The sequence below is a fragment of the Zingiber officinale genome, chromosome 3B, assembly GCF_018446385.1.
Source record: "Zingiber officinale cultivar Zhangliang chromosome 3B, Zo_v1.1, whole genome shotgun sequence".
NCBI classification, from domain to species: domain Eukaryota; kingdom Viridiplantae; phylum Streptophyta; class Magnoliopsida; order Zingiberales; family Zingiberaceae; genus Zingiber; species Zingiber officinale.
The window spans coordinates 4328911-4398942 of NC_055991.1; the positions used below are offsets into that span (position 1 = coordinate 4328911).

The 70032-nt window shown below is 41.1% G+C and overlaps 7 protein-coding genes across 13 annotated transcripts in view; 4 read left to right on the forward strand and 3 right to left on the reverse strand.

Moving 5' to 3' along the window:
• The first annotated feature begins 16078 nt into the window (after positions 1 to 16078).
• Positions 16079 to 20930, forward strand: LOC122055579. Of its 2 annotated transcripts, none has more exons than XM_042617074.1 (5): positions 16079 to 16702; positions 16964 to 17182; positions 19968 to 20060; positions 20313 to 20420; positions 20567 to 20930. In XM_042617074.1, the coding sequence occupies exons 1-5, from the start codon at positions 16139 to 16141 to the stop codon at positions 20636 to 20638; spliced, it is 1056 nt and encodes a 351-aa protein (XP_042473008.1). In that variant the 5' UTR covers positions 16079 to 16138; the 3' UTR covers positions 20639 to 20930. The 2 variants fall into 2 exon arrangements, with proteins under 2 accessions (XP_042473008.1, XP_042473009.1); XM_042617075.1 differs by having other exon boundaries at positions 16079 to 16654.
• A 3731-nt stretch (positions 20931 to 24661) lies between these two features.
• On the forward strand, positions 24662 to 28710 carry LOC122055582 (eukaryotic translation initiation factor 6-2). 2 transcript variants are annotated; one of them, XM_042617079.1, is made up of 8 exons: positions 24677 to 24855; positions 25118 to 25157; positions 25597 to 25693; positions 25769 to 25854; positions 25938 to 25982; positions 27859 to 27989; positions 28067 to 28177; positions 28263 to 28710. In XM_042617079.1, exons 2-8 carry the CDS (start codon positions 25148 to 25150, stop codon positions 28518 to 28520), a joined length of 738 nt encoding a protein of 245 aa, XP_042473013.1. In that variant the 5' UTR covers positions 24677 to 24855; positions 25118 to 25147; the 3' UTR covers positions 28521 to 28710. The 2 variants fall into 2 exon arrangements, with proteins under 2 accessions (XP_042473012.1, XP_042473013.1); XM_042617078.1 differs by having other exon boundaries at positions 24662 to 24855; positions 25597 to 25854.
• A 33-nt stretch (positions 28711 to 28743) lies between these two features.
• LOC122055580 (probable receptor-like protein kinase At5g61350) lies at positions 28744 to 31918 on the reverse strand. The gene is made up of 2 exons (XM_042617076.1): positions 31554 to 31918; positions 28744 to 31448 (listed from the first exon to the last, which is right to left on the reverse strand). The coding sequence occupies exons 1-2, from the start codon at positions 31561 to 31563 to the stop codon at positions 28891 to 28893; spliced, it is 2568 nt and encodes an 855-aa protein (XP_042473010.1). The 5' UTR covers positions 31564 to 31918; the 3' UTR covers positions 28744 to 28890.
• Positions 31919 to 33682: 1764 nt separating this feature from the next.
• On the forward strand, positions 33683 to 37478 carry LOC122055583 (putative pre-16S rRNA nuclease). 2 transcript variants are annotated; one of them, XM_042617081.1, is made up of 8 exons: positions 33683 to 34331; positions 35341 to 35585; positions 36156 to 36213; positions 36397 to 36468; positions 36541 to 36636; positions 36711 to 36800; positions 37097 to 37185; positions 37317 to 37478. In XM_042617081.1, exons 2-7 carry the CDS (start codon positions 35437 to 35439, stop codon positions 37151 to 37153), a joined length of 522 nt encoding a protein of 173 aa, XP_042473015.1. In that variant the 5' UTR covers positions 33683 to 34331; positions 35341 to 35436; the 3' UTR covers positions 37154 to 37185; positions 37317 to 37478. The 2 variants fall into 2 exon arrangements, with proteins under 2 accessions (XP_042473015.1, XP_042473014.1); XM_042617080.1 differs by having other exon boundaries at positions 37097 to 37478.
• Positions 37479 to 38900: 1422 nt separating this feature from the next.
• LOC122055581 (mitogen-activated protein kinase kinase 9-like) lies at positions 38901 to 40242 on the reverse strand. The gene has a single exon (XM_042617077.1). The coding sequence runs from the start codon at positions 40175 to 40177 to the stop codon at positions 39122 to 39124; it is 1056 nt and encodes a 351-aa protein (XP_042473011.1). The 5' UTR covers positions 40178 to 40242; the 3' UTR covers positions 38901 to 39121.
• A 19963-nt stretch (positions 40243 to 60205) lies between these two features.
• Positions 60206 to 67242, reverse strand: LOC122055585 (protein GID8 homolog). The gene is made up of 6 exons (XM_042617082.1): positions 67052 to 67242; positions 66814 to 66973; positions 66600 to 66706; positions 61338 to 61469; positions 60880 to 61036; positions 60206 to 60532 (listed from the first exon to the last, which is right to left on the reverse strand). Exons 1-6 carry the CDS (start codon positions 67103 to 67105, stop codon positions 60411 to 60413), a joined length of 732 nt encoding a protein of 243 aa, XP_042473016.1. The 5' UTR covers positions 67106 to 67242; the 3' UTR covers positions 60206 to 60410.
• A 1061-nt stretch (positions 67243 to 68303) lies between these two features.
• LOC122055586 (F-box/LRR-repeat protein 15-like) overlaps positions 68304 to 70032 on the forward strand; it is a 12801-nt gene continuing 11072 nt past the window's right edge. Inside the window, exons 1-2 of one of the 4 annotated variants that reach the window (XM_042617086.1) lie at positions 68308 to 68751; positions 68841 to 69429. In XM_042617086.1, the coding sequence (XP_042473020.1) occupies positions 68990 to 69429 (440 nt within the window). In that variant the 5' untranslated portion in view covers positions 68308 to 68751; positions 68841 to 68989. Of the gene's footprint in view, positions 68752 to 68840; positions 69430 to 70032 lie in introns of all 4 variants that reach the window. The other 3 variants (XM_042617083.1, XM_042617084.1, XM_042617087.1) reach the window with 3 other exon arrangements.

Sequence of the window (70032 nt, forward strand, 5' to 3'; positions counted from 1 at the left end):
TCGGAAGGAACTCAAACAGAGCTCTTATCACAGCCCACAAATCTTCAGCAGAAGAGAAGAAGAAGAGTGAGCTAGCACCGAAGATGCCCTCGATCCTTTATACCGTGAAGAAGAAACAACGAAGAAACTAGTCGCGTCGCATGATTAGAACTCGATCGGCGTGGACCGATCGGGAAGAAGCTTCGCTTTTCGTCTCGATCGGTCCATGGACCGATCGAAACTTCTGATCGGTCCACGTCGATCGATCTCTGATCGGTCCGGGACCGATCAGGCCGATCGGTCCCGACCGATCGCCTCTGCGCTCGTCGCTTTTACTCCCGATCGGTCACTAGACCGATCGGTTATCACACAAGATGCTATCGATAGTATCGATCGGTCACCGACCGATCGAATATTCATGATCACCGGATCGATCACCAAATCGATCCACTCATGGTTTTCGCCCAAACCAAGTCCAAACCAACATCCGGTCAATCTTGACATGTTGGTACATTGCGCCTAGCATCCGATCACCCTTGACTGCTAGGACTCCCGCTAAGTGTCCGGTCAATCCTTTGACCCACTTAGACTTTTCTCCGCACAAGTATCCGGTCACTCCTATGACCTACTTGGACTTCCCATCACCGATGTCCGATCACCCTTGATCCATCTGGATTTTCCCTTGCCTGGCTTCACTCACCGTGACTTTCACCTAGCTTCACTCACTAGGGTTTTCACACCGCCTAACATCCCGCTAGACTTTCTCACCGCCTCGGCTTCACTCACTGTGACTTTCCACACCGCCTAACATCCAGTTAGGACTTTCCCACCGCTTCACTCACGACTTTCCACACCGCCTAACATCCTGTTAGGACTTTCCCACCGCCTGCTTCACTCACCAAGATTTTCCACACCGCCTAACATCCCAGTTAGGACTTTCCCCGTGCCTTTACTCACTGTGGCTTTCCACCATCCCACTTAGGACTTTCCCACTTGCCAAGCTCCTGCTTGGACTTTTCCGTGCCAAGCTCCTCGCTTGAACTTTTCCAGCCAAGTCTCCATACTTGGACTTTTCGCGAATCAGCTCGACTTCCGTCCCAAGTCTCCATACTTGGACTTTTCAGGTCAACCAGGTCAATCCTTGACCTAGGGTTGGACCAATAATCTCCCAACCATCTATTCTTGTCTCACATCAAGAATAGAACTCTCTCACGAGTGTCAAACATCAACATGCAACTCAACTAGGTCAACCTTGACCTAAGGTTGCACCGACAATCTTCCCAAGTCAAACATCAAAATATAACTCGAGTCAAGTCACCTCGAGTCGGGTCAACCAGGTCAACCTTGACCTAAGGTTGCACCAACAGGTATAACTAGTTTTTCCAGTTACTTGTACTTCATCTTGTAATCATTTTATCGAGCTTATAGTTGTTACCCACCGGAAGCGATCAAGGATCGCGGGCCTTAGAGTAGGAGTCGATCAAGGCTCCGAACGAAGTAAAAATCCTCCTGTCTCTGTGTGTTTGTTTTGTTTTATTCCGCTGCTTAATTACTCCGATAATTCTTACGTTTCCGATAATCGAAAAACGATTTAGCCACGAGTGCTATTCACCCCCCCTCTAGCACGTCTCGATCCAACAGCTTATAGCCGATGGACTTTTGGGTTCATTAGAGTTGGAAAATTTTCCAACTTGTGAATCCTGCTTGGAAGGTAAAATGTCCAAGAGGCCGTTCAAGGCCAAGGGGTATAGAGCCAAAGAAGTGTTAGAGTTGGTTCACTCTGATTTATGTGGTCCTATGTCTGTCCAGGCAAGAGGAGGTTTTGAATATTTTGTCTCTTTCATAGACGATTATTCAAGATATAGATACATTTACCTAATGCGCCGTAAGTCCGAGTGCTTTGATAAGTTCAAAGAGTACAAGACTGATGTGGAGAAACGACTAGGTAAAAGTATCAAGACACTACGGTCAGATCGTGGTGGCGAGTACCTCTTAGGAGAGTTTAGGAATTACTTATCAGAGGCCGGGATTCAATCTCAATTGTCTGCACCTGGAACACTCCAACAGAATGGTGTAGCAGAACGAAGGAACAGGACTCTTATGGAGATGGTTAGATCGATGATGAGTTATTCAGAATTACCAAATTCGTTTTGGGGATATGCTCTGGAAACAGCAGTGTATGTTCTGAACTTAGTACCTTCTAAATCAGTTTCTTCTACTCCCATAGAATTGTGGATGGGCGAAAACCCAGTCTAAGACATATTCGGAATGGGCAAAAACCCAGTCTCAACCTTCATGGTGGTAGAGTTTTGTTTCTACATGATGTCCTGTATGCTCCTGAAATTCAATGAAATCTTATTTCCGTAACATGTCTTCTTGATTTAGGGTATTGTATTAATTTTAACAGTCGATCTGTTGAACTTAAGATTGACTCAGTGTCAATCGGATATGGTTTTTTAACAAATGGTTTTATGGTTCTTGATGTAGAACCAGATGTTAATTATGTTATTGATGGTTGTTTTTCAAACATTGCTCTAACTAGTGATGCAAATATTACTGATGAGGTTTGATATGCTAGATTAGGATGCATAGGACAAGAATGTATGAATCGGTTCGCTAGAAAGGGTCTATTAGGCACTCGGGCTAAGATTCAATTGTTTATATGTGAGCATTGTCTTGCTGGAAAAGCAACTAGGAAACCATTTGGTAAGACTATTAGATCTGAATCAACATTGCAGTTAATTCATTCGGATATTTGTCGTCCAATGAATGTGAAGACTAGACATGGAGCTTCCTATTTCATTACATTTATTGATGATTTCTCTAGATTTGGTCACGTGTATTTGATTTCTCACCAATCTGAAGCATTAGATTGCTTCATTCATTATATGAACGAAGTTAAGAATCAAACGGAATGTAAAGTTAAGACTTTACGCACTGACCGTGGAGGGGAGTATTTGTCTGATATGTTCAAGACAATATGTAATGATAGTGGGATTATTAGACAACTGATAATCCCTGGAACTCTAGGGTAAAATGGGATAGCTGAAAGAAGAAATAGGACTCTTCTTGAAATGGTTAGGTCTATGATGGCGCAAGCTAATTTGCCAATCTCCTATTGGAGAGATGCATTATTAACTGCAGCCTATATACTTAACAAAGTGTCTTTAAAGTCAGTTCCATCTACCCCATATGAACGTTGGACAGGCAGAAAACTATATTTGAGTAATCTGAGACCCTGGGGGTCAACTGCTTATGTTCATGATAGTTCTCACAAATATGGAAAACTAGGGCCTAGAGGTAAGAAATGTATCTTTATAAGATATCATGTGACCTCCAAAGGTTATGTTTTCATAGGTGAGCAACTAGATGGAACTATCTCTGAAATAGATTCGAGAGATGCGACTTTTCTCGAAACAGAGTTTCCAATTAGAGGTGATGTTGATAAAAATGTTCCTCTATTTGAGGAGGATGAGATATTATCAACAAGAGAGGTGTCAAAAGGGACACCTGAGTCTAGTCAACCGAGTGTGAGTGATATGCCGAGTCATGAGTTGACTTCTCAACAACCCAACTTACGGAGAAGTGTTCGTAAGATCAAAACTAAGAAGAGGTTTGATATTGAGAATGAGGCATTGATTACACTTCCAATTGACGACGATGAACCTCAATCCATTGAGGAAGCATTGTGATGTAGAGTTAGAGAAAATGAAAAATTGCAATGGTTGAAGAGATGGAGTCCATGATTCATAATCATGTTTGAGACTTAGTCGATCTTCCTCCGGACCGAAGGGCTATTGGGAATAAGTGGATTCTCAAAATAAAGAGGAAAGTTGATGGATCGATTAACAGATACAAAGCTCGTTTAGTTGCAAAAGGATATACCCAAATGGAGGGCATTGACTTTGAAGAGACATTTTCTCTCGTAGTGAAATTTGTATCAATATGAGTTATTTTGGCCTTTATGGCACATTATAACTTAGAATTACATCAAATGGATGTAAAAACTGCTTTCCTTAACTATGATCTTAATGAAGAAATCAATATGGTTTAACCAGGAGATTTCATTGCTGAAGGCCAAGAGTAGAAAGTATGTAGACTTAAAAAGTCTATATATGGGCTAAAGTAAGAGTCAAGACAATGGAACATAAGATTTAATGAAGTCGTTTTATCTTATGGCTTCGAGATGATTAATGAGGATTATTGTGTTTTCCTGAAAATGGAAAAAGGAAAGTATATCATTTTATCATTATATATTGATGATATGCTGATAACTGGAAATGACATAGGATATGTGAATGAAGTCAAGAAGTGGCTGTCATCACAATTTGATACAACAGATATGGGAGAAGCTAAATACATCTTAGGAGTGAAGATCATAAGAGATCACCCTAAAAGACTTTTGGGTCTGTCACAAGAGTCTTATATAAATAAGATATTACATCATTTCAGCATGTCTAATTGCAACATAAAACATACACCTATTGTGAAAGGTACTGTGTTGAGCAAGAGTATGTGTCCTAAAACTCCAGAGGAAATAGCTGAGATGAATAAAAAATCATATGCTAATGTTATTGGTAGTTTGATGTACACTATGTTGTGTATACGTCCCGATATTAACTATGTTGTGGGCTTGGTCAGTCGCTTCCAGTCAAACCCAGGACCGAGACACTGGAAGGCAGTAAAAAGGATATTCAAATATCTGAAGGCGACAACAGATTATTGTCTCTCGTTTTCAAGGATTAGATATGAGTCTGAAAGGTTATTCAGATGCAGATTGGGCTGGGGACTTGGATGATAGAAAATCCACATCGGGTTATGTATTCTTGCTAAATGGTGGCGCCATCTCCTGGAACAGCAAGAAACAAGCTTGTGTAGCTTTACCGACTATGGAAGATGAATATGTGGTATGTTTAGCTGCTGTACAAGAAGCAATCTAGTTGAGAAGGTTCCTGAAGCATCTAAAAATTACTGAGGATAGTGGAAGTCCAGTAACTGTCTACTGTGACAGTCAAGCTGTAATAACTTTTTTGAATGATCTCAAATATCATAGCAAAGGCAAACATATAGAAATTAAATATAATTTTGTAAGGGATATTGTGGCTAAAAGAAAAGCAATTCTTGAGTATGTCCCTACACATGTTATGCTTGTAGATCCTTTTACTAAGCCAATGACTAAAGAGTCATTTAAAAAATATGTAAAGTCTTTGGGACTTCGTAGAATGTAATAATATTGAAATAACAATCAGACTTTGTGTTATGATTGTGTCATTTGTCATAATTTATTCAGTGTATATGTTGTATATGTTACATTCATATAAGATCTCGGTGAGCATGTTGGCAGGTGGAGATTGGTCCACTCACATGGATAATCATCTCTGTTTGTTAAGTACAAATAAGGGTAAGACTGTTACTTATGGAATAGCTTATGTAGCTGAAATTAGAGACAAATCCATAAGTTGAGTTCGCCTTGATAATTGTGTCAAGGTGAGATCATTTATGTGTGTTAATAATGATCGAAGCAAATGAACCCACCATTTACTGAACCTGTTGAAAGCCATATTAGAATTCATATGTTGAATTCAGGATTAGACATTAGGTATGTCTAGATCAAAATCTGTACGATGTTAAATTTGAAGACAACATGCACTCTTTTTAGTAAAGAGAATAACATCGTAGCATGTGATTCATACCACATGTGCTATTGTGACAATAAAGGTAGTAGGAGAATGAATCCCTGTTTCCCTACAATGTGAGACCTTTGAGATTATATGTTAATCTTAGTTTTTACCTTAGTGACTATTTAGCTGTTTACTTGAAATTTTAATCAGTGTCTGCTACTTTAGCGTGCATCCTATGGCTATGTATGATTCGGTCTATAGAGCATAACTAGGAAAGCGACTGATTAAAATGAATAGATTCAAGCTAAAATAGAAGATTAAATATATTTACATCTTTTGATGTTATTCACTGGTTGACCCATTTCTGTTATGTATAGAAATGAATGTGAATATTAGATATGAAACATGCTCTTGACTTAATGGTCATTATAAGGGATTAGAGATGTTCATATTGATGTAAATGAAAATTATTTAATCTGGGTAAATAGCAAGACATGGATATCTCCAAAATAATGGTTGTGTATCACTTGAAGATTGGATGGATCCTGGATAAAGGCTATATGCCACCAGGAAAGAGGCTATGTGCCATGAAGAGTATGTCTTTAATTTATTTGAGCAGCTAAGTAAAGTGTAACAAATTTATTAACATTGATTACTCAAAGAGCGGCTAAGTAAAGGTGTAACAATCTTCTTAGCAACTATCACTCAGTGTGCTTGCTGTCGCACGAACCATTTTCTCTAAGTATGGATTGGATGTTCTAATATGGTTTATGTGACCAAACTCTCAAATAATCTATGTGACTTATTAAGGCTTTGTGACTTACCTGAACGAGCCTATGTGACTTACCTGAATGAACTAGTCTTAGTGACTACCTTGGACGAGTGGGAGATGTAGGAAATGGGGAGAGTGGAGACGTGGGAACATGCCCACGTTCCCCATTACTTTTAATGGAAAAGTTCATTTTGCCCCTGGGTCATTTCCCTTTATATAGGATGCGTCCAAGGATCATTCAAGGGGATCGAATGAATGTTCAAAGGTTCGTACGAAGGAACGAACAAAGGCAACGAGAGTAATAGGAGGACATCTGAGGCGGTGAGATTTGGTTCATAGAATCGTGGAGGGTTTTCCGATCTTGTGATCGCCCTTCCGACAACGAGTTTCGCCATTGTCGATTGCAGATCTGCGGAAGATCGCTGTAAGTTTTTACCGCTTTAATTTAATTTATCGTCTTTTCATGCATTTAGATTTATCTACATTCTGGTATTTTGAAGCAACTTTTGAATTCTTTTGTTCACCATTTTCAAAGTGAAGCAATTCCTACAAGAAATAGACAACAAGTGTGTGACATTTTTCAAAAGATGATTACATACTCACATTTATGTAGCAAATTTAAACTCTTATCCAGATTTTATATCTTTAAATTTTGACAATTCCAAAAAAAAGGCCAGAAAATTAAGATAAAATAATTTTATCTGCAAAATGGCGACAATAAATAAAAGCTAACAAAAGGTAGTCAAAAACATAACGAGATATCAACATCTTTAAACAAAAAAAAAAATTAATCATGCCTAAAACGATATGATAGTCTGGGACAGTCACCCAAAATGCTAGAAACTAGATTATATATATATATATATATATATATATATATATATATATATATATATATATATATATATATATATATATATATATATATATATATATGAAGTATCGGTAAAAGGAGATGAGTAGATAAAGCAATATATATCAATACATTAGATAGATAAGTTTAGGGTTCTAGAAATTAAAAGCGGGGATCATGAAAAAAAAATAGCAAAATAACGTGAGCGCTAAAAAAAGGAGAGCCCTTTCATAGCCAATAAACATGGTATTTTAGTTTCTATTTTGATAAAATTTTATGGTTAAAATCTTGATGAACCATATTAAAATTGTGCAGTATAGGAATTTTATTCTTTCTTACAATAATTCACCAACGATTCCTATACTTTCTTAAAATAATTCACCAACGAGTAAATTTTCTATTGCATCCATTTATATAAATAAAATATGATTATATTTTAAAATATAGATAATAATAAGATTGATAATGAGTATTTAAATAAAAATACGTCAAATGCATTGTTTAGTTAACACTTTTATTTTGTGATTTTTAAAATATATACGGACCATTTTCAATTGATTAATGGAATTGTAAATTATGCTTTTAAATCCATTTTAGTAATATATCAAAAATTTTATTTGTCCCCTTTCTCAGATTTATTTAGCATGTTTCAATTATGTGCAACGATTTTTTATTTTATTAATTTCATTAATTAAAGTATGTAATGCATCTCACATTTTGATTAATGAAATACACATGTTGCATGTATTTATTTTATAAAATTTTTGATAAAGATAAGAAGATAAAATTATTAATAAGTTTTAAAATTATTTTAGGTATGAAAATAAAAAAAAAATATTAACGTAATTTAATTTTGGACTTCACCAAATCAATCGAGATTAGATAGTTTATATTGTTATCTATAAAATAATTTTTAATAAAATTAGAAGATGGATTCCATGTGTATTACCTATATAAGTGAGTTAATTTCCGGTGATAGAGAAACCAACAATGGCGCAGAAATTGGATTATTATTTTTTCTAAGTATCTCGATCCGAATGTTGGATTTTTAAGGAGTAAGGAGAATGATTCACGATTTGTTGTGTGTATGTGGGGTGTAGGGTTAAAAATTGAGGAAATTTAAATATTAATAATAGGCAAAAGACCCTAGGTTAAAAAAATATATGTGATTTGTAGAAACGGTTTTGTTGACCACTTTAAAAAGTCTAATAAACCGTTGGCAAACAAAAAATTGAATCGGTTTATAAAACCGCTCTTAAATTTCATGATGTTCAAAATGGTTTTAAATAACCGATGCTGCAATTAATCAGCTGGATCGATTTTCCAACCGCTCCTATTACTCTTACCTTTTACAAGCGGTTTCATTTAACCACTCTTGTTGCTACACATATTTAGAGTGGTTAATCAAACACTCTTAGAAGATCGGTCCTAAAACATTGGTTTTTTTTGTAGTAAGTGTGCAGAAATTTAGGAGCACAGGAAGTCGAGCGAAAGACGTAGTTAGCGAGAAGGACGGCATGAGAGAGAATCGACAGGCTTAATGCATCCAAGGGATGAGGTACTGCGGAAGAGTACGCTGGCAGACGAGAAGGAAGCATGCGGTGTTTCCGAGGGACGAGAAGCCAGAGCGGAAGGTTGCTCAAGAAGGCCGGAAAATAGGTTTGGGTGAACCCTATTTCGAATGGCTGAGATCTCCTAAGTGAGTGAAGCCAGAGTGGAATTCTCGGATAGAAAGTCAACACTGAGTTGACTGGAGTCCGGGCGCCCAGAGCTATTCTGAGTGCTTAGAGATACTCCGGGCACCCGCACCACTTTGGTCCAAGTGGGGTGCCTTGTCGAGGCACCCCTATTCGAAAGCAGTCTAAGCGCTCGGAGCTGTTCTTGGCGCCTTGGACTAGATAAAATATTATCTTTTGCCAATTACGTAGCCGTTTGCGAGACGATAAGATTGTTGGATCGATACATATGTGAGAGGGGGTAAATCACATGGTTTTAAAAAAAACTTGTCTTTTCTTTTTTGATAAAAAAAATCTAAAACTAAAGTACACAGTAGAGAAAGAAATAAGAAAGCAAAAACAAAAAATACAAGAAAACACAATCGGTTTACTTGGTTCGAATCCTTTGACGACTCCTACTCCAAGACCCATGTCGCGCAGACCTATCGATGGGTAATCCACTAAAAAGCCTCTTCCGGTACTCTGGAAGAGGGAATTGTTAGAGTGTATACTAAAAGCCTAGCTTTTGTAAATATTTATTTATGAAATAAAAGAGTCACATTGGTCAAATGTCTACATTTTATTTGTTAAGTGTAGTTGTTCAATTAATTTATAATATAGATAACATGGTGAGTGGTGTCACACACAGAACATGTTATCAGTTCTTTATAAATTATAAGCAGTTGCTCACGACTAAGATGGAAAGGAACAAACCATTGGAATAGTCGTAGTGTAATTAGGTATTAATTTATCTTGACTAATAAATTACACTAGTACACTGTAAGTGTATTGAGTAGGACCATTTTAGGTAAGTTCTTTTATACTGACTTAATAAAAGAACTAGACCTTAGTTATTATGGAAGTGTGTGCTCTTAATCCTAATATAATAACAAGCATATATATTTATTATTTATTTCTTTAACTTATCAAAGGGTGAGATTTAGCTTGATAAATCAATAGGTCTGATAAGTTGAGAAATGATATTACTTATAGTGTGTATTGTTAATTATAGAAGGAAACTATGTCCTAGTAATCTAGGTTGAGAATGTCCCCAAGAGGAGCTCATAAGGATTGTCATGTTAAACCATGCAGGTGGACTTAGTCCGACATGACAATGAGGTTGAGTGGTACTACTCTTGGAGCTAGATATTAATTGAGTTGTCAGTAACTTACTTAATTAGCGGACATTTGTTATCTTAAACACAGGGAGACTAACACACTCATGATAAGAAGGAGCTCATAATGTAATTTGGGATTGGTGCGGCAGTGCAATAATAACTCTCTAGTGGAATGAACTATTATTGATGAACTTGAGTTGTATGTTCGTGGCGAACACGGGATGCTCAAGCTCATCGAAAGGCCAAAATCAATTTCTCCTCTAGGTCCCTGTCGTAGCGTCATTAAAGCCTCAAGTCCATCCAAATAAAAGCCCTTCTTAGTGTCCAAGAGAGGGCCGGCCCAAGGCTTGGTGACCAAGCCAAGGGCCGGCCACCTTCTTCTCTTAAGGGGCCGACCCCTTGCTTGGTGTCCAAGCAAGAAGGGACCGACCATATTAATTCAAAAGTGAAGGGGTGTTTTGAATTTTTAAAATCTTCTCTTTGTAGAAAACTATAAGTTTTAAAAGAGAAATTTTAAAATGAAAAACTTTTCTTATTTGAATTAGGTCACATGGTTTAATAGAGAGTTTTAAAAGTTTTAAAACTTTCCTTTTTTTTAACCATCCTAATGGTTCTAGAAAAAAGGAAGAGAAGTTTTAAAATTAAAATTTTCTATTTTTGTAAACATGTTAAAAAAGGAAATTTTTAGATGAAAAGTTTTAAATTTTAAAACATGGTCTTAATTTTTAAAACTTTCCTTTTTTAACATCCACTTTAAGAAAGAGAGCTTGTAAAATTTTATAAGAGGATTTCTTCTTTTATAAAATTTTATAAAAATTATTTTTCCTTCTTGATGATGTGGCTGGCCACCCTTGCTTGGTGCTCAAGCAAGGGTCGGCCAATCAAGCCAATCATTCCATGATTGATTATTGATTCAATCAAGAGGAAAGAAAAGGAAAAATAAAAAGGGAAAAGGAAAACTAAAAAGGAAAAAGGAAAAATAAGAGGAAGATTTTATTTTTTGTAAAAAGTCTTTCCTTATTTTTCTTGGGCAAGTAATATAAAAGAAGTGGAGAGGAGGCTTCATGAAATGACAATTCTTATTCTCTTGTTGGTGATCCTCTTGTGGCCGACCCTCTCTCCCTCTCTTTTCCCTTTGCTCTCTTTTGCTCCTTGGTGGTGGTGGTGGCCGAAACATAGAGAAGAAGGAGAAACTCTTTGGATGGTGTTCATCTTGGAGGTTCGTCGCCCACACGACGTCCAAGGTGAGGCGAGGAATACGGCAGAAGATCTCGAGGTCATTAGCATACAAAGACAAGGTATAACTAGTAATTTTCTTTTACACCATGCTAGTTATTTTTCTTTGCATGAATTCCAAACACAAGAGGCATTAGATTCTAGTTTTTCGAATTTGTTATTCGAGTTTGTGTTTTTTGTTTTTCGAATTTGTGATTTAATTGTTCCTTTTGGTTAAACTTAGAGTTATATAAGGAAATTAAATATTAGCTTTCCTTAAAAGGCTTTGTCTAGGAAGTGGTGGTTGCTCCCATATCCATGAAGGCCTAGTATCTCGCCATGTTTAACCTGGAAGCCAATTTTGGAAATTAATATTTAATTGAATTTATAACATGGGTGGATTTGGATCAATAGTGTTAAGTTCCGCTTGCGATCCAAGTCTAAACCATTAAGAACAGATAAGTTAAATTTGGAATCAATAATGTTAAGTTCTGTTTGCGATTCCTAATTTAACTTCTAAATAACACAATAGGTTATTTAGGAAAGGTTTGACATTTGTACAAAATTTTTGTACAGTGGAACCGGTACGATCTTCCTAGGACTAACCAACAGGAATCGAGTACAAGAAGATTAGAACAAGTGCAACACACTGCACTTGTCCTTTTGCAGTAATTAAGTACACAAATAGAACTTGTTACCAACATGTAAGGATCAAGTGTGTGAGCATTCGTGTGTTGTTTCCGGTCTACAGCCGTGATCAGAAGTCTTTGGAATAGTCATCGAGCGCAATAACTTAGTAGCAGGAGCCTGGAGCAGTCGGAAGCTCAAACGGATGCCCAATAGCTCGTATATTAGTGTTGTATTGAAGCCTTCTCGAGACTGCCTTATATAAGGCATGAAAGGCGCCTTCCATAGCAGTTGAAGGCACCTTCAACCCGGAAAATTCGATCCTGAACAGCCCGACACTTATCCACGGCGAAGTCAAAATTTCATCCTGCGGAAGGCCCCTTCCATAGAACAGTACGAAGACGCCTTCACTACTTAAAGGTGCCTTCAAACACTATTTATCCAAAGGCAAATTTGCTCCTTTTTCTGCAAAATAACGTTAGTCCAAATAACCTTCAAAATAATTATTAGGACAATAACAATTAATAACAAAGAGTAGTAGCTAATTCCTATCCTCCCAGGACTAGGAACTAGTCACGGTCTCAGATTTAGGGATCCCAAATGGACATAAACTGGACCGACACCTACTATCCCTCAATCGGGATGTGTCCTCATAATGTCACTCTCATCCAGTGACTTATCAACTTGCCAAACATCCGGTCAATCTGTCGACCTGTCTGGGCTTCATGCTAGCTATCCGGTCGGCCCATTGACCTAGTTGGACTTCATGCCAGATATTTGGTCAGCCTGTCGACCTATCTCGATTCCATATCAGCTATCCGGTCGGCCCATTGACCTAGCTAGATTTTCTGTCAGATATCCAGTTAGCCCATCGAGCTATCTAGACTTCTCCTGCACACTTGATCAAGTAGTAAGATCACAACACAACCTAACTTAACTTACTTGTCATTCATCAAAACTTGAGTTAGACCATTAGTGCAAACTGTACTAACAATCTCCCACTTTTTGATGTAATGACAACCTGTGTTAAGTTAGGAAAAAATGCAAACATTAATAGACAAATGATATGGTTTAAGTTATTCGGATTTCGGTGTTTGCTAACTTGTTTTAACTTGTTTACTAACTTAATCCTTAACCGCCCCCCTTTGACATTCATCAAGTGTTGCGACAATTTGTAAGACTTTTCAGAAACATTTTAAAAATTGGTTTAAAGTAGTTTACAAAAAAAATTGAAATAGTTGTCAAATTTATTTTTCAAAACCTATGAATTGAGAAATAATAGAGTTTTTCAACACATATTTTCAAAGATGGATTTATTGAAAAGTATAAGTGTGATTTGAAGACAATTTTGAGAAATATTTTGAAAATCAATCCTTTCCCTGAACCTGATATTATTTTAAAATAATCTAATCAACTACAAATTATCCTTAACTGTTTAATCGTTAGTTACTAACAAACTATCAGAAGATAGCAGTGTTCACTTAGTTAGTCAGATTAAGTCTTTTTATCTAGTTGCTATTTGATTGAACTGGATTACTTAACCTGGTCACTATAAATTTGGTATTTAACGTCCAGACTTATGATGATGCACGGATATAAGCATCTTAAGTCCAGACAATTTGTCTATACATCTCACCCCTTTCTAAATTTGACAATACACAAACAGGATAGCCCTAATGTATTGGTGAAATGCTCAAGTCCTAAATATATAGGAACATACTTTCTATGGAATTGATCTAGACTAGGGTGAAAATTGATTTTAAAAATTCTAAAAATAAGGAAATTTTGAGAAAAATATGAAAAAAAAATTAGCCTATAAATTTTTGAAAATAATTTTGAAATTAGTGGTCCTAGTCTATGAAGCACACTCCTAATTTAATTAACAAATAGACTAAAGAAAAAAAAATGACTGAAGATAGTAAGTCAAACAATATACAATGCATAATAGTGTATGTAACATGATTAGGTCTGATCATCATTAGCAGGTGGTGGTGGTAGGGGTCACTTAGGTGCTCGCAGAGCCTGAAGAATCTGCTCAAATCTGGTGGTCATATCATCTCCGAGAGAAGTAAATCTAGTGGTCATCTTCCTCGGAGTGTGCTGAATTCATCCGAGACTGACTGTCGAAGTTGTGTGGAGGACTCCTCAAGTCAAGCGAGCTGATTCTCGATAGATAGAGAAGTCGAGGGTTGGGTTGGAGTCGGAGGAGGAATAATAAAAATATATAGAGAGAGTTTGCAGTGTCCCTAGGCACAACGTGATGGTTAGTAGCAAGGCGAGACAAACCCAACGGTGAGAGTTCGATTCTCATGCAGTGGATTTTCAGACACTTACGATGCTTGATCTACTGGTGATGAGCTGTCAAGTTGTTGGCCTTTATGCTTTGTAGATTTACTCGGTTAACGAAATGAGGGGCCTGACCATCTACCATAGATTAGTTGGTGTAAACTGAATATCTGGCGAAAGAAATGTATAAAGTTTGTGGTTCAGACACCTATCTAGATGTGTGGGAGTGGCAACTAAAGCACATTAAACTCTCCAGATAAAGCAAATCTTGTAGATCAAAGATATCATCCTAGCATCAGCTGGTGCTGCATATGTAGCAAAGTAGAGGTTGTATACATGGTTTAGTCAACCAGGTAGGGGTATGTGACAAAACTATGACTTTTTCAGAGACACTAGTGGTAGGAAGGTGCGAGTGAAGGCAGTGTGGAAACAATATATGTAGTTGAGTCATGTCTTCACCGTATGGGTGCTAATGCATAGGAACTATACGGAGGACAAAAGATGCACTTTTTGTGGTAAAAAGTGGAACCGTCATCTTAGGAGCTCTCTAGTTCTGACCTCACAAGATTTCAGAGAGAGTAAATGACGGTTAATGCTGGGTAGGATAGGTGATTGAGGGTCGAAGGAATTTTTGACACAGCAGACTAGGGTTTTATCTCCGAGTGCAACTAGCGACCTTCGACCCCACGACTTCAATGGCAAGTTACAGACACCTAACCAGCTGATCCAGCCTGTGAAGACCAGTCACTTGAGAGGAGGAGGAGGAGGAGGAGACGACACATGAGTATGTATTTTTCAAATTCTAGCCTAGTCACTTATGGGAGAAGATTAGATGGTGGCTAGGCATAATGATGGGCACGTACGAGAGGATGTTACAGATATATATAATAACTAACTTTCAATTATTTGATAAAGTCTAAAATTAAGTTAAGTTAATATTTTTTTCAAACTGAAAATAATTTCAAGACTAATTAATAATTTTAATTTATTATCCTTCTCAAATTGCACACGCATACCTAATTTCTATTATCTACCTAACTTTTTCTTGCAACCTCAATTCTCGTTGATTCTTCATCGTTTTCTTCTCTCCCTCTCCAATTTTTGTTACAATTTTATCTTTTTTATCTTTTTTATATTACAACGCATCCATCTATTTGTTTCCCTCTTTTGCATATCAATATAGTCATATTAATCTATTTGTATCTTATCGATTTTTTGAAAAAAAATCTCAACCGTATTTATTTATCTCTGTATCTCATCGATTATCTTATTAGATTTTTAGATGATATAAGATATTTCAGCTATGTAACTTGAGGTATGAATAATAACATAATTTTTACTTTAGTTTTTGAATTAAAATTTTTATAAAATAAATCATAATAACATTAAATAATATTATTTAATTATTTGATAATAAATATTTATTTTATATAATTTACATATATTTATATATTATATTACCACGTAACACATATGCACTATGGCTTTTATAAAAAAAAATTTGCAACTGAGAAAAAGGCCGTTGGTACGAAACCGAATGCATAAAATTATTAAAAAAATATATATTATAAACTTCACTGTCAAAATCATAAAAATTATTATTATTTGTTTCAAAAATAGAAAATAAATTATTCATCAAAATCATGATAAATCAATTTCCAACCATAGATGATCTACTGCCACTGGGCGCATTCTCATTCTTCTTCTTATTGTTTTTCAAAATTTGAATTCGGTTACAGCTCTGACAACTTAAAACTACCCGTTGATCCTACAAAAGCGATTCACCCGCACGTTTATCGCGCAGGGTATTGGTAGGGTCGGCCTCTTTCCAGTCATATTGAAGGTAATCGCTTAAGTAACTGACAAGCCCATCGCTTCACGTCAACCGGGTCTACAATTCGCAAACGCACGATCGTTCGAAATCCTACGGATCTCTTCGCTCAAACCTAGTCATGGCATCGACCAGGACTCCCTCCCACCGGTACGCCTCCGTCGACTCCCGTTCCTCCTCCGACGCCTCCCCTCCCTCCTTCAGTCGCAAGAATTCCGGAAAGAATCTCTCATACTTGCCCCTCCTCATCGGAAATGGAGGAGGCCGAGGAACCTCGGATACTGCGCTTGCAGCCGCACCCCGGACCGAGAACTACTCTGGTGCCCTCGTTACTGCACGGGAGGGCAAGAGCGGACGTAATAACTTCGGTAGTTTGATGAAGAAGCTCGTGGAAAAGCGGACTAACCCGAAGCTGGGATCGGGGGATCGCTTGGTTCTAGCTGTTCCGGATGATCTGATAGCAAAGGAGCTCAAGAAGTACTCCAAGGGCACGCATTTATCGGCCTTATCGAAGAAACTTTCCCAGAAGGGTGGAGCGGCGGAGAAGGCGCTTACTGAGGTTAAGACAAACACGCGGACGTTGGCCATGGTGCTGCGCAGCGAGAGGGATCTTCTTGCCCAAAACAAGGACTATAAGGTAGAGATCTCGGAACTACGACTTCTTATGGAGGAGAAGGATAGAGAAGTAAGTACATCTATTACAAATGACTATACCTTATTCATGATAAAAAGATGATTTTTTTTTTGTCATAAACGACTTGAAAACAAATCCATTAATACAATCACTCGTATTCTTCTACGTTCGGCATTGCTTAATCTGCCTGAAAACAGGAGACACGTTTGTGCTGCTTAAAATGATTTATCAGATTATTGGCATCGTAGTATTATCATACTATGTGATTGTATTGATTTGCTCGATCAATTATCTATATTTTTCTCTGTGCAGGTTGAGAAATTGAAAGACATGTGCCTGAAACAGGGAGAAGAGATAAAGGCATTAAAGGATGCCATTCTCTTTCCGGATGTTATAAATTCACAACTGCAGGAGCTGCTAGAAGAGCAAGATTTTGAGTTGAAACAGACAAAACAAGTCATCCCAAGCCTTCAAAACCAGGTTACATATCTCACTGGACAGCTCCAGTGCCTTGCAGCAGATCTTGCTGAGGTAATTGCCTGCCAGTGGTATTATGATTCTGATAGATGGTGGGAGCATACTTTTTTTATGGATTCCACATAAAACCAATCCCTAATATTTGGAACAAATGTTTATCTAGTTCAGATGTGAATTGTTAAAGTTGTGATATTGTTCGTGTAGACACAATATTTTTTGTTTCTGAAAAGCTAAATCCTTACCTTTAAGTCATGATGAGCACAAGGGAGCATGTTGAAGCTAAGATTTTCTAGTATATTAGTTTTACATAGACAAGTATAGTGGTTCTTTATCTCTATATATTTAGAAGACATCCTCTTCCTAGTAATTTTTTTGATGGGATGAGATTCATCCTAGTTTAACATTTATAAACTATAAAAAACAAAGACATAAAATTCACAAAAAGGAGTTCAAGATATAACATGAGTTGTATATTTCACTTGTGGCATACTTGGTTATGTATGTTAAAACTTAGGGGGGGAGCCCAAACGCACTAAAATGGGTGAGAGATTTATTGTTTTTCAAGATTCAGTGATGTAGAACTAAGAGGTGAAGTTCTCTCCTCACTTCCTACTCTTTAACTGGACCTTCAGGCCCAAAACTGATAGAGGTGAAGCTTTATCTTTGTACCATGTTAAAGTTCTTAGGTGGAAGATCTCTTAGTATTTAAGCGTATTTTAAAAACTCTCATCAGCAAATATGAGATTAAGAGGTTGAGTTTCCTCTCCTTCTCACTTCTTACTTTATTAACAATGTCCATGACAACATAAAAAGGAAACTATTTATTCTTCCATTAAATATGTATCACATTGGTGTGATTTATCAATGTATATGAGACGGACCAACCTTTATCAATACACAAAGCTTAGCTAATAGATGCATAACGTATCTTATAGTTATTTGAATACTCATGTAGCATTGCCTGTTATAATTGAGAAGATTAACTTTGACCTTTGGAAGATCAAATCGGTAAGTATCAACAGAAATATGCCAATGCTCCTTTAGACCAATGCAATGAAGCAAGCCCAAACAAGGATGAAACCTCAATGAAAATGAGACCTTGATTCAACCAATAGGATTTCTACAAGCTATTGAAAACACTAGGGGATTTCCATAAGCTAGAAAAACTAGATCCAAACAAATAAGACCTTCAAAACTCTCCACCTATAAAATTCAAAGATGCATACAAGAGAGAAAAATAGCCTATGTCACCCTATAGTTGGAAATATAACTCTAGGTTAGAGAGATATTATCAAGAGAACTTTAAACATAAACTTTGATTTAGCTTTCTAATGATTCTTAATTATCCACTGGCACTTGGGTGTAAGTATACAAGAGTTAGAGATGTTTTCATGCGTGTTTTAATGATAAAAGAACCATTAAAATTGCTTATAAATTATGCCCCAATGGTCATATTTAATCTTAACTTGACCTATGCAAAGCCTTAGGTAGTCCTTAGTCTAAGTAATTTGACCATTGAAAGCCAACATTCAAATTCAGGTTGACCTATAAAAGTCTTAGGTCATCTCAGCTAATGTAGGCCAACCTACCTATCAACAAAATGTTTCCTAGGTCGATCCACCATAAACCTTCATTTGACTTTAGAAGGTATGGCTTTCAGAATTTGCCTACCTAGTTAGACCAACCATACTACACTGCTTAGTTTGACCTAACTTCAACATGGAAGTCTAGCTCTCGGTTGGCCTACTAAAAACCATAAGTTAATCAACTTTCATCACGAACATTAGGCATCTAATACAAGGTTACCTAAAACCTTCCAATATCACCTTAGACTATAAGTATAAGCTCTCAAGGTAGCAGCCCTCGACCTAGAGCTAAACCTTATCTTTATGTTAGTACTCAAAAAATACATTACAACAGCTTGGATTGTCGCTTTGATTCAGTCCTTAAGCTTCATCTAGCATTGAGGTAGATGTTTCACACCGCTCTATGCTCATTCTAGATCATCCATCAAGCTTGAACACCTCTTCAAACATGAATACCTTGAAAGTTCATAAGCACATTATCACTTGTCAAACATGAGAACGTGTTATTAAACTTAATCACAATAGTAAGTACTTAATCATCTAAAGAATTTAGTTTGGTTATGCACTAGTGGGATGACAATACAAACCAAAAAAAATCACTGCAGCAGGTTTGTAAACTTGGGTCCTTGTATCCTTATAATTAGGTTTCAATTGATCCAGTTTTGCTTTAAATTGCAATAATTTGCATGTCATACACATTTAGGTCCGTACCTATAGGTTTGAGTACTTATTTATCTTATTTGGGTGGGGTTTGACTTTGGAAGAGTACGTATCTGAACTCTGAAGCAGGTATTTAATATGAGTCCAATAGCAAGTACTTAATATTTAAGTCATCAAGATATGTGCATGTACCATCAAGTTAGTCCTGAAATTTATGGTCTGATAATGGAGTCAAATGAAGCAGCATCTTATATTATTTGTCATGAAGTTGGTTGTGATATCTTGGAACTTCACTTTTTATTCTTCTTTCCAACATTTTTTTTTTGTGAATATAGTAGATAATCTTCTGAAGCATAAATGCTTATCCAACGTGATTGGGATGAACAAGAAGATAGAGTGGAAAGAAGAAACTAAAATGTTCACTTCCGTTGTTAGGGATTCAGAGATGACTCATGATTTATATTTTAATTCATCAATTGGGAGATTGTAGTAAAATTCTGACATGATATGTGATGCATTATGATTAATTTAGTGATGTACAGATATCTTTTAGGTGTTTGACTTTAAGTTCTTGGAGTTTACTGTGGTAACAGGTGAAGACTGATAAATATGGTGTTGAGATATGCTCAGATAGACATCTAAGCAATCAAAGAACCCCAAAATTTTATGAGGCCGCTAACCAACTGGTATGGCTTTATTCTGTACATGCCCTTAATTTATTTTTTTTTAAAGTATGCAATTATAACTAAGCAAAAGGGAAAAACATAGAACTTGCTTTCCTAACATTAGCAGATTCACATCATTCAATGACATTATAGATTTTCAATGAACAATCCAAGTTTGCGAATGCCTATTTTCTTTCCTTTGTTAAACATTGAATTCCTTTATCTTAGAATATTTTTTGTGAATGTGAATTTTATTCTCACGCATTTCCTCAGGAATATAGCTCTGGAGATTATATGGCTTCAGAATGCAGAAGCCCGGATGATATGTTCCTTAAGGATTTAAACCCGTGTTTGACCCCGTTTTCGAAAATGAAGTCCCAGGTAATAATTATGTCTTCAAATTGATGTCTTAGAAGTCTTTATCCCCTAAGCGACATCATTTATGGAATTCTTCTTTTTCTGTATTCAAGTTTATTTATGCCAACAGGCGTTGATTTGTTTCTAACTTGTGATTGCACCTTTCTTAGGAAAGGGATGAATTGGTTTATGGCTCCCCGGAAAATGATAGATTGTTCAGGTATGACACACAGTTGAGCTGAAATATGCTTTGCGCTCCCGATGGAGGAATGCTGTCAAAGAGTTCAGAACATCGCCTGAGGCCTAGCTCAGGAAGTAACAGCTCAAAGAAGGTTTACAAATCAGATGAAAACAAACATTTGATTACAAAACCACATTATCCAGATCTGTTCTACAGTCAAAGATGATTTCTTTCCCCATTTGTAATTGTCTCTATTTTTGTATCAATTGTTTCCAAACTCCTTGTATTGTCATTGTATCGATTGCATGCCCATGCAGATGTATTGACACACAAGGAAGAAGTTTTGTTGCAAATATGAGTTAAAAGTTGCATGACATGAATCCTTTTGTCAAGTTGGTCTCTGCCAGTCATAAGCAATGATTTCTTGTTCGTGTTAGAGGAAGAGGACTTGTTACGGTTGACATACAGACCATCACAAGTGGTAAAAAGTATTGATATGTCCAAAATCGGTGAGAACGTGACTTTGCGTTGACATACCGTCATCAACAATGATTTACTGTTGATTCGTTAAAGACTTCGCGTTATCCTGCAAGACAAGAAGTGTTAATGCTGAGCCAGGGAAGGGGTTCCCGACATTGGTCTTCCGACGCACAAGTCAATGCTCATTTTTGGAGAAGAAAATAGTAGCTGTGAATTGTAGCCAATAGTTTGTGGAAATAAGAAGCATTGCATACCTTCGCCTATAGATGAAGACTCTTTTTATAGTGTCCCTGTTGCATTATGCACGCATCTCAAAGCATGAGCACATGTCCCAAAGCTTTCTTAAGAAAGAACAGGTCATAAAGTGTCTCTGACATCTTTTCTTAAACGAGTCCATCAATCTCTGTGACTTGACAGGCTGAAAGCTTCCAAAGGAAGATTTGTTGGCGGGATATTCTCTGTCCTTTTTTGCACAAACTTCTAAAAGAGTAAGATATAACAAGTAGCTGGATCCTGCCATAGGCCGACCAGTAGTTGCTCGGCTGATCAATCGCCAGCTCGATCTGGCATAATACAGTCAACAACTCGTTCTTCACTCGATCCTTTGTTTTGCCAAGGAGGCCTACTATGTCCAATCGGATGGAATGGTGGGCTGGGTACATAGCTCCAAACTTCTCTGTAAGTTGTAGAGGGCAGTCGCTCTAAGGTTCAGTTGTCGTTTCACGTCCGACTAACCATGCATGGTCCGCTCGGTTGACATGGCCTGGTCAGCAATTCTAGGTTTGTCCGTCCATGTGGTTTTGATCGCTTGATTTTGACTTCCACGTCAGCTGATTCTTCTTACTTTAATCTATTTTTTAGAGGATCCATCTTTATCATCGTATCAAGTAGCTTATGTTTATAATTAGATATGTATCGTAAACCGTCTATTAATTTGTGAATTTGAAATGAATGTCTCCATGGGTGGAGTGCACTATTATCATCGTATCAAGTAGCTTATGTTTATAATTAGATGTGTATTGAAAACCGTCTATTAATTTGTGAATCTGAAATGAATGTCTTCATGGGTGGAGTGCAGTGCTAAACTGTTAGCAGAACAAATAAGGAGATTAAAATTTGAATTTTAATAGGAACAAGTATTTTGGAGATCAGCTTCTAAATGTGGTGCAATGATGGAGCACTTAAAACTGGTTAAACAGTCGACTAATATTGAATCTGGATGATTATTTCAGTCTCATAAAAATTTCAAAATAAAATGAGAAGTGCTGATGGTGTCTTGCTTGCCCAAAAAATGAGAAGTCATTACGAGGGTTTGGATCTACTGGATCTGCTCCACGCCAGCAGGATGAGCGGCAGAAGGCAAAGCCACGTGTTAGAGTTTCTGAAGACGGTGGCACTTTCGCAATTAGCCGACAGTGCCCTATACAGAGTCTACAAACACATCAGCAGGCACTCCGCGGTCTCAAACCGAACCGGCTTAGTTGAAACCCTAAACTCTAGCGATATCCCGATGGCGAAGCCGACGGCCTCCTTGGAGAAGATTAAGGAATTATGGAACTCCCAGATCAACGATGAGGCCAATTGGTCCTTCAATTTGGTAATGTCTGATCTACCCTAATTGCCTTCGCGTTTGTTGTTGATATAGATTTTATATTCAATTTTCTTCCTCCGTTACCGATTTTAGTATAGTAAGAAGTCTAGATCAGAAGATATGACCTTGGGTTGTAAGGAAGAAAGTTTAGATTGTTTATGAGAGAGCATCACTACGCGAGGAGTGCTTGTTTGGCATTTTTTAAATTCTTCACAAGTAGGTTTACTTTTTAGTCTAATCATTCAGAAATTTTCTATAATTTGCAATTGTTTATCGCCATAAATTTGAGTAGTGATTCGTTGAAAGTATTGCATATGCAATTGAAGCGGTGGATGCTGCTTCGTGATCATCAGCGAAATGTTGCATTCATCCCAATCCTTATTACATCATAAACTTGCAAGAATATGTGTTGGCATACTTCTTTGACTTGACATCAAGTATCTGTGTGATTCTATTTCAACAAAAGAATGATTATTTGGAATGAGGAATTGTACATAGATAAGATAGTCATACGGTTGAGCATCGGAGATCAGTTAGCATCTTCGATGTTGTCAATGGTTTTGTGAAGTTGTGTTGTAGGACATGCCTACTTTTAGTTGCTTTAGCAGGTACCAGTATGCATCTCATATGTGCAAAGAATCTTCTCTATATGGCTGCATAGGTTTAATTTACAGTCTTTTCTGACACAAGATCAGCCAGTATTTGTTAATGTTGTTAATGTTTTGTAACATTGTGCCGTAGAACATGCCTACTTTCAATTAATTTAGCGGATACAGTTTATGTTTATACAGCTCTTTATGTGCAATGCATGTTTGTTCAGATAACTCAGTAAATTTAACTCACAGCTATAACTGAATAATGCCAGCTTCTTAAAATATGACGCTCCATCAACTGAATAGTATTCCCTTGTTTCATAGTTAATTTTACCTTGCTTTTTAACCTCTTTGATAAAAAAAAATCATCTTTTGTTTGTGGTTCATGGGTTCATTGTATCCTGTAAACTTTAATGTACTTTCATATATAGTATGCGTACAATGAATTGTGAACAAGAATTACAGGTTAAGTATAAGTTTGAAGCATAAGTGCGTAGAAACAAGTCAAATGGATGAATTTCAGGAAAAAAAAAATCATTTTTTGAGTGGTATCCTATGAATCTTTCTAAGGGATTAACTCCTAAATGACTCTTTGGAAGATGAAACATTGCACACTTATGACAACCTTGCAATCTAACTTTTTAGTGGATCTTCATATATTATCAGATGAGGTAATATTATCCGGCCGGTAGGTTATGAACAAATTTGAAATGTAAAAGATGTACAAATCAGACAAAGCAGTTTTTTTTGTTAAAAATTGTTAAGTTCATAATTACTTGAATATATTTTGCAGAAGCTTCTACGTGCGGTCGGCTTGTTTGGTGGATCTATATTCATAATGCGCAATTTTGGAGAGCTTATGACTATCTGAAGAGTTCAAGAGTTATTCTCTAGTCAGCTTCTTTGCTTCAAGGGCTGGTTCCAAATTGTTTGTCGGACTCCTCTTTTCTAGGATTTTCTGTGTTTGATGTCATGCACCTGCTTTTCTGTCTGGTTTCTCAGTGATATTAAATCTGATCAATAACATTTTGGAGATTATATACTAGTATATGACAGATATGAATCTTTTGATATAATCATATGCATTGGTGGAATGCTAACAAAATAAATAACGCTATCAGCATTTAAATTGATGAATATTTTAAAAATTGAATTTCAATATATATAAATTATATTTTAGATTTATTTCATAGATTTTTTTTTTAAAATCATATTTAATAGATAAATTTAAAAAATCATTTAATTTTTAGAATTAATAAGTCGAAGTCGATACTAAGTTATTATTATAAAAGAATTTCATTAAGCGTTTTTTTAAGTCGCCTAATCTTTCTCCTTCCATGGAGCCCAGTGTAGGCCCACTCACGGCACAGGTAAACAACTGGGATGAATTTGCCAGTGATTAATTTCCTATCGCATCACGGGGTTGTGGGACGATATAAAGCCGGTATTGCGCGATTGTGAAGAGATAAGCCTGTAATAAACTCAAATCGAAGTATCGAACCCTAGCTTGTCAGCGAAACTCTTCGCGGTTGCGGCGAATTATCCGGCCTTCTTCTTTTCTCTTAGCCTCTCCTCGAAAGTCTCGTTCTCGATCTCGATCTCTGTCTGATTCAGGTTCGCTGGTTCTCTTTAATTTCCTTCATTTTGTTTCTTCAGATTTTAGGCTATTCATCAGTTTTGATTCCTAATTGTTCTTTTTGTGGTGGTGATGCGCTTCAATTGTGTAGTTTTACTTCTTAGTAGCTGCTGTGCCTAATTGGTTGCCATAAACCAAAAAAGTTTGATATTTGGTTCATGTGTCGATGATTGGATAAATTGGTCCTTTCTTCTTAATCTCTTTCTCAATTATAATTTGTTTTTATTCTGTTTGTTGTAGGTGTGTATAAATTTCACAGCTTCCACCGACATGGCTAGTCGTAAGTACAAACCTCTGGTCTGCAATATAGTTATTGATTTATCTATTTTTCTAACTAAGGTTATCTGTTTAAACAGATATGTAGTTTGATGTTGATATACATGGAGTAGTTTGACATGACTTCCTAGATTTCTTTAGTGTTTTTCTCGAATATGGATATTTAGAAAGAAGCCAGGATGCACATTATTGTTTGCAGCATGCTTCCGTTCTTGGATTATGGTTTGTAATTATAGTTGGAGTTCAGTCCTATGATACATAAAATGAACTTTAAAGGCTGAAATGGAAATTTACTTGTGCTAGCTGTTTGACTTTTTCTCAGCTTTGTACTAGTTGGATTCACTTTATACCCTCCTGAGGCTAATGCATGCTGCAGTCAATGTGCTTGAGAAATATTGAGATGCTTCAATTTTTGTAAAGAAATGACCCTCACTTTTCTGCAGGCATTCAGTTTGAGAACAATTGTGAGGTTGGGGTATTCTCTAAGCTGACAAATGCCTACTGTTTGGTTGCAATTGGAGGATCAGAGAGCTTTTACAGGTTAGTGTCTGAAAATGCACAAAAAGAATACTACTCATGTTTACTTATGAACAACTTTATGGTTTGTCGATGCAGCGTGTTTGAGTCTGAGTTGGCTGATGTTATCCCTGTGGTCAAGACCTCTATAGGAGGAACTAGAATTGTTGGACGACTTTGTGCTGGTAAACACTAGAAGGACACCTTTTTCATGTCTGTTGTAACTCTGCATGTCTCTAAATTTTAGCATTCATTCACTTCAATGCAGGAAATAAGAACGGGCTTCTTTTGCCTCACACCACAACAGACCAAGGCAATTTCCTCCTCCCCCAAATTATTTTCTTTTTCTTTGGGATAATCTTTCATTTTTTGATACTTTTTGTATTGCTCCTATTTGTTATTAACATGACTGTGACACATTTTATCAGTTACTTACCCCTGTGTGTCCTCTAACTTTTTTGTTAGTATTTTATGTCCCTTCTTGATTATGTTATCGATGCAAAAATCACAAATCAATTTGTGGATTCTGTAATGCTACTTATATGATCACTTGTGAATCATTAGGTTTAACTAGGGGTGGAAATGAGTCAAACCACTCGTGAGCCGCTCGCGAGCGGCTCGGTCAAAGCTCGACTCGAGCTAGACCGAGCTCGAGCCGACTCGTTTAATATTCGGGTTGATCTCAAGCCCATTTTATACTGGCTTGATGGCTCATCGAGCCTTATTGAGCCAAGCTAATTCAATATTCTAATATTTAAAATAATTACTACTTTAAAAATAAATAATAAGTTGAGGAGGTGTTTATGGCTAGAAGGTTTCATTGGATTTTCTAGTGGTCCAAAGTTTGAACCGCAGCCTACACAGTGCGTTTTGTCATTTTAATTCAATTTTTTGAGCCGAGCTCGAATCCATGATTAGATGGCCGAGCAGAACTCGAGCTCAAATTCACAAACTCGCTCGAGCTAAAGCCGAGCCTCTTTAATTTTCTCGAGCTCGATCTCGATCTGACCCAAGCTCGAGCTCGGCTCGGCTCATTTGCACCACTAGATTTAACCACCAAAGATAATGACAATTGTATATTAAATATGAACTATCATGGAAAATCTGGGACCTTGTTGGAGTGATGGGCATTAAACACAGAAAAGTGGAGGCCATTAGAAATTATAGCGAAATGTGAGGAAATGAGCATCCATATAAGGCAGTAGTATGTAAGCATATAGTTTGTTATTGGGGGCAGCATTGTTATTCTCAATGATCCTGAGGCTGGCACTGACAAATTAGCTCAGATTTTTCTCTGGAGAGACAACTTGAAAGACTATTCACTTCTAAGTTGAATTGATAGTGTAACTATGAGGTAATATGCTGGTCGATCTGAAATTCTTTGATCACTTCTATTTGTTGAGATATATAACATGAGGCGAATCAGGATAATTGTTAGGTTTATGTAAGATTGCCTTTGGTTTTTGAGCGGCTGTATGATTGTTCTCAAAGATCCTGTGACTGTGCCATGTTGAATGCAATTTAGCAACTTAAATAAGAATTTTCTGTAGAGACACTGACATGAAAGATCACAAGGTTTGCTAGTGGCCTATAAGGGTTAACCTGTGGGTCAATCTGTAGTTCTTGCTACTATTTGATGGAAAGAGATAGCATTGAGTTGACAAATGCGGAATTGCGCCTACTTGTGGATGCACTAGAATGTTATCAGTCAGAAATATATTTGACGTGTTAAATCGAAAATATATTTGACGAGTTAACTGCTTAACATCCTTGGTTCATAAGCGTTATATAGTTGATTTGAAGACTTGTGCAGCTTGTTTGTTGTTTAACTATGTTAAGATGCAGATTTATGATGCATCCAATATGACAAGAGTATGTGCAACACTTGTAGTAAGTATTTCCAGTGAAGAAGCATGCATTAACCGAGTAGCTAATTCTTTTGCCTAGAATTGCATGTTTAATGGAGCTTTAGTAATCAATATTCACCTCCATTAATCACATGTTTAAGGGATGTTGCAATTGTTAGACGGATTCCAGATCTGGAGAGCAGTTGAGCCAGCAGCTCTGTTTCAATGGAAGAAATTTTTTTTCATGATTTGTTATTCATATAACTCGTGATTTATTAACAGTTCATGTAGAGAAAAAAACAGCAAAATTAGTGACAAATCATCTTATGTTTTGCTATTTAGAACTACAACATCTGAGGAACAGTCTGCCTGATGGTGTGGTGGTTCAGAGAATAGAGGAAAGGCTATCTGCTTTAGGCAATTGCATTGCCTGCAATGATCATGTTGCTCTTACACATCCTGACTTGGATCGGGTAAGTCATTTTCTTCATTTCAAGCTTAGGGGCTATAAGAAACCATTAATCAGGTAAACCTCTTTTCTGTCTTTCAGGAAACTGAAGAGCTCATTGCGGATGTACTTGGCGTGGAAGTGTTTAGGCAAACGATTGCTGGAAACATACTAGTGGGGAGTTACTGTACATTTTCGAATAAAGGGGGACTGGTTAGTTCGTGAGCAGCAAGAATTGTTCTTGCTAGATTTACCACTATCCTTCATCTTCTGATCTGTGACTGAAATATGAATACAGGTACACCCTCATACATCTATCGAAGACCTTGATGAACTGTCAACACTTCTCCAAGTCCCTCTGGTCGCCGGAACAGTGAACCGAGGCAGTGAGGTCATTGCTGCTGGAATGACTGTCAATGACTGGACGGCTTTCTGCGGATCTGACACCACCGCAACTGAGCTCTCAGTCATTGAAAGTGTCTTCAAACTAAGAGAAGCACAGCCAAGCTCCATCGTAGATGAGATGAGGAAGTCTCTCATCGACAGTTATGTGTGAGCTCTTGAGATTCTAGTTACAAAAGTATGCCTGGATAATATCTACTGTTACTTTGCATATGGATATGCATCGCTCCCAATGCTATTTTAATTTAAAGTCTATGGATTCAGACACACTCAAAATTATTTAGATGAGATTTAGAAGGAATCTTACTTAAGATTGTATGAATTTATATGATGATTTTGCTTTACGACTTGCGAGTATGATGTTGGTAGCAAAAAGAAACACACACACACGAATATGATTTGTGTCAATAGAAATAGAATTTAGACAACAAAAAATAAGCTCTAAACTGAAAACAGATGCTATTTATCGACGCCATAGACATCATAATTTATATTCATGAGCTTAGACCCCTCCTCAATTACTTTCACCTCCCTTGGCACAGTGGGTTGCTCATTAGAGTCGACTCGTCGTCGCCGTTGGCGGCTCCGTCGTCGCAGGTGGCGGCTACGTCGTCGCGAAGGCGAACGGGTCCTCCGTCGAGCGGGATGTGGGTGGCACTTTCGTCGGTGGTGTCGTCAACGGCCTGCTGCCCCACACCCGCCTCCTGGAGCTGCAGGGCGTACTCCAGGCTCCAGAGCACGTCGCCCATGGACGGCCGGTCCACCCCGCAGTCCGCCAGGCACTTCTCCGCCGACTCCACGTACTTCTTCAGCGACGCCGGGCTGATGGTGCTGGCGATGTGCGGGTCGACGATCTTCTCCAGCTGCCCCCGGCGATGCCACTGCATCGCCCATTCCGCCAGGTTCACCTGATCCCGCGGCAGCGCCGGGTTGAGCGCCGCCCGCCCGCAGAGAACCTCAAACAGCACCACCCCGAAGGAATACACGTCCGACTTCTCCGTCAGCTGCTGCCGCCGGAAGTACTCCGGGTCCAGGTATCCGAAGCTACCCTTCACCGCCGTGCTCACGTGCGTCTGCTCCAGCGACGGCGCCGCCTTCGACAGCCCGAAGTCGGCCATCTTCGCCACCAGGTTCTCGTCCAGCAGGATGTTGGTGGTCTTCACGTCGCGGTGGATGATCCCATGCGACGCGCCGGTGTGGAGGTAGTGCAGTCCTCGGGCGGCGCCGATGCATACCTCGAGACGCTGCTTCCACGAGAGCGGCGTCTGGCCGCTGTTGCCATACAAGTGGTCGCGCAGCGGTCCCTTCGACATGTACTCGTACACCAGGATCATCTCCTTGTTCTCGTAGCAGCAGCCAATCAGCGAGACCAAATGTCGGTGCCGGAGCTTGGACAACATCTGAATCTCTGCTTGGAATTCGTTGATCCCCTGCTCCGACGACGGATTCCCTCTTTTAATGGCCACTTTGGTGCCTTCGAACTCGCCCAAGTACACCTTTCCAAATCCACCCACACCAACCACCGCCTTCTCGTCGAAGTTGTTGGTCGCTTCCTTCATCTCCCCCAGCGAGAAGATCCTCCCAACCCCCATCGCCCCGGACGGGAACAAATTCGCGTACCCGCTCTTGCACTTGTTCGATCCGAACCGATCTCTCGAGCTCCCCTTGCTGCTTCCACTACTTCTCCCGTAGGTCCGGTGCTTCATGTGCACGGGCAGTAGCCACGACGAGATGCCGTTGATCTTCCTCCACTCCGCCGGCCGCCGCCTCCACCGGCAGAACATCATAACCACTAGCACCATCGCCACCGCCCCCAGTACCAACCCGACTCCAGACACGATCCGCCGCTCCAGGCTCACCGCCCCTGATCCTCCGTGATATGACCCGTCAGCGGAGAACTGGCCGTCGAGGCTTCCTGCTGAGTTGCTCATCTTCATCACCTCGATCCCGTTGAGAATCGCGTTGGGCGTCCCCAAGCCAGAGTTGGGTGGCGGCCCCACCTGGATCGTGATGGCTTTGTTCGAGATAGTGGAAGCGTTCGCTACGAAGTCCTTGAAGTAGGCCACCGAGAGGTCGCCGGTCGCCGTGGAGAGGTCGAGGCTGGAGACGCCGATGAGGCCGTTGATGTACACGTTGAAGTAGAGCTCATTGAGGTTCTTGCTCACGATGTCGCAGAAATGGAGGCGGATCAAATAGGAGAAGGACGGATCGACCGCGAACTGCCATGTGATGTTGAAGTGCCGCTTGTCGGTGTTCGCGTTCGCCATCTCCTGCGCACTCGCGTACACTTCGCTCGGCGCGATCAGCGGCGTCACCGATTCGTCTTCGGGGAACTTGATCTTGCGGGCGGCGACGGAGACATTTTGCACCGTCTTGAGCTCCTTCAAGAACCACGCATCGGTACGCCATGTCCGCGAGAGCGTATCATTTTGAGGCGCGATCTCCGGCCCCCCCGCGTTGATCCGGTAGGTGGCCTCGAGGGAGTAGTGTCTTAGGCCGGTGAACTCGACCTGGGGGGAGATGCTGGTAGCCGTGTTGGCGATGATTTTGTCCGGCGCCGACACGACCTCGATCGCATTGACGAATGCCATGCGGCCCTTTTTGGGGCAGAAAATGAGCGACACTCTGTCCTCGGTGATCTCGATGAGATACTCCTTGAGGAGCGGCGACGCCGGCGGGGTGGTGGCGGACGAAGGATTGAAGTCTTGAAGGAGGACGAGGTCGTCGGTCCTGACGGTGAAGGACGCCGCCGTGAGGTTGTAACCCGCGTTAGGGAAAGGGAAGAAGTAGAGGCGGATCCAGTGACGGCCGGGCTTCGAGATGAAGAAGCTGTATTTCGACTCTTCGGGGAAGACCCTCGCCGTCAGATACAAAAGGGGCACATCCGTCGAATTCGCTGCCGCGGTTGAGTTATCGGCGGCGATCTTGATGTCTTCCTTGGTCGACAGGTAGGAGGAGGATTGCGACTCTGAGCGAAAGAAACGGCCGTCGTCGCCCTGGGTCATCTTAGGCGAGCCGCAGTCGATGAGGTAGTTGTCGATGGGAGAGAACCTCACCGGCGCCAGCTGGGCGGAGGATCCCGCTGCGTTCGCATACGGCAAGATGGGAGGGGAGATCAAAATAAGGAGGGAGAAGAAAACAGGCGCCATTACTTTTTTCTTAGTCGTCGTCGACCCATGTTTCTCACCTCCGGCCATATCATCAGCTACGGCGAGGACGCGGCAGCGCTCAATGGCCGTCGCCGACGTGCATCCTGAAGGCCGGTCGGCGAGATGAGCCTCGATCAATGGATGCAAGGGGATAGAAAGTAAAAAAAAATGGTGGTTTTTTGGGGACGCAAAATCCGTTTTACCGAACGGAAAAGAAGACGTTGCGAACGCGGAAAAAGGATTGGTACGGATTTGAGGAAAGCTTGCAGAAAGAGAGAGAGAGAGGAGGACGGGAAGAGAAATGCCGTTATTTTTTGTTGTTTGGTGGATCCTGTTGGGCTAGTTAAGATCAATTGATGAGTTCTCCTTCTATGCGCTTTATTGGCTAGTTTCTATGTTTTCTGTACATGACTTATAGGGGATTCGTTAGAATGGCGAACTCCTCGGTGGTCCGTCCTTAAATCATGCACTTAAATGTCTATCCTTTTGGGCCGGGCCGTTTTGTGATAATCACTCTTTGGGCCGGTTTAACTGCGCAGCTTTGGCGGCCTCTGTCTTTGTCCGGGTGAGTCTCCGCCGCCGGTCTGGGTCAGTCGTCTTTCTCCTGTGCCAATTGAAGTTCGTGAACCAGCCGACCTTTTTTTTAAAAATTTAAAAGTCGGAGAAATTTTTGCAAAAAAAAAAGAATGTTAAGGAATAATAATAATAACAAAAGTTTAAGGAGAAACCCAATAAATTATTTTTAAAAACTTTTGAAAAAATAGTCCACGAATATTTGACTAAAGAAAATACAATGTATTAGAAACGTATTTAAATGCTTATATAAAATGATAAATGGGTAATATCGAAACTGAGAGGAGGTATAAAATAAATCGAGAAGTACCTGTGTGATGAAAAATTATAAGTCTCCTAATGTGTGAATGATGAGGGGTCCTATTTTACTATCACGGTGGAGGTTAAAAAAGGTTAAAGTTAAGACTGTCAATGAATGGATGATATCAATCGGTCGGATAAATCATGCTCCGATCGGAGAGAGGGCTCCAACCCGTCGTCGACTTTGACACGAAGAGTATTCAAGCAACCGACGCTCAAGGGAAACAACGCTCAAAAGCCGAGCCGAGAGGCTACCTCGCTCGGCCAAACAGTGAGGCCTGGCATCTACAGGATTCAACTTCGGCCGAGCGGCTCTTCCGCTCAGCCTAGCAGCAGACTCGACATCAGCTGAGCACTCGGACAGTGGACTTCCGACCGAACAGCTATCCCGCTCGGCCCAACAATAGAAAATGCGGAGTGGAATTCCGGCCGAGCGGCTATCCCGCTCGACCCATCGACAGATAACACTTGGACGGCAGAATGTCGACCAAGCGGCTATTCCGCTCGGCCAAGCAACTGACACAGCAGATTATCTTTCGACATCCTTTTGGGAGCTAGTGTCGTTGACAGGCGGCATGGCCAGACAGAAGATCATACGGCGGAAGCTTCCACTGTCACTTCAGAGATATGCTCGGCCCATTAAAGTATTGTGTCAGAGACACTTTACTGATAGATTTTTTCAGGGAAAGTTTTGAGATACGTGCTTACCTTGGGAAGCGTGTACGCGCGCTATCAGAGCTCTATATAAAAGGGGTTCAAGCATCGGCGAGGGTATGCGATATTTACTGTTGCGCTACAGTCTTCTTGTTGTTCCGCTTACTGTTTCTTCTTCTTCGTCGTCGGAGACTGATTTGAACGTCGAAGAACCATCGACGAGGACCCCTTCCCTGGCTCGACACTAATGTCAGTTGTATTGCAGGTCAGAGCGAGGTCCACAGAAAGTCAGCGTGAGTGTCACATCCTACCTTTCCGTGTTTTCGACTTTCGGAAAAGATCATCTAATATCTTATGATTATATGTCTTATGTAAAGGAAAAAATAATAAATGCTTCTCCTCTAGCTTTTATGTTATTTAAATTAAAAAAAACGTAGCATGGACGTATGTTAACTCTGACGTAATTGTCAGGAGTCGATCTCTAGGGTGATGATTGACATAGTCAATCCTACTATGCGCTCAATGCTTGTGTACTTATATGAACCTTCCTCTATATTCATGAGATCGACTCTAGGATATCGTTAAGATAGTGGATCTACCATTTAAATTTCAAAAAACTAATTGTAAATATTAAAGTATTTGAATCCTTTTGCAAGAACGCAAAATTAATACCCAAACCCTATTTCACATTTCCCCCGTCCACTCTCGTTTCTCGCCGTCCGCCAAACTGACGCCGCCGTTCGCCGCCCACTTTTTCGTTTCTTTGTGCAAGCCGTGCCGGCCTCTCCCCGTGGAGTCGTCGTCTTATCTTCTCCGTTCAAGAGTTTCCTTGAGCAAGTCCTCGCCAACCTCGGTAGACCTGGACAGCACAAGCGCACAAGATCTCGAGTTGAGGCTGCCGTTGCTAATCCGAGCGTTTCCGATCTCTTGCTTTCTCTCCCACTTCGTGAGCTTCGCCCCCTAGCCAGTCTCTTCTCTAGCAGAAGCTTCCTTTTCCCCTTCGGCGCGGGTAGGGACATCCCCCTCGGTTTATTTGTTACGATCAGAAAATTAAGAGCGTTCTGGTCCATCCGTGTTGCTTCCCAATCGGCGAGCAGCAGCCACATTGAGTTCAACATCAAACATAAATTCTGGCAAGGTGAACAATAGGCTGTGATAGTGGTGAGGACTGTTCGGCAGAAAATCAGCGGGTTGAGAAGAGCTCTGCGACAACAAGGCACCACCATTTGGTATCCACAGGGTGTAGAATTCCCTAAGGCGAACCCAAAGTGATCTGAATCTTCGACAAGGTGGAGGTTTTCTTGCTTGCTTCATAATAGTCGTCTTGTGCATGATTAAATACAGAAGATTAATGATATTAGATAACTATAAAAGTATTTTAAAGAGTAAATTATTAATGGGTTGCTTGATTATGAAATGAAGAATAAACAAACAAATTGTAGGGATAAATAATGTAAATAAATAAATAAAAATTTGATTCTTTTCCTGCTTCACATAATTCTATCTTGCTATGCTTGAGTAATGAGTATGCAGCATGTTGGTAATACACATGGACTCATGGAGGTCTTTTTTTTTTTTTATTTCAAAAAACTCATTCTTTATTTTACCTATTGCTACTTATTGTGTTCTTGCCTATATTTTCTGATTGTTGAATGCCTACTGGCCTTTCATGTTAAAGTTATTACTAATAACTATGGTTATTAGAGTAACTAATAGATACAGGAAAACATTATGATACATGGTTAAAGACAACAAGTAAATGTGAAACCCTTTATATATATATGAACATGTACTGTAGAGCTACACTTATGGTATAGAGGGACAAGACTCATGGGTCGTGACAATTGTTCTTATATGAAAAATTAATCAACTAATTAATTAAATTAAATTGATCTGTAACAATTCTGATATGATGTTAAATATATTTTAATTTAATATTGATTATATTTAGTTTATATCTTAAAATAATTTAAACTAATCAAAACAATTTTAGTTAAATTAATTTTAATTTAAGTAATTTTAAAATCTGTTTAAATTAATTAAATGTGTTATTTTTTTGGTTAAATTGATTAATTGATTTTAGTTGAATCAATACTATAGGATATTCAAATTGGTGATTTAAATTAATTTAATATATTTAAAATCTGATTTAATCTTATCTTTGCCTCCATTATGTTCAATTAGTTCCATTTTTTCTTTTTTATGCTTTAAATTATGCTACTTGATGTCCTTCCTAGTCATAATTTTACTAGTCTTTATAAAATTTAATGGTAACCTATCATCTTGTTCATCCTGCAGGTAATACCTCTACTCAAGCAAAACCACACCATTGAAGAGAGCCTATTGCTATTTCAGATTCTAGGTTTTTGCTTGTTAATCAAGAAATTAGAAAAGATGAAGGAAGTTGGACCTGTGGTGTTATTCAGAAAGCTGTACTGTCTACAAAACAAGCAGAAAGCAAGATTGTTGGGATTAGATGTTGGGCAAAAATATGTTGGTTTGGCTGTTTCAGATGTCACTAATCAATCAACGTCACCTTTAAGGTCCGTTGTTTTTGTATATTTGATTTTAGTTACAGTGCCAACTCATTTTTCTTGTTTAAGTCTTGCCTAATCTTACTGCTCATTCTTCTTCATGCTCTTTCCCTTGATGGAATTACTAATATCATTAGACTGCACAACATATACAATTATATCTGCATTCTGTTTGCACGTCATAGATTATCACTCTGTGTCAATATAAAGTGTTTTAAAAATTGTTTAATCAACATTGTCAGTGCCATTTAAGAACTTTTTCTGTTCAGTAATTTTTTTTACATCCGAACCCTGTTTTATAAGGAATTTTTTAGATTAAGGGCTTTTGAAGGGAAGGATTTAGTATCCTTTCTGGAAAATTCATTTTAAAGGAGATAAATTTTATTCTACTATGTTTTTTTTTCAATGTATTCACCCAATATGGTAGCTTTCTCCAAATAAGAAGATTTGAATTTCATCTCTCTTCTTGTCAATTTCGTATTTGTACTTTGTGCATGCTTTGATTTTGCTAAGATGTTATTTAGTTTTGTGATTTGTGTTACCTTTCTGAAGAATCTACGTGCTTAATATCTTATGCAGTGTCTTAGTGAGGAAGCAGTCAAACATTGATTTGATGGCCAAAGATTTCCAAACATTAGTATGTTGACTGATTCCTTTCTCCATTAGTTAGTGGCAGTATAAAGTTAGATTACTAGGTTTCATTGTCTGCATTGAGCAGTTTGATGATTCACAAAAAAGATATAATTATCAATGTCATGCTTTTCTTGAAGTCTGCATGTTTTAAATCAGAATTTATAATGAATCTAATTCTCCTTTGCAGGCGTCTCAATTTTCTCTTGCGGGTTTGGTTGTTGGTTTCCCTTTTAGCTTGATGGGCCAAACAAGTGTGGAGGTACCCTAGCCGATAACTTCTATTTTCAAGTTTTGAACATATCTTTGACCATTCAGTTGTTCCATGGAAAAGGCTGTGCAAATTAGGCTTTTCATGGAGAAGCTACGCAAAACAGGGAGACTCGATGGCCTTACCTACACTTACTGGGATGAAAGTTATACGTCAAAGGTGAAGATCATATGTTAACTTTTAGTAATGTTGTCGCGAGGATAATTTCTTTCCCAATAATTGATTGTTTGCAGTGTGTTGAAGCTCTTTTGGAGCCTTTGGATCTACATCCAGTGAAATCCAAAACAATCGTAGACAAGTTTGCTGCAGTTGGAATACTCCAGGTAAGACAGTATTGTGTTCCATTGAAGCCTTCTATCAATTGAATGATGCTCATACTAGTTAACGGCAATAACCACATGCTTTTGAACCAGTATCTACATATTGACATGCATGTAAAATAAATTGGCATTGCCTTGTACTAGCGGTTCATCCTACCGCTTTGGTGGTTCAAATGTATGCCTTGGATCTCTGTTTTCAACTTTCAGTTAAAGCTCAATGTTTTCTGCTCTGGAGTCAGTCTGCCTTGTTGATCAGTATGAAACTAATAAACTCTTGGGTGACTAATATACGTCGACAGGGGTATTTGGACAACATGAACAGAGATTTGAGATCAAGGAAAATCACAATAGAATGATGCGACTGCTGGAAAGATGTCAAGATGGAACGGTAACACTGATTCATATGTTCTAACATTATTATAGTTGAATGGATGATATTTAGGAATATGAAAGTTGAACATTATGTTTCTTTGCATACTAGTCTTATTAACGTCTTAAAAAATTGTATTTACTTAATAGAGATTCTGAAGGTGAGCCTTGGCAGCAATTTTACATGGGTTTGAGTTGAGAAAATAATCTCTTACAAAATGTAAGGTAAGATAAGACTGTGTACAATAGACGCAATATGACTCGATCCTTTCCTGGGATCTCGCATTGGCATAAATTTCATGCATTGATCTATCCTTTTTACTTAATAGTTTTTCTTTGTTTCTTGTGCTTCAGAGCCCAAACACCTACTCGAACATTGTGTTTCTTAGACTTGGAATTCCAAATTATAGCATGCCCAACTTTGTCTAAATTATTAACTTAAACGTAGAAAGTCATCTGTTGTTCTAATTATTCAGCCTAGGCACACTTGACTTGACAATGAAAACTTAATCTCCAATTTATTTAAAAACTCATGGCAGCTGGCTTCGTTATGTAATATAATATCTGCAGTCCAAATTAGAAGAATTGATTTGAACATATAAGGAACTTCTTGTGTGTGTTTTTTTTTCTTTTTCTGCTAGATGATGTTGAAGGTGAAATAACAAAATAATATTTGATGCAAACGAGGTTTGGAATTATTATTTTTGGCTCATAAACTATGCTCATATTCTCTGTTAAATCTTAGTAACTAGGATAAAAATAACTGATATCTCATTAAGTTGCCAATTAGAGTTTAACTGAGCGTGCCGTCTATGCCAATATACTCATTTTCTTTGCTTATAAAAGATAATCATCGCGCTATACTTATTCAAAGTTGGCTCGGTGGACTAGAAAACTATTCTTCAAAATAACATCAAATGCCAGGGCCAAATCTTGACAAAGTCTGAGGAATAAAAAATTTAACAGTTCATCTAATTTAAATAAATATATATGGGATGCTATTTTAAATAAATATTTAATGAGTTTTTAATTTTCTTAAAAATAAATGTTTTTAAATTATTATTTATATAATTTAAAAATCCTTTTATTAGAGAGAGAAAAATGATATAGTTCATTTAGTATTATAGATTTCATAATAAAATATAGCCAGTTAAATTAGATGGATATTTTATAGTAACACGACGGGACTCGGAAAAAGATGAGACATGTTTTTTGACCTCCTTTAACAATTGATCGAAGACCTGTTAAAGTGTAGTCTGTGTGCTAACATGTGACGGCTTTAAAGTCCTGTTATTGTTGCCTGACGGATCATCCATACTTTCTTTTTGTTTTGCTTACGTGCAAATTCCCGGAACGTGCAGGGTAACCTTCCACGTGCAGATAACTGAATCCCTCACGTTTTTAACTGTTGCTTGAGCAAGTGCATCAGGCAACCTGCCTGCCGTTACAATTTTCTTCCATCTTTCCAACGTTCATTTGTTTGTTTATTTATATAAAATAATGTATTCTTCAGTCGTTCCCAACCTCCATTTGTTTATTATCTAGTTTAAGATAATATTTTTTTATCTTAATTATAAAATGATGTATTTTAGACACATTCATTAACTTACCACTGAATCGATTTAAGAGATGATAAATTAATAATATAGCAATAATTTATAAAAAAAAATTAATTTATTAACGTTGTAATAGATACCTTTGCTTCTATAACTTGGCATATCGAACAACCTTCGATAAAAATCTCCACTGAACTCAACAATATTATTTTGTACTGAAAAACTTATAAAGGAAAATCCACAGAGCCCTTTAAATAATTAAAGGCACCAAAAATGAAAAAAGAATTGGAGTCACGTGGGCGTTGACGGTTGGTCCAATCCAAGTGCTGCCGACTTCCATGTATGTACACGAGTAACGACAACCGCCGAGTCGGAACTCGGAACTGCAGGCGCGGCGAGTTACGATTCGGCCGAGTTCTCCCGCACCAGTTCCCGAAGCGCCTGCTCCGACTCGGCGCGGTCCGCGCGGGCGACGAACGGGTGCCCTAGCAGCTCTGCCACCGACCACCGCTTCCCGCTTTCCTTCTGCAAGCAGCACTCGATGAATCCCCGGAACTCGCACGACGCCGCACCCTCTGCTACCGCTCCGATCGTCTCCCCCAAGCAGATCGCCACCATCAGCGCCGCCCAATCGGGCTGCGCCCCCTCCGGAAGCAGCGGGAAGTGACCGCGGTGCAGTTCCAGCACCGCCAGCCCAAGGCTCCACACGTCGGCCGCGTATGGGTCGTAGTCCCCACCGTGCGACGCCGGATCGAACCGCTCCGGGCTCATGTAGGCGCAGGTGCCCACGTAGGAGTCGCAGGGGTCGAGCGACCGCCGCAGCACCTTGCCCACACCGAAGTCGGCGATCTTGATCACGCCGGCGGAGTTGACGAGGAGATTGGCGGGCTTGATGTCGCGGTGCACGATCTGGCGGTAGTGGAGTTCGGCGAGGCCGAGGAGTGCCTGGCGGGCGATGGAGGCGAGCGCAGACTCCGGAAAGGGGCGGCTCCCCCTTCGGCGGAGCAGGGCGTCGAGCGATCCGCCGTCCATGTGCTCCAGAAGGAGCGCTACGTCGCCGGTTGGAGTGTGTACAACGGAGTGTATGCATACTACATGGTCAGAGTCCGTGGCGCGGCGCAGGATGTCGATCTCGCGGTACGCCTGACGCCGGAGGGACGGATCGGCGTGAACAACCTTGAGTGCGTACACGGCGGCGCTACGGCGGTGGCGAACCCTGTAGACAGTGCCTCCGTTTCCGTGTCCGAGCACCCGAAGCTTCTCGAAGTCCGAGAGCCGAAACTCGGTCGACAGGGTAGAGGAGGAAGACGAAGATGAAGAAAAACACGGTGCCGCGGCACCCGCCGGCAGAGGTGGAAACGGGAAGCGGAGGCCACAGTCAGCCGGGGCGGCGGTTTCCGGAAGTTCGAGGGTGAGATTGAGGTGGGGAAGCCTTCTATTGCCGATGGCCGCCATGGCGGAAACCTTGCTCGGTAATGGGGAAAGAATTAGGGCTCTATCGGAGGACCTTCCATTCGAAGGCTGCGGCCTTTTATGGACATCAGTCGGACGAGATGAGTGAGATTCTGGTCACCGCGCGTACGATTACCAAACCAAACGTGGAATACCAACGGATCAAGGTAGTCAGTAGCCTGTGCGGGGCCGTGGGACCTGGGAAGGAGGTGAAGGTCTATTAAGGTGAGCAGATCCCAACGGAGTGAAACGTGGAACGGGGGACGAAGTAGGGTAGAAGGTGTGGCGATGGCTTCCTTTTATTTAATCAAATAAGCCATTAATTAATTGCGTTTGATGGGAAAAATACTTGAAAGAAAATGACATGGAAACCGTACGTGTATTGTTTACGCGAGGGTGGGCCCATAAATGGGATGAGGACGAGTTTGTTTCTCTCAGAGCCTTCGCGATGTTGAGAATATTTCTCTAATATTGTAGATCTCAAATATTTTCATGAATATCATGGAGGGGATTTAAAATTACATTATTTTTTTATTTTATATATATATATATTCATGAATATCATGGAGGAGATTTAAAATTACATTATTTATTATTATTATTATTATTATTATTATTATAATATATATAAGTGTGAAATTTAGAATATTTGATAGTGGGATATTTAATAAATGGTCTATAAATATTTGATTTGTGAAATATTTAATTGTGAGATTTAGTATATTTAAGGAATAAAATTGATATGGATGTGGAGACATAAATATTTGGGAGAAATATTAGTGATGCACTTAAGACATCCATAGAATATATTTGTAAATATTCTCTATTGGAAGACGACAATATGGAAGAGATTTAAAATCACTGTAGAGTTATAACATTTCTATCTCTTTTTGTTTTTTAACAAAAAAAAAAAGTTAAAAATATATTTAATGGTGTAATTTAAAATATTTGAGAGTGATATATAATAGGTAAGTCTCATAAATATTTAGTTTATGAAATATTTAATTATAAAATTTAGAATATTTAAAAAATAAAATATTTAATTGATATGAATGGATGTCATAAATAAATATTTGATATTACTATGGATGCTGTTAGCTAATCGGTGGTCTAATGGGGTGAAATTGTTTAATAAAATATTATTATTTATTTGAGATGTGTTTATCTTTAGATAGGGTTCCTAATGAATAAATGAAATAAGGATATTTAATTTCTATTTTTTTCTCTTTATTATTTTTATTATTATCATTTGTTTGAGTATAATCAGTTCGACTCTTGCGTTGACTGTTATCCGATGCTCTTTTACGCCTGGTCTTGTAATCATTGCGAAGGTGACTAGAAGCAACTCACATGGCCATTGCTTCAAGTAATTAATGCCTTCTCATTTAATTCGCAGTCATCCAATCAATCCATTTGCCGTTCTAAAAAAGGAAACAAAAATTAATTTTAATTTATTGTGGAGGTCAAAATTAAAATGATCAATACTTATAAGTTATTTATCGATCGGATGAGTATGACTTGATCAGGAAGAGAAAGATTGCACATTTGACTCGGCTATGAGCCGAGCATCCGATACTCAAATAAGAGGACAACAAAGGGAGCAGTATGTAGAAATCAGGCCGAGCGGCTCTTCCGCTCAACCTAGCAGCATATTTGACATCAACCGAACACGCGGGCAGTGGACTTCCGACCGAGCGACTATCCCACTTGGCCCATCAATAGAGCATGCGAACAGTGGAATTCTGGTCAAGCGACTATCCCGCTCGGCCAGCAACAGAACATACGGACAGTGGAATTCCGACCGAGTGATTATCCCACTCGGCCTAACAACAGAACATGCGGACAGTGGAGTTCCGCCCGAGTGGCTACCCCGCTCGACCCAGCAACAGATAACACGCGGACAACGAAATTCCGACCGAGCGGCTATTCCGCTCGGTCAGGCAACAGACACAGCAGACTATCTTTTGACATCCTTTTGGGAGCTAGTGCCGCTAACAGGCGGCATGGTCAGATAGAGGATTGTACGGCGGAAGCTTCCACTGTCAGTTCAGAGATATGTCCGGCCTGTTAAGGTACTGTGTCAGGGACACTTTACTGACGAGTTTTTTCAGGGAAAACTTGGAGACACGTGTCCGCTTTGGGAAGCATGCACACGTGCTACAGGAGCTCTATATAAAAGGGGGTCTAACCATCGCCGAAGATATGCGATATTTTACTGTTCCGCTACATTCTTTTTATTGCTCCGCTTACTGCTTCTTCTTCTTCGTCGGAGACTAACTTGGACGTCGGAGGACCATTGCTGAGGACCCCTCCCCTGGTTCAGCACTAACATCAGTTGTGTTGCAGGTCGGAACGAAGTCCATAGGAGGTCAGTGGGAACGCCACATGACCCACATCTCCAACATCCATCTCATCGACTTTCGGACATGATCAATAAATATTATCATTTTTTTTTTAATTGCAAAAACAATTTTAGAATGCCTGTTTTTATAGAATAACTATTTTAAACTTTAAAAATAACTATTTTATTTATTGAAATAACACATTAGACTAACTCTATTGCACTAATACTAGCACATTAGGTATCACTAGGCTGAATGGTTTGACCGTCTCACTAAGGAATAAGTTATCAAAATTGCTAATCCACCTAACAATATCGCATGACTATTGTTGATAAAGACAAAATCAAAAATACTTTTTCTCCCAAGTTGGTTAAATAAGTAAGTTTCTTCGCAACTCGACTCAACTCAATCATTTCGAGGACAAGCATTGAAGCTGTAATACAAAGAATCCGCCACCTTGGAAGGAAGATGGAAGGTGCACAACATCAATCACATTATAATGTGTCACGCATCGTTATCTTTCTTTATGTTGCCTTCAAATTTCCATACTTGTTTTTTCTTTTTGTTCATAGGAGAGCCATGGGGCTCATTTTATTCGAGCTCGAATGGTAGTTATATAACTTCCACAACGGTGCTATGTATGTTGCGACGTTAATGTTCGGGTGGTTCTATAGGGCGTGTAGTTTGGCGACGAGAACCAGAGTTGGACATGATCTATGTAATTCGTGTTAGTCTCGGGCAATCTGGGCCTATGATCCATCAACAGGCCCAGAATTATCCATATTTGATCCAAGAAAAATTAACCAGGCTCTAGTGAAATTCTAATTGAAATTATTGGAAAAGTAAAATAGTTGGTTAGTATGGTGAGAAAAGATTACTTATGAATTAATCGATGGAATTTGAAAGTTACATTCGATTAATTTAAAATTTTATTTTTAAAATTTTTTTTTATTTGATTCAGTTTTAATTTTAAAATTCACAGGACGATAATAATTATGCAGCTCCATGATTCAAGTACTTAATATTAGTCGACTAATTCGGTAAGCAGCCGAATTAATGATTTTTTCAGTTTAGTTTACTCCTCCAAAAAAAATAATTTAATCAGTTTCAATTTATTCGATTCTACTAATTTTAATTTTAAACCGATTGCATAATCCTACTAACTAGTATAATAATAATTAATTTTTTATTTCAGATATCGATTATATAAATCATCCTACATTATTAAACTCAATCCCAATGCATCTTTATCTCTATTTAAATTTAATTTATTATATTTTATCATTACTAATCTATTTTAGTCTCTCTCCCTATATTAATTTATGTATTTGTTATGATTTTATATAATTTAATTGGGACATTTATGGGATGTATTTGTAACATCTTAAACATGTCTTTTTAATAAATATAATTTTAATTTTAATATATATTTTTTATTGCTCCATTTTCATATATTTGTACATTCATTTTACTATTCTTTTAACATTTTGATTTCTCTTTTTTTAAACCATTTAGGCTATGACAATGAAATATAAGTGGATCTTAAAGTTCCATATATAGATCTGAAATAACTGGCTAGAGGAGAAGAGCAAAATGTCATTAGAATCCATGGAGAGTTGAAGATACAAGAATCATGTAGATGAAAACTAAGGACCATTATCAAAAGCTATGCAAAATGATACCAGGTTTATCCCAAAAATGAGATGAATTTAAAGAAATCAGTTGATGTAGTGGTTAAAGTTATGAAGGAGTTAACACTTGAGATCAGCACGGGCATATGGCTTAGTTGAACAGTCCAATCGATTGAACCTCTTGTCTAATTGTATCTCGGAGTCAGAGCCAACTCAAGGTATAGGCCATTAAGACCTATACCTAGGGCCCTTATTATATTGAGACCCACAAATTTTACATATATATACCTATATAAATCAAATATGAATATTAATTTAAAAACATATGAGTTTAGATATTAAATATTTAAAATTATAGTTAAAATAAATTTTAGTCGAGATTTATGTTCATCGATAATTTTAATTTTTTACTAGCTAAACTATATTTGATAAAAAAATTTAAAATTTTTATAAATTAAATCTCGATCGTTTTTATTTTTTTATTTGTGTTAGATTTAATTGATAATTTTAATTTTTTACTATTAAAATTAGATTTGGTTGGTAATTTATTTTTATTTTTTATTAAAATTTAACTAGTAATTTAAAATTTTTTACTATTAAAATTTTTATTTATTAATCAAAATTAAATTTTGTTAATAAATTTAAAATATTTATTGATTATACTTAATTAATATTTTTTTATAAAAATACTTTTCAAAGTTAAAAGCATATTTAATATTATCGTATTATTTCTTTCTTAAATTTTATTTTTCTTTCATTTTTTAATAATTTCTATCTAAATATTTTTGAATAAATAAATTTTATTAATAATTTATCAAAATTAAAATTGATAAAAAAAAAATTTACTTCATGAAGCTCCCATCAATACAGGATTTCGAGGAAGAGTATATTATAAGTAATGACTATATCTAGTACTCAAATCTATTTCCTCTAGGTCATATAATAATTTTACTAGACTTTTCTTTCTCGGAGTTAAAAATAATTAATATTTTTTTAAAAAAAAAATAATTAAAATGTATATTAATAGTATTACAATAATTTATTACTTGTTTTTAAATTAGTTAATATATATATTTTTTATTTTTTTGGTTTGACATAAGATAAAATTATTGCTACTTGGCCTAGTTGGTCACTGCTTCCAATTGTATAAATAATCATTGGCAATATATGAAATTGTCCTTTTAAATTTTACTAATAAAAATAAATGTCGCCCTATGGACATAGTTGAGTTGACTAATACGTGATAGATATTGTTACAATGGGCAAGGTAAACCATGAAAAATGCTCTCCTCGCAGTGACCAACAGCAGCTTCCCGATTTATCTCCTTACAGATGCTTGTAAGATAAGTCGTGTTGGGCTGTTAGGGTGGCAAATTCTACATTTTGCTATAACTAATAAAATTAAATATTTCTAATAATATTTATTAAAAAAATATTAAAAATTTTTCATGCTTTAAAGTGTCATGCCGAAACGGTCGAAACGAGCGAAACGTCTCGTTCCGCTTGGCGACCAGCACCGGCACTAGCCCATGACAGGTGCGACGTGTTGCACGACCCCGTGGTCACAGGGGAGGGGTCACTCGACCCTGCAACAGTAGCGGAGGGGTCGCATAACTCTTGCGGCACGGAGGCATCGTGTGACCCTGCGGTCACTGCAGAGGGGGCGCACAACCAACGTGGTCGCGCCGAAGGAGTCACGCAATCCCCGCGGCCATGGCTGGTCGCGCAACCCCGCGACAGCGCCGAAGTCGTGCGAGCTCGCGAGTGGTGTCAGATTTCAGATTTATTTTAATTAAACTTAGATTAATTATTTTAATCAACTTATAGTTATGATAGAGATAATCTAAAGATACTTTATTAAACTCTAATAAAATTATCTAATTAATTTTATATTTTATTTATTTTAATTAAAAAATTATAATAAAATTTTTATTTATTTATTTATCTATTTTCATATATTTTTCTTTTTTTTTAAGATTATTTTTTATCTTGTTTATTTTTTAAATATTTATGTTAAATATTTTAGTTTTTAATTAATATATTTTATATTTAAAAAATACCGAAACTATATTGGCACGACACAATATGGTACCGAAATCGTATCGTTCCGGTCCAGGACCGAAACCTCGGCACAGGTCAAAATTTTAAACCTTGATTTTTTCCCACCTGGGGCCTCAAGAATGGTTGAGACAACCCTGCTTGAAGTCCTCCCGGCTCGACAGAATCCCGTCGGCACAGGTCGAAATTTTAAACCTTGATTTTTTTTCCACCTGGGGCCTCAAGAATGGTTGAGACAACCCTGCTCGAAGTCCTCCCGGCTCGACAGAATCCCGAGCTAAGTCTAGCCATGCAATCGGACCTCTTGTTCGACTAGATCTCGAGTTCTCCCGACTAGATGGAATCCCGAGTCAAGTCCTCCTAAACCAAGTCCTCTCGGCTCGGTCAGAACTACTTGTGAGCTCGGATTCAGAGTCCTCCTAGTACAATGGAATCTCGAGCCGAGTCCGCTCAGCTTGGACTACTTGTCCGAGTGGAAGCCGAGTGCTCGGAGAGGGCGAGTCCTTAGAATGGTCAACACTCGAGGTTAGGACGGGCATACAGCTCGGCTGAATAGTCCAACCAATCAGATCTCTTATTTGATCAGATCCCCGAGTCCTCCCGGTTGGATGAAATCCCTAGCCGAGTCCTACCGATCGGACCTCTTGTCCGATCGAATCCCTGAATCCTCCCGGCTCAACAGAATCCCGAGTCGAGTCCAGCCAATCAGACCTCTTGTCCAATTGGATCCCCGATTCCTCCCAACTCAACGAAATCCTGAGCTGAGCCCTCCTAAGTTGAGTCCTCTCGGCTCGGTTTGAACAACTTGTCCGCTCGGATCCAGAGTCCTCCTAGTTCAATGGAATCTCGAGCCAAGTCCACTCAGCTCGGACTACTTGCCCGAGTGGACGCCAAGTCTCAAGGAGGCCGAGACTTGCCCGCTCGGATAGCCTCCGTAGGAATGTTGGTGCACCTCCCGCAGAATGTATTTGACATATTTCTATCTGACGCATTTGAGTAGGGGCCTGGAGAAGACCCTCTTATAAAGCTGATCCCCGACCAAGGTGAATCGTCTAGCCCTCTTCTTCAGCAAACGAGCCTCTTCTTGATCGGCAAGTGTAACTTCCGACTACAGAAACTCTGTCAGAGCCGTCCTTCAGTCGTTTGGGAAGGTCATTCCTTCCATTCAGTCGATATGTGCCATGAGCGAGACCTATTCGACCAGCTACCCTATGACGATCGGAGATAACGCATTGGTTAATTTTGCCAACTCATTTGCCGCCTGGTTATCCGATCGGGGATCTTTTGTATAATGACCTCCTGAAAATTGATCTTCAACTTTTTGAAAGCTTCCACATAGAGTCTGAGTCGGGCATTGTTTATCTCGAACGTCTCTGATAACTGTTGAGCGGCCAACTGAGAGTCCGAATGAATGAGGACTTTAACGGCTCCCACATGTGGGGCTGCCTGTAGGTCGACTATCAATGCTTCATATTCAGCTTCATTATTTGTGGCTCTGAAGTCCAGCCGAACGGAAAGTTGCATCCGGTCTTCCTGTTGTGAGATGAGCAATATGTCGATTCCGCTACCTTGCTGAGTGGATGAGCCGTCAACATATATCTTCCACGTTGCCTCCGGCTCGACATTCTGGACCTCTATGACAAAATTCGCTAAGGCCTGAGCCTTGATTGCCGCTCGTGGTTGATATTGTATGTCAAATTCGTTCAGCTCGATCATTTATTTGATCAGTCTTCCTGATGCCTCGGTGTTGAGAAGAATCTGTCCCAAGGAGGTGTTAAGTCAGCACGATGATTGAGTGTGCGAGGAAATATGGACGAAGTCTCTAAGCGGCGAGAATCAAAGCATAAGCTAATTTTTTCAGACTGGTGTAGCGAGACTCTGTATCCTTCAATATATGACTTAAAAATATGCAGGCTGTTGCTCTTGGCTGTTCTGCCTAACTAGAGCCAGCCCAACCGCATACTCGTTGGATAATAAGTAGATCCAGAGCGGCTCACCAACAATTGGCTTAGCTAATACATGCAAAGAGTTAAAATATTCTTTAAGCTCTTCCAATGCCCGATTACACTCGACGTCCCACTGGAATTTTGTAGCTCGGCAAAGCACTTTGAAGAATGATAGGCTCTGGTCGGACGACTTGAATATGAATCTGGATAGCGTCGTGATCCAATCGATCAGCCGTTGAACTTTCTTCAAGTTTCGAGGTGGTGACATGTCTTGCAACGCTTTGACTTTGCTTAGATTGACTTCAATGCCCCGCTCAGTGACGATATAACCCAGGAAGCAACCACTCTTCGCGCTGAACAGACACTTATTAGGGTTCAGCTTTATTTCATAAGCCCTAAGCGTTCGCCAGGTCTCCTCGATATTTGTGCACAGGTCAGCAACTCGGAGGGATTTTATTAATATATCGTCGATGTATATCTCCATGTTACGACTGATCTGTCGTCGGAACACCTTGTTTATCAGCCTCTGGTAAGTGGCTCCAGCATTCTTGAGTCCAAACGACATGACGTTGTAGCAGTACCTTCCATCGACCGTGATCATGTCCGAATCAGAAGTCAAAGGACGCTGGGGACGTGGCGCTCCCTGCTGGATCCTCGAGTGCTCCGGCGAACCTGCAACAAAACCGAGCCAGGAGGGGTGTCCCGGCGACGGCCCTCCGACGCTCAAGTCAGGCGAGGAATAACAAGGAGGTGGCTTCAGAGATTCAAAACCAGCGTACCTCCGGTGAAGAAATGGAGGCCTTATATAGACCTCTCGAAAGAGCCTGGGCGCGCCAATCAAAGCAATCACCTGCTTTCGACCATGCCCAGGTATGGGTTTGTCAGAAGGGCATCCATAAGGCCATACCGCTACTGTATCAACCTCTCCATGATGTGACGGCGAGATCCTCCATCGTGCAATCTTGTGTACAGCATAATCATCAGACACGCCTTTGCTGACATCCCATATCCCGAGCCGAACGAATAGGCCGCTCGGCTAATCTTTGTATCCTCGCCCTTATCCTGGCCGAGCGGACCACCCGCTCGGCCCTTCGGTCCCAGCCGGGCAGACACCCGCTCGGCCATGGCTGGGTTATCTCTGGCTCCGCTCGGACCTGCTCAACTGCTCGGCGCGACCATTACCCGCTTAGTCAGCCCTCCATCTGTCCTCAGGCTGGGACCCTTCAGGAAGTGGGTCCCCCATTCTTACCGCCGGATCACTTGCCTTCCCTTCAAGTCTAGTCGAAGGAGGCAGTGAGTCCGACTGACTGGACTATGTGTCCGAGCGGGCGGTCGTCGCCTTACCGTCGCTTATAATATCCCTTCGTTTTGGATGTCTTGTCGTTCAACATGGATGTTTGCTTGTCTAAATCTTCTCGAAAATCACGCAAATCCTTTTCATTAAGTCGAAGCATGCGCGGTATGGGCGCATTAATTGCGCCTGGTGACAGAGCGCCACGTGGCTCTTCTTGCGTGGCGGTGATGATCCGTGCGATGGGACGCCGATTACTTTGAAATGGACGGTTAGATGATGACCTCGTCTTTCGTGACCTGCATCCGACGGACGAGGCCGACCAGCCTCGTTCGCATAAAGCCTTCGTCTTCGCCTTTACACTGCATTCTCTGTTTCATTGCGCGTCCTCCGTCGAAGGTGCCCGTGGCTGCATCATTCCGGCTGTCCTAGTTCTTGCCTCTTGGTGGTTTTCGGCTTTCCGGTGATCCTCTCCGTTCATCTTCCCTCCGTAAGCTTCTCCCTTCCTTTCGTTCAGCCTTTCCCTTTCGCGTGGAACTCCTTTCGTTCTCTTGCCTGCGAACTCTTATTTGTCCTCCGTTTCCGAGTTTCTTTCGGCTTCCTTCTTTCTTTTTCTTGGTACTTTAGTCATGGCGAGCACTTCCGTACCCGCTGTTGACGTTCATGGTCCCTGGTATATGACCATGGAGAGTCGGTTTGATGAAGAGGGCGCTCGGTGTCTTGTTCGGACGTACGGGATCCCGGACGACCATGAAATAGTTGTAGCCGACCCGACCGACCGGCCCCATAACCCGCCGATCTGTACCATTTGTTTTTTTCTGGACCAATTCCAGGGCGGCCTTAGATTTCCCACCCATCCTTTTGTTTTGGAAGTTTGTAATTATTTTCGCATCTCGCTCGGCCAACTTGTGCCGAATTCCTTCAGGCTGCTGAGCGGGGTGGTCGTCCTCTTTAGGCTGCACAGTATCCCACTCGACCCCCAAATATTCCACTACTTCTTCTACCCCAAACAATCCGAGTTGGGTACTTTTATTTTCCAAAGTAGAATAGGCTTCAAATTTTTTGAGAATATGCCGACCTCCAACAAGCACTGGAAGGAGTTCTTCTTCTATATACGACTTCCCGAGCGGCCAGCATTCAGAACCAAATGGCAGACCGCTGTGCCGACCCAGCCGGAGCTCGGCAAATTCAGAAGCAATCCAGCCTACCTTCATGCGGCAAACTGGTTGTCTGGTCAGCGGTACAAAATCGACCAGTTGCTTCTCAAGGGGGTGTTGTACATTTTTGGATTATCTCCCGTTCGGGCCAATCTCCCCTACCGCATGAGTAAGGACTCTTTACTCCCTTCGCCTTTTTTATCTAACTGATTTTAATTTTTTCCACTGCAGCTGAAGTCATGTGGCGCTCCAAGGCTACCGATCATCTGAAATTGAAGGCCGTGGAAATTGAGGCGGCTACCAAAAAAGAACTCGCCGAGCGGGGTCTCATCCCCAGCCGCCCGGCAGATGCAGGAGAGGGGGGGGGGGCGCAGTCCGCCCCTGAAACAGAAGTTGCACCGTCCGCTTCAACGGAGGTTGAGGCGGATCCTGTTTCCTCCGCTCCAGCCGAGCTAGGAGTTCCCCAGGCCGGGGATTCACCACGGGAAGTTCGGCGGAAACGTCGAAGAGGCTCCAGCCTTCCGCCGACCAAAGAGGGCGATCCACATGCGTCGATCGAGATCGCTTCTCTAGATCGTACGCTGTCGCAGATCAGGACCCCCGTGGCCTCGCCCACCGCACAGCCCTCTGGCTCTCCTCCACGGACTCGTCGTCGCTTACGACGGTTGGGCGAAACTTCAACCATAGGGGAGTCCTCGGGCCAGGCGACTGCGGCTGAAGAAGTGCCGGCCGGCCACCCGACCATCAAGACTATCCTTCGATTCCCATCGGAGGAATATTTATTGTCTGCCGATCGGCCATCGAGCCCCGTTCACGAAATAACCTTGACGGGTCCGCTCGCCAAACTTTTCGAGGACGCCCAGATTCGGGTAGCCCTCATGACGCCCAAGCAGCTCGGCGATAATCATATGCAGCAAGCCACTCAGGTGGGTTCGTTTTTCTTCCTATGCCATGCTACTGTTCAGTTCCTGATTTTGTTATTTCTCTTACAGCATTGGGCAGAGCAAATCGCCACTAGCCATCGGCTGGCCGAGCTGGAGGACCTCATGGGAAAACTCCAAGTCTCGGGGGGTCCATCGGCCGAGCGGGAGAAACAAGCCCGTGAGGCCGAACAGAAGAAGGCCGTCGACCTGGCTACGGAGGTGGCTCGACTTGAAGGCCTGGTGAAGAAGCGCGACGAAGACATGAAGCGCGCCAGCAGCCGGAAGAAGCGGGCGATCGCTGATATGGACAAAATGAAAGTTGAAGTCCGAGCCCTAGATCAGCGATCTAAAGAGCTGGAAGCCCAACTAACTGCCGAACGGAATGGGCGCTCAGCTGAACGCACGAAAGCAGAGGTGGATCAGAAAGTCCTCCACGATTCACTGATTGCCTCCCGGGCGGCGTTCAGAAACTACAAGGAAGGGGAGCCGAGTCGTCTGGCTGCTGCACGTCAAGATTACCTCCGCTCGGAGAGGTTTGGCACGAAATTTGGCGGCAGCGTCTCTTCGACCTTTGCCGAGGCCGTTAAGGTCACTGTGGCCTACTTGAAGAAGGGTGACCACCTTCCTGCGGGAATGCACATTCCCGCCTCCGATCTGGCGGCCATGATAGACGACATTCCGGACGGCTTCTTCAACTTCGAAGACCCTGAGTGAGGAGTGTTCCTTGTCTGTACCTTGTTTTTACGTTTCCTAAACCTAGCGCAACTTTTTGTACTTGCCGTTCGGCATGCTTCCTTTTTAATGTAATTATGTCTTTGCTTGTGTCTTCCTATCCATAATATTCTTCTGTTTGCTTAACGTTTATGCTTAGAGTTAGTCATGCTCTTAAGCGTTCTCCGTCACGCGGCCGGTCAGCTTAACCCATTAAATAAAATCCGAGCAGGAGGGCCTACTCGCTTTACACGTATCTAGCCAGTGTGAACTCAACAAACGCCAAGTATCGAAGGACCAACGCCCAAGCGGGCCTAAATGTATTAATACTTGTGGGTTCCGCGGTTTCTTATTCTCTGATATTCGTTCGTCCGACCGGGGTATTTATAGTCGCCGGACCGACTCTCGATTTTTAACGACGGAGCTCGTCGGTCTTCTATGCGGGGATTTATAGACGCCGGCTCGTCTCTACGGTTTAACACCTGGGCTAGACGGTCTTCCGCGCGGATATTTATAGCCGGTCGGCGCGGCTCTCGATCTTTAACGACGGAGCTCGTCGGCGGGGATATTTATAGCCGGTCGGCGCGGCTCTCGATCTTTAACGACGGAGCTCGTCGGCGCGGATATTTATAGCCGATCGACGCGGCTCTCGATCTTTAATGACGGAGCTCGTCGGCGCGGATATTTATAGTCGGTCGGCGCGGCTCTCGATCTTTAACGACGGAGCTCGTCGGGCTTTTAAGCCTAATTTGGACAACGCTTACCTGGCCGAACGGCACAGGGTCTTCGGAATTGAGCCTTTGGCTCGTACAATATACCTCCGGCTGAGCAGCTCGGGGCCTTCGTCGTCGAGCGCTTGGCTCAGATAATTTACCTCCGGCCGAGCGGCACGGGGCCTTCGTCGTCGAGCGCTTGGCTCAGATAATTTACCTCCGGCCGAGCGGCACGGGGCCTTCAGATATTATACCTCCGGCTGAGCAGCTCGGGGCCTTCGTTGTCGAGCGCTTGGCTCAGATAATTTTACCTTCGGCCGAGCGGCACGGGACCTTCAGATATTATACCTCCGGCTGAGCAGCTCGGGGCCTTCGTTTTATTTACTCCCGGCCGAGCGGCACGGGCTTCCCATCGAGCCTTTGGCTCGGCTAATACACTCCCGGCCGAGCGGCACGGGCTTTTCCTATCGAGCTCGGGGCTCGGCTAACATACTCCCGGCCGAGCGGCACGGGGTCTTCCCATCGAGCTCGGGGTTCGGTTTATTTACTCCCGGCCTAGCGGCACGGAGTCTTCCCATCGAGCTCGGGGCTCGGCTAATACACTCCCGGCCGAGCGGCACGGGAGTTTTTACTCAAGAAACTACAAATTTATGAGCAACAGAAATAATTGAAGAACTGACCTGCCGACCAGCAGGGGATCTGACCCAATTTCTTGACTCCCGAATACCCGGGGAGTGAGAAGAATATATATACTTGTCGAAACTCATCAAGGCTTCCTCGTCGGACCGATATCGGGGCAGGCGTTGCTCCCACTTGAATTCCGGTCGGGCCCCCATTTTGCCCCCATTTCGCCTGTTGCTCCGGTCGGTCCGCTCAGCTGTGCTATCCGCTCAGCTTGAGCCTTCTATTTCTGTTGCTTCACGAGCTTAGCTGCTCTTGCCTCAATTAGAGCGTCGGGCTCTCCTGGGAGAGCATCACGGTGTGTAGTCTTCCAGCCTCGTCCATTGCCTCTGCTCGGATGCAGGTGCGTTCCCACAGACGACGCCAAATTGATCCTGTCTGAATCAGAAGTCAAAGGACGCTGGGGACGTGGCGCTCCCTGTTGGATCCTCGAGTGCTCCGGCGAACCTGCAACAAAACCGAGCCGGGAGGGGTGTCCCGGTGACGGCCCTCCAACGCTCAAGTCAGGCGAGAAATAACAAGGAGGTGGCTTCAGAGATTCAAAACCAGCGTACCTCCGGTGAAGAAATGGAGGCCTTATATAGACCTCTCGAAGGAGCCTGGGCGCGCCAATCAAAGCAATCACCTGCTTTCGACCATGCCCAGGTATGGGTTTGTCAGAAGGGCATCCATAAGGCCATACCGCTACTGTATCAACCTCTCCATGATGTGACGGCGAGATCCTCCATCGTGCAATCTTGTGTACAGCATAATCATCAGACATGCCTTTGCTGACATCCCATATCCCGAGCCGAACGAATAGGCCGCTCGGCTAATCTTTGTATCCTCGCCCTTATCCTGGCCGAGCGGACCACCCGCTCGGCCCTTCGGTCCCAGCCGGGCAGACACCCGCTCGGCCATTCAGTCTCCCCGCCTTGGCGTCGGAAACCTTAGCCCATGGCTGGGTTATCTCTGGCTCCGCTCGGACCTGCTCAACTGCTCGGCGCGGTCATTACCCGCTTAGTCAGCCCTCCATCTGTCCTCAGGCTGGGACCCTTCAGGAAGTGGGTCCCCCATTCTTACCGCCGGATCAGACTGTAATGAAGCTGACCTTCTCCTGGTCTTCTCGGGGCGAGCGACACTTGGTGATACCCTTGGTATGCGTCGAGCATGCAGATCAGCTCACAACCCGCCGTTGAGTCCACCATCTGGTCTATCCTGGGTAATGGATAGAAGTCTTTTGGGCACGCCTAGTTCAAATCGCGGAAGTCGATGCAGACCCATCATTTATTGTCTGGCTTGGAGACTAATACGACATTGGCTAGCCAGCTCGGGAATTGAACTTCCCTAATATGACCAACCTCCAACAACTTCTCTATCTCTGCTCGGATGATCAAATTTTATTCCGCGCTGAAATCCCTCTTTCTTTGCTTCACCGGCCGAGCGTCCGATCGGACATAAAGCTCATGCTGAGCTACACTCGGGAAGATACCAGGAAGCTCATGTGTCGACCAGGCGAACACATCATGATTTTGTCTAAAGCAGGCAACCAACTCTGCCTTCTTCTCCACTCCTAGGTCGGCGAATATAAAGGTGGTTGTTTCCGTTTGGCTGGGGTGGATCTGAACCTCCTCCTTTTCTTCGTACACCAATGTATGAGGCTTTTTAGCGATTATGTTCACCTTCAAGCGCGGATTCTTCTGAGTGCTTCTCACTTCAGACTTGACCATCTCGACGTAGCATCGTTGAGTGGCCAGCTGATTGCCTTTTACTTCGCCCACCCGGTCGTCCGTCGAGAACTCGATCTTTTGACAGTAGGTAGACACCACCGTCCAGAATTCGTTGAGGGTCGGTCGACCCAAGATGACGTTGTAGGGCGATGGTGCATCCACCACGATGAAGTTTGTGGTCCTTGTTCTCCTCAGTGGCTCTTCCTCTGAGTGAGATGACCAGTCGGGCTTGTCCGAGCGACAATACCTCATTGCCCGTGAAACCGTAGAGAGGGGTTGTCATGGGTAGCAACTCATTTCGATCGATTTGTAATTGATCGAACACCTTCTTGAAGATGATGTTCACCGAACTCCCTGTATCAACAAAAGTTTGATTAATAGTGTAATTAGCTATAACCGCTCGGATGATCAACGCATCGTCATGAGAGATCTCCTCTCCCTCCAAATCGCTGGGACCGAAGCTGATCTCGGGTCCTACGGACTTCTTCCTGCTGCATCCCATGACGTGGATCTCTAGTCGCTGAGCGTACGACTTCCTGGCTCTGTTGGAATCGTCGTGGGTCAACCCAGTGGCGATCATGCATATTTCTCCTCGGGGGGGGGGGGGGCGTTGCTTCTGTTTTCTTCCACCCGAGCGACGAGTCTATTTCGCTCAGCCGAGACTCGAGAGGGATCAACGTTATCCCTCCCCTAGTGCTGCTGGTGCCGCTCGGGCGCTCTTCTTCCATCCTCTCGTCGCCCGACAGATCGTTGTCTATGTCGTCGATCAGGAGTTGGAGATCGACGGAGGTATCCTCTTGGCGCCGATAGGCTATCGATCAGCGTTAGATCATAGCAATCGTGCATGTTGTGCATTGCCGACTGGTGAAAGGAGTAGAACATTGGCATCCATATCTTGACTCTTGTCGTCTTCTGTTGACTGGAGGCCACATACTGCACGACATGTGTCCTGGCCTCTTGGTGTGGCCACGCTCCCTCTACTCTTGGCTCTTTGGGAGGCTGGTGGCTTCTCGATGGTCGCCTCTCGGGCGTTGGCGCGGGCTCGATCGTCGTTTCTTTCTTCCTTGCTGCTTGGGCTTCTTCCACGTTTATGTATTCATTGGCCTTCCTGAGCAGGTGGTCGAAGTCCTTGGGCGGCTTCCGGATGAGCGATTGGAAGAACTCTCCTTCAACCAGCCCTTGAGTGAAGGCGTTCATCATCGTCTCGGATGAGACCGAGGGGATATCCATGGTTACTTGATTGAAACGCCTGAAGTACGCTCGGAGTGCTTCCTTGGGCCCCTGCTTTAGGGCAAAGAGGCTGACGATCGTCTTTTGATAGCGTCCGCTACTGGCGAAATGGTGCTGGAACACAACTCAGAAGTCCTTGAAGCTACGTACTGAGCCGTCCGGTAGTCTTCGGAACCAGCGTTGCGCTGAGCCGGAGAGAGTAGTGACGAAGACTCGACACTTCACCCTATCTGTGTATTGGTGCAGCGTGACCGCGTTATCAAACTTATCCAGATGATCATCTGGATCGGTCGTTCCATTGCATTCCCCGATCGCCAGTGGAGTATAGTGCTTGGGTAGAGGGTCACACAAGATCGCCTAAGAGAACTGCAGATTGATCTGCTCGAGCGATGCGTGATTTCTAGGCGCCTTTCCTTTTTGCGCATCCCAAATGAGAGTGTCATCTGAAGATGCCCCCCTTTCCTGGTTCGCTTGAGCTATCTCTGAGGGGGTTTAGAATAGGGCACGATGAAAAGGGATGGGCACAGACAACGCTTCCCCTTGCGTGTTAGTCGAACTTCTATTTTGCCCCATATGGAAACTGGTTCCGGTCGGTCTTCCAGTCCCGCTCGCCCTCCCGCTGCCGACATCGTCGGCTGTTGTACTAGCCGATCGGCTAGTACCTGCTGTTGCTGCTGCTCGAACATCTTCGTCGCTCAGGCTTGCACGAGCATGTAGAGTTCTTCTTTGCTGAGCGTCACGGTGGTGAGTCGTCCAACATCCTCCATCTTCTCAACTCGAATGTAGGTTAAGTTTCCATAGATGACACCAAATATGATTCTGTCCGAAAGTCGATGAAATGGAAAACTGGGGATGTGGCGCTCCCGCTGATCGCTTGTAGACTCTGCTCCTACCTGCAACACAGATTACGCCAGTGCCGAGCTAGGGAAGGGGTCCCCGACATTGACCCTCTGACACTCAAGTCAGTCACCGCTGATGAAGTAGAAGGCGGAGCAACAAGAATTAATAGTAGCGAGAACAATGTGTATCACGTATTGCGTACCTCTGTCAATATTTGGACCCTCATTTATATAGAGCTCCTGTAGCATGTGTGCACGCTCCCCAAGGTGAGCAAGTCCTCGAAGTTTTCCCTGAAAAGACTTGTCAGTAAAGTGTCCCTGACACAATACCTTAACAGGCCAAGCATATCTCTAAAGTGACAGTGGAAGCTTCCGTCGTACGATCTTCTGTTTGTCTATACCCATTGTCAGCGACACTACCTTTCAAAAGGATGTCTATGGATACCAGAGAGAGTATGCTGCTAGGCTAAGCAAGTTGGGTGCTCGGCCGAAACTTTACCATTATTGTGTCCCGTTTGCTCGGCCGGAATTCCATTGTGTTTGTGTCATGTCCGCTCGGCTGGAACTCCACTGTGTCTGTGTCACGTAAGCTCGGCCGGAATTCCACTGTGCTTGTGTCATGTCTGCTCGACCGAAGTTCCACTGTGCTTGTGTCATGTCTGCTCGACCGAAGTTCCACTTTGCCTGTCGAGTCCTACTGCCTGGCTGAGCGAGATAGCTGCTCGAGCCGACTTCTGCACACCGTTTCTTCCTCCGTCCGACATCCAATACTCCATTAAGCGTCGATCATTTGACATCTCCCTGTTTCGAAGCCGGGATCGGACTGGGACCTTCTCCCCCTAGTCGGGGCATGCTCGCTCAACCGACCGATACTATTTGCACGTTGACTGCCTTAACTTTGACCTCTACCGTGACCACTATCCTCCACGGGGTGGACCCCCTCCTTATCACCGCATCGATGATTATACCAAAATGAAATTATGATTTATTAATTATTCCTTTCATTTATTACTCTATCAATTGACGGAGTCTTATAATATTTCTTTTATTTAATTAACGGAGTCATATAGTGTATCTATATATTGCCTCTTTATGGACAAACCAAAACAATCAACAATTTTATTATTTTATCTCGTTTCTATCCAATCTTATTTCTTTCACCAACATCATCAGCCGCTGATCTCCGACGTTAATTTCCTTCGCGAATGCACGGAAGGCCACGACGACCGCACGAGCGACCTCGACGGACGCGAAGCACCACTGGTTCCACTCGCTCTCCTGGGCAAGTCGCTTGGCCGTGGATGCCAACCCTTCTCATTTGCCCATGTCGCGCGCTCTAGCAGTGTTCGAGACCTCCGACACGAGATTGGCAGGCTCGGGTTGGTTGAAGGGGGCCTTGGGGGTGGGCAAGCGGTTTGGACCATGGGCGGCGACGGTCCAATCTTGAATCATGTAGCGAAGGGAGTGGTTGGGAATGAGGAGGAGTCCGACGTCGGGGTTGAGGGGGGCGATTGGTGACTGGACAAGTAGCATGGCTGTGTTCGAGCCATTCCTCATGCTCTAACGGTCGTAGGTGATGCCGGTGGGCATATTAACTTGACTCTCCATGAGTTTAAGCGATATTGGTAGTTATCTGAGATGGTAAGTGGTGGTTACATCTGCAGCTGAGAACGCGGGGTCGAATCACAGGGATGTCGGGACGTAAATCTCTAGACCCTCTGTACCTCACCCCACCCATCACTTGTCCTCTCGGATACCATGATTTATCTCCCTCGTGATAACCTTGGGCCTTGGGTTGGGTGCGGTGGAGAGGTTGGGGCGAGCAACTTTACCTTTTGTAGATATTGGGCACCGGAAGTGGGGGACGAAGGAGAACTCAGCGGTGGCACTGGAGCCTGAAGCAGAGAGGATCAGCCGCTTGCCTTCTGCGTGGGAATGCGCCGGCGTCGGCCTCTCCATGGAAACGCCATGGGAGATGAAGTAGGAGAAATTAATGAGGGAAGGGAGGAGGATTAAATGGGCCCCTCCCTGTTTAACATGGAGACGAATTGGGAATTTGAATGTTGACCTTTCATTTTTTTGAATGCATAAGCCGCGGGAGAAACGGTAAGAGCGATTCTTCACTAACAATACTTTTAAAGTATTTTAATGATATATTTATTCTTGGTAACATTTTATAATCTTTGTTTAAATACAATTTTGCTTAGATATTATAATAAAACAAACTTTTTGAAAAGCATTATATTATTATTGTTGTTGACTTGACGGTCTATAATAAAAGACAGACCGTGGTTAATCTTCTTGATCAACATGTAGATCAAACCTTTGAATTGACCAGTTGGCATGTTAATTTACGTAAAACATGATGACAGGCAAATTGATGAGTGCGATTTAGCACAGGATGGAGTTCGAATTATATGGGTTGACCGGTTCTATTCTACTGATTTTTACCGGTTTGGAAACTCCCATCTCTAGCAAGTTGTTCATTGAGGTTTGCTAACCATCTCAGAGATTTTGACAACACCTCAATAATGGTGTCAGATCTCAATCTTCCAAAACATAGTCGAGTGGGTTCTCTCCGACCCACTTCACCTGAAAGCTCCGTAGACGGGATACCTTAACCTATGCTCATCTCGGTTGGTTGTCAGCCTCTATGGAGTAATGGAGGTGGTGAAACTTTACGAGCTTCATTTGTGACCATGAGGAACACTACCAATCTACCATACAAGCTCCATCCTTATGAAAGGGGTTTTCTCGGAGGCATCAATGTTTTCGCTTACAGACCTCGAGTGCCCAGTACTGTGGAACAACCCAGAAGAGCTTATGGCAAACAAAAATGAAGAAAATAACAGGAATGGCTGGACTGTGTACAGTCGATGAACAATTACTATGCTAATCGATACATCTACGAGTCACAAGCTAAACTTTCTTATTGCCCATACATGCAAGCTGCAGGCTTTCGTACGAGGATGAGATGCATGCATGCGAGATAGGCTATAGATAATTCAGATTTCTGGGTCTTCGAGTGCCGCTGCAGTTAGGTTGTTGATTTTTGGGTAAACTGCCTTCTCGTCCAGCTGATTCTGAGCCCATATCAGCATCTTGAGCATGCTTGGAAGCTTTGGATCTGCCAAAAGTATTGATTGAGTCTTGTTCACATGAACTTAAAACAGTACTTGAGTGTAAGAATATGATTGTGTGGATTTGAAAGCTGTGAGGAAAACTAAAAATCCACAATCACTGAGGTTTCTATGATCGAACTTGCTAGAGACAAGCTAAGCAATGTTTGGCACCACAAAGATGTGAAAGGAATTCGAATCTGCATTGAATTTACTAGCAACAGCCTAGATCATCCATCATGAAGCATTGAGATTTAGGTTCATGAATATGGGATTTAGTTTTAGAACATTCAAGCAGACGTTTTATTCTATGAGAAAACAACATGAAACTCAAACCAGAATAAAAATCACCAACCTTTCTCATGACTTTGGCTTGTCAATATGGCAGCATTAAGCTCGCTTGCAGTTTTCAGGCGTTGCGACACATCTAGAAGGTCGCCGTAAGGACAATTCTTTGCATCTTCAAATACCAAGAGAGATACTGTCTTCTCCAACTCTTCTAGGAAACTTTGCTGCCAAAATCAGTATATAATTGAATTAGATACAAAACTAGCACATTCTTTTTGCTTGCGATCAGAACTAGCAAATAAAAAAAAGAATAAACTGGTTTAAAATTTTGTTTGGGAAATGAATATAGTATTTTCAACCAAACAATGCAGTAGAGAAACCACAACAAGGTTCTTAGATTTAAGCATACGATCTTATAAAATTACCAATATGAGTAGGTCAAATGCAAACCTATTTTGGTCTAAGTTGGTCAAACACAATGACAATAAACCTCATTTGATGTCTAAGCAAGCATAAAAAACATACATTTTCTTCTCCTCTTGGTGCAAGCTCCTCTTGGGCAAACTCTAGAGCCTCCTCTATCTTTCCACTGCGAATCAGCTCAATCAATCTCTGCTGTTGTAGATGGAAATACAGTTGAGGGTTGGTATCTAGAATCTGCAAAATGAATACGCCAAGTTAAATAATATGTAAGAAAACACTTCATTTTACAGTACAGTTTATATTTTTGAAATCATATGAATACAGTTTGGAAACAACAAATTGAAGTATGTGTTCCAGAACAACATATTAGGTACTAAATAAAAAGGTTCACATGAGAAGCTCAGATATGAACTGTGCAAATATACTTCATTAGTCAAAGCAAGATCAAGTTAACTGGATGAATTGAACCATTCGGTTATTTTAGTCTTGGCTAAAATGAGACACTATAGTGTGGTTTCGGCTTGTGCCGCAAATGATGCCGTACAAATTTTGCAGTCGCAGACAAAATCATGGCCGCGAACGAACTTATGGACAAAGCTTGCAATCGTAGACAAACTCGCGGTCGGGGATGGACTCACATAAGAAATTCACAATTGTGGATGAACTCATGAAGGGCGCACTCGCTATACTATGGGGTTTGAAGGTTTTCGAAGCTAAAGCTCACAAATGAACTAATGGTTGTGGACAAACTCATGAACAAAGCTTGAGGTCATGGGTGAACTTGCTGAGGAAGCTCGTGGTCGCAAATCAACACTGGAAAGAAGCTCACGGATAACTCACAATAAAGTATCCACTCACCATACTGGGAATTTCAAAGGTTTTTGCATGCTAGTCGATGGATGGAATGAATTTTTTAGCAAATGCAAAATGGCAAAGAATGAGATTTTAAGCAATAGAATAAATAACAATCAAATTCTTTACCAAAAAAGGTTAATATGTAAACCTAGCATAGCCTTCCACGTTTTCTCAAATCTAATTAAAATCTAGAACTAGTTAAAACTTTTATTCACCCATCGTTAAAAAAACTTATATAGCCTCCACAGAACATTGAGTTTTTGATGCTAGGCATTTTATATTGGGATGCCAACATGGATTACACATTGAATTTTTGACGTATTCGAGGTGATATGCAATTTACATCAAAATCACGAAAAAGGCAAAAATAATGGATGTAGGTATCCCAATATACACTTTGCTGAGTTGACATAATGTTATAATGGTGCCCTGTTAGCTCTGTAAAGATGGACAAGAATGCAACATGTACTTACATTTTAACACAATTTGTTAACATTATACTCATAATTTTAAAGAGCAGCCTAGGTAGCTGCCTAACATTTTAGCAGCCTCCTGCTTCACATATAAGGTACATGGTTCTTGTTAGGCAGTTGATTCAAAAGGTGAGATAGGCAGTTGGCTAGGCAGCCCAAGCAAATCACGTTGAAAACCTATCTAGGTGCCTAGTTCAGCTCATTGGGAAAAAAATGAGCAACTTAGTGAAAGGGATGAGTTCAGATAATATAACCCTGAACTAACTTCCTAAATTGAGTGTATGAAAATAGATATTTTTTATATTTTGATATTGTAGTATGACACTAATTACAAATTTGTTATGCGTTTTCTTGCAATGTGGATTGATTTTAAAGTATTGTGCAATTGATTTTAATTTTTGTTTAATTAGTTGCAATGTGAAATAGGATTATTTTGTTGTTATTATATGTTTAATGATTTTTAGTATGTGTGCTTACAATGTGATATATAAATTAAGATTTATAATTGTAAACTGAGTGTCTAATCATATTTTTGTATTGTAATACCAAGTTGCACAGCCTAGGTGCTTACCTACGGTCTAGAACTACTTTTTAACATCTTGAATAGGCTAAATATGAAAAAAATAATTTTTTTCTAAATTAACAAAATGTAAAAGTTGCTAGGTTTATACATTAATCCATAAAAAAGTCCAACCTCCAGCAGTCTACTTAGGTTGTAATACTAATATGATCATATGGCCTAGTTTTTCAAATGTATCTCAAGCTTGTTATGACACTTGAGGTTTGCGCACAATTGTGTTGATCTTAAAAAATATAGAAGAGCCTCATAAGCTTTAAAATTTTGACCCGTGTCGAAGTTTCGGTCCTAGACCGAAACACTACAATTTCGGTACCGTATCGTGTCGTGCCGATATAGTTTCGATATTTTTTAAATATAACATATATTAATTAAAAAAATAAAATATTTAACATAAATATTTAAAAATAAACAAAATAAATAATATAAAAAATAATCTTTTAAAAAAGGAAAAGATATGAAAATAGATAATAAATAAATAAATAAAAATTTTATGAGGGTTTAATAAAGCCTATTTAGATTATCTCCATCATAACTAGGAGTTGATTAAAATAATTAACCTAAGTTTAATTAAAAAAAATCCGAAATACGATACCACTCGCAAGCTCACGCTACTTCGACTGTGTCGCGGGGTTGCGCAACTCCTCAGCCATGGCCACGGGGATCGTGTGACTCCTCCAACATGATCACGGTGGTCGTGCGACCCCTCTGTAGGGGCCGCAGGATCGCACAACGCCTCTGTGGCGGCAGCGAAAGGCTTATGCAACCCCCTGTTGTTGTTGCGGGGTCGAGCGACCCCTCCGCTGCGGCCACGGGGTCACGCAACACGTCATAGCTGTCGTGGGCTTGGTGCCGAGTTGTGCCGATGCCGATCGTCGAGCGGAACCAGATATTTCGCCCGTTTCGATCGTCTCGACACGACACTTTAAACCATGCTCATAAGACCAGTCATTCTGCCAGCACTGAGCCTTATATTAGATGATCCAAAGTTAAACAAGAGAATTGAAGCTATAGACATGGTATTTTCTGAAAATTATCCTTCGACTATATCATCTCTATGATTGGTATTTCCTATTTAACAATGCATATGCAAAAAGACAAAGCATGAAATAGGACAATCATTACAGCAGTCTCTGTTGATTAACTAATGTTCTATATGTACCAGATTATAGAGTGGAAATACTAAGAACAGAGATTAGCATTATGCTAAAACTATGCTACAAAGGAAAAAAGGAGTATAAGCAATTACACAAGCTGAATGACTAGAAAATATGACAATTCTCACAATGCGCATTGTAAACCCATGCCGTCAACCAATCTAAGGATGTGAAAATATTGTGAAATTCACATTCCAATCTCCCCTACTACATATTAACAGATACATAAATGATAATTGATTTCATATACCTATTCTAGCAAGCTTCCACTGTTTAAAGAAGCCTCAACAAGTAAGTTATTGGTATTTTTATAGAGGGTTGCTAACCAACCAAGCTTGGCAATCAATCGCCATCAGAGTCTAGGAAAAAGAAGGTTAACCTGAAGTGTTGGTGAATAAAATTCTTAGCTGATATATATCCACCCAACACGAAAGGTATAAGAAAATCATGATTACTGTATGCCAATAAAAGTAGAGCCAATAATTTGGTATTCTTTACGAACAAAAATGAATGTAAATTTGCCAAGTTTTCACATGCCCGTTGGACCCCGTGATTGTTTTGATGTGATCAACCAAGTTAGGTTAGATCATATTTGTTATTTGATCGCTGTGTTTAAGTGTGCAGGAACTTAGGATCGCAGGAAGTCGAGCGCAAGACGCAGCTAGCGAGAAGGACGACACGGGAAGTAAGCCAAAATATTGAAATAAAATGTTTAATTAACTTACTGATAAAGTATGAAACTAGAAATTAGAAAATGCTTTAAACAATTTTTTTTGGAAATTTCTTAAATTTTTTTTTAAAAAAAAATTGCCTAAGTAAGAATTTTTCTCTTACTTAGAAAATTTTCCTGCTTAAAAATGATTTATTTTAAAACTTGAATACATTTTACTTAGAATATTTTTACTTGAAAATTATTACCCTTTTTTTTTTTTTATGTGATCAAAGGGGGAGAGATAGGTACAAGTTTAGGGGGAGTTTTAGGGGAGTTAATATTTTTACATTTTTTTTTTACTTAGTGTTGCAAATTCTTTTATTGCAACCTTTTTGCTTAAAATGTTAGTTTTAAATTACTTGTCTGTTTTTTTTCCCTAACTTGAACTTGGGTTGATGCACATCAAAAAGGGGGAGATTGTTGGACCCCGTGGTTATTTTGATGTGATCAACCAAGTTAGGTTAGGTCCTGTTTGTTATTTGATCTCTGTGTCTAAGTGTGCAGGAACTTAGGAGCGCAGGAAGTCGAGCGGAAGACGCAGCTAGCGAGAAGGACGACACGGGAAGGGAGTCGATGGGCTCAGTGCGTCCGAAGGACGAAAGAGCTGCGGAAGAGTACTCCGGTGGACGAGAAGAACGTGCATGACGTTTGAGGGACGAGAAGCCGGGACGGAAGTTTGCTCGAGGAGAAGGCCGGAAATTGAGTTCGGTTGAGCCTTATTCCGGTTGGTCGAAATCACCCAAGCAATCGGAGCTTCGGAAGAAGAAGAAAAAGAGAAGCTGAAAGCTATTTATACCATGCAGGTTGAAGGCGCCGTCAACAACATTTAGGGCGCCCTCAACATTGAAGGCGCTCTCAATGCCATTGAAGGCGCCTTCGACCCAGTCTACATGACTGTTTCGCAGATTGGATAAAGTTTTATCCATACCTTTGCTGGAGACGCCCTCGACCTCGTTGGAGGCACCCTCAACACTCGAGATAAGATTTCCAGGAGCTATATAAAGGCCCCTGGAGCTAGGAAATTATTTAATCAACTCTGTAATCAAAGCCTAGCAACTTGTGAGCTTTCTTAGTGTGTAAAAAGGCTTCTCCGCCTACCGTGAAGGAGACTTTCTTAGTGCACTTTCCAACTGTCTTGGATTAACAACCTTCTTGGTTGTAACCAAGTCAACTCGCTGAGTCTTCCTGCTTTTTCTTATTTTTATTTTCTTATTATTATTGTTGCTATTATTTTTGAGTTGAAAGTGTTGAGGAGGGTATTTTTATTTTACAGGTAATTCACCCCTTCCCCTTGCCGGCCTAGCTGCACCAACAATGCCTTCTTGGATAAATTTTATACGGTTCCATAAATTACCAAGGGTGAGAATTCCTACAATATAGATGAAGGCTGCAAGTACACAAAATCAATTTTCACTAGGTTCAAATACTAGCACGGGTAGCATCATATAACAACAATTAGTCGACCTAATTCCTAACTTATATATGAAAATAATTTTTTCACATCGATCCATCTTCCTTCTCTAAGTTAGCATCGTAAAATTATACTGGCAAGTAACTTAAGAAAGGTGCAGCAACAAACTTGCATCTTACCGTGGGGTTCAAATCATTAACCTTCTCGATAGCATCCTCGACGTTGCCAGATTGCAAAGCCTGCTTCACAGCCATGCGATCAGTTATCGTGCCGAGGTCAATATCCGCTAATCACATATAAGGAAAATCAAATCGCAATTATCAAGAGAAGAATCAAAACAAAAGCGAAGAATAAACTCAAAATTCAAATTTCAGCAAATAAGTCAGAGGATACGCTCGGTGCCGGATTCAATGCGGAACTTCTCGGCGGCCTCCACATATCCTTCGGTAACGAGGAAGTTCATGACAAGCTTATTCATATCCTCCTTCCTAATCTTCACCTCCTTAAGCTTCCGCTCCCATTCCTCTCTCGTAATCACCTTCTTTGACATCAGCTGCAATACGGATTGAGTCAAGATCCGAACCAAACCCTAACTGGCTTCGCCGAGAAGGGGGGATGAAGGCAAAATTACCGGGATCTCGGCCTGATTGAAGAGTCCAAGGAGGTAATAGAAGTGATGGGACATCAGAATATCAGATCAACAGCTCAAGGCGACGCAGCTGATCCCATCGGAAGCGCGAGGAAGAAGCGGTGGTGCCGTGGTGGTCGTTGTCGGCTTCGTAGCCCAGACAGGGGAGTGAAATATTGCTAATGGAGCCGGGGCAAAGGGATAAATATGGCCCAATTTATCATAATATAAAATTTGAAATTAATAAAATTATTATTTTTTCTTAAAAAAATAATAAACTAAGGTAACATTAAATATCAGTTAAATATTAAATAGGCCATGTATATGGACTTGAGTAATTTTGTCAATAACGACATCCACAGTAGAAAATATTTAAAGGAAATATTTTTTAAAACATTCCAATCTTAAATATCTCATATTAGAAAGAGATATTATGGAAGAAATTTAAAATATTTAATTTATGAAATATTTAGTTATGGAATTTAAAATATTCAAAGAACCAAATATTTGGTGATGATGTAAATATGGAAAATTAAATATTTAAAAAATATTTGATATTTAATAGGAATGCTTTAACATATTTAGTAGTCAATTAAAATTTTATTATGTTTTTAAGTTAAGTTGGTTATAAGAATGCCAAAGTTGATTTGATTAGATTTGACAAGAAGGAAGATGTGACGGCTTATAGTATCCTATTAGAAAGTGGTATATTAGAAAGCGGTGGAAGTGATGACATTTAAAATATATTTATTAATAAATAGATATTTTATTATTAGTATTTATAAAATAAATATATTTAATTTAATCAATTTTAACTCATTTTCACAATTGGAAATTTGGAATGACTCAATAATCTCACCTCGTTGCTCCGCACCTGCCCCATGACCTACCTTGTGTGCCTACTCTGCACGGGGCTCACGGGCTCTCGTGCCGGGGACGAGGGACACCAGCCACACTCCGCTCAAATAGGTTCGACAATCAAGTCCGAACAGCAAACTCCGTTTCCTCGCCCTACTCTTTTCCACCACGAGTAAATTACCAGTGGGACCGGCATCGCAAGGCGAATTATTCGATTTCTCCCTTCTTCGGTGTCGGTGCTGAGACACGGGATCTCTATTTGGCAGATGGTTAGGCTCGATGAATACGCTCAACAGCAACCGCTCGTTTTCCACTACTCGTTAAGCCCCACGCGTAGAGTTATAACCCGCGATGGGACCCGGAGTGGGACCCATAAAAGGCCGCGCGTGTTCCTCCATGTCTGCGAGATGACCCCCCGGTCGATTCCATTTCTTCACACAACAAATCCAGACATCTTCCTGTCTCTCCCTCTCTCTCTTCTCCCTTCTCTTCTCGGAATCGACGACTACGAGGTTTCAAAAAGCGAGCGAGAGGACGAGCGGCGCGTCGATTGTCGGAAGAGGAGAAGAAAGAGGGGCGATTTCCAGATTCAGATTTATCATTACAATCCGATCCTCTGCGAGGTTTCAGGAAGCGAGCGAGAGGAGGAGCGGCGCGTCCACTGTCGGAAGGGGAGAAGAAAGAGGAGCGATTTCCAGACTCAGATCTATCCCCACAATCCAATCATCGTCTTCCGGATTACCGATCTGAGATAGTCGCGAGGGATCTACATTTTTGGTGATTTTTTTTTTTTGCTCTCGGACCCCTTCTTGTTTTTCCAACGGTAAAGATCGCGTGCCGTTCTGGTAGAAATCGTGTTTTTCCATTTTGTCCCACTCGTTCTCCTTCATTTTGACGGATATGTGTTGAGTTGATGAAAATGTTGTCATTTCAGGCTCGGCGTTGGTGTTTTTTGGAATTTGCGTTAGGGTTTTTACTGTTAAGATAGGGGGAAATCAGCGATTGCTCAGCTATGGCGATCTCAGATGTTGGGATAGGATCTTAGCTTTTTTCTTTTGCTGTGAGTGGGTGAAGGGTTGCAACATGGCGGATGAGCGCATGAAGGCTGTGGTTGAAGAAGACGAAGTTGAAGATGGTGACGGGGAGGTTGGGTTGCAGGAAATGGTCGAACGCGACGAGGAAGATGATGAATTGGAGCTTAGCCTCTCACTGGTCAACCAAGGATGGAATGTAGGGTTTACAAGTGATTGGCCTGCGATGGATACATCGATATGGTCAGAACAGGGTGCCGGGAGCTCCCTGGACGTCAAGAGGTCAGGACGCGTTAGGCAACTGGATACTGGAGAAGGGACGAAGGACTGGGGAGACGTGGGAGACTCTAGAGAGGGCTTGATGGAGACTGAGCCTCTGCCTCACATAAGTCCTTTGTTTGATGCTGACTATTTGGATATGAAGATGGGAACAATCTTTGGCAGGGAGAAGGATACCCAGCACAAGCGGCCTAAAGTCGTTTCCAACCAACAGTAATCCTTTTAGCGCTTTTTCTCTTTCCAAAAACATATTTTCCAAAGATTCCTTCTCTTTCTGGTTATTTTATATAACCTTCATGCTGATCAAAATGCCATTTTCTCATGTTTTTACACATTTCCTCAAGATCTTTTGCCTGTTAAATTTTCTGTTTGAAGTATGAACTGGACTAGTTTGGGGCTATTAGAATTTATTTGCGCTCTTCAAACTTCTTTACTCCTTGCAATGGTTATTTTTTTTTATCTTAATTTGTTTTGACTGAGCATAAATCTGAGGCCACTAGATGGAAATGTGTGTAGTATGTCCTTGTGAAAATGCACATTGATAGCTTGCTATCTGTCATCCATCTCAACCATCTAATGTTTAAGTCTTGATGTAGAAACAGTGGCGCTCCTTATATTTGCTACCATGATTATACAGTTGCAATGAATTTGCACTAGGGTTTAGCAATTTTTTTTTTCCCATGGAAGTGGATTGATGGAGTTTAAACTGATTATCTTCTGGTGTTTATTTGTATGCCCACTTGTATTTGTCATGTCTATGTGATTGAGGTTGTCTACCACTGTAAAGTCTATTTTTTAGTGTCATTATGTTTGGAA

Bases quoted from the DNA above. Each gene is read 5' to 3' on its own strand.
- LOC122055579 (XM_042617074.1), top strand. From the start codon at position 16,139: ATGGCATCGACCAGGACTCCCTCCCACCGGTACGCCTCCGTCGACTCC. The intron at 20,061-20,312 runs GTATGGCTTTAT...GCATTTCCTCAG, and splicing joins ATGAGGCCGCTAACCAACTG to GAATATAGCTCTGGAGATTA. The intron at 20,421-20,566 runs GTAATAATTATG...CACCTTTCTTAG, and splicing joins TTTCGAAAATGAAGTCCCAG to GAAAGGGATGAATTGGTTTA.
- LOC122055582 (XM_042617078.1), top strand. The intron at 27,990-28,066 runs GTAAGTCATTTT...TCTGTCTTTCAG, and splicing joins CACATCCTGACTTGGATCGG to GAAACTGAAGAGCTCATTGC. The intron at 28,178-28,262 runs GTTAGTTCGTGA...ATATGAATACAG, and splicing joins TTTCGAATAAAGGGGGACTG to GTACACCCTCATACATCTAT.
- LOC122055583 (XM_042617080.1), top strand. From the start codon at position 35,437: ATGAAGGAAGTTGGACCTGTGGTGTTATTCAGAAAGCTGTACTGTCTA. The intron at 35,586-36,155 runs GTCCGTTGTTTT...TATCTTATGCAG, and splicing joins CAATCAACGTCACCTTTAAG to TGTCTTAGTGAGGAAGCAGT. The intron at 36,214-36,396 runs GTATGTTGACTG...TCTCCTTTGCAG, and splicing joins CCAAAGATTTCCAAACATTA to GCGTCTCAATTTTCTCTTGC.
- LOC122055581 (XM_042617077.1), bottom strand. From the start codon at position 40,177: ATGGCGGCCATCGGCAATAGAAGGCTTCCCCACCTCAATCTCACCCTC.
- LOC122055585 (XM_042617082.1), bottom strand. From the start codon at position 67,105: ATGTCCCATCACTTCTATTACCTCCTTGGACTCTTCAATCAGGCCGAG. The intron at 66,974-67,051 runs GTAATTTTGCCT...TCCGTATTGCAG, and splicing joins TCAATCAGGCCGAGATCCCG to CTGATGTCAAAGAAGGTGAT. The intron at 61,470-66,599 runs GTAAGATGCAAG...TTCATTTTGCAG, and splicing joins TTAATGATTTGAACCCCACG to ATTCTAGATACCAACCCTCA.